This window comes from Lactuca saligna, chromosome 4, assembly GCF_052625555.1.
Source record: "Lactuca saligna cultivar CGN05327 chromosome 4, ASM5262555v1, whole genome shotgun sequence".
Taxonomy (NCBI): Eukaryota; Viridiplantae; Streptophyta; class Magnoliopsida; order Asterales; family Asteraceae; genus Lactuca; species Lactuca saligna.
In genome coordinates, this window is record NC_136420.1 from 170,830,914 (window position 1) to 170,903,002 (window position 72,089).

Consider the following 72,089-nt stretch of genomic DNA (forward strand, 5'->3'; position numbering starts at 1 on the left):
GCACTAACGGAGATGAAGGAGCTGATGATGCAACTTCAGGAGTTGTTGGAAAACGGTTTCATTAGAACTAGTTCATCACCCTGAGGAGCTCCGGTGTTATTCGTGAAAATGAAAGATGGAAGTATGAGAATATGCATCGATTACAGAGAGCTTAACAAGGAAACAATAAAGAATAGATATCCATTGCCGATGATTGACAACTTATTCGATCAGCTACATGGTTCAAGTTATTTTTCAAAGATCGACCTAAGGTCGGGATATCATCAGCTGGAGGTGAGAGAGCAGGATATCGAGAAGAATACATTCAGAACGCGATATGGACACTACGAGTTTTTGGTTATGTCGTTTAGACTAACCAATGCTCCAACAACATTCATGGATCTGATGAACAGGGTTTGTAAACCGTTCCTTGATAAATCTTTGATATTGTTCATAGATGACATTCTGATTTACTCAAAAAGCCAAGAGGAGCATGGCAGACACTTGCGAGAAGTGTTAGAAATCTTGAAGAGGGAGAAGTTGTATGCAAAGTTCTCCAAATGTGATTTTTGGATTCGAGAAGTCCAATTCTTGGGTCATATGGTCAACCAAGAAGGGATAATGGTTGATCCAGCAAAGATTGAAGCTGTGTTGAAGTGGGAACAACTGAAAAGTCCCACAGAGGTCCGAAGCTTTTTGAGATTAGTTGGATATTACCGTAGGTTTATCCAATGCTTTTCTTCGATCGCTACTCCACTATCAGCTTTGACCCACAAAGGAGTGACTTACGCTTGGAGTGATAAGCACAAAGAAGCATTCGAGTTACTAAAGAAGAAGCTATGTGAGGCACCGATTCTTTCTCTACCCGATGGAGTTGAAGACTTTGTTGTCTATAGCGATGCGTTTGGGGTTAGGTTGGGTTGTGTTTTGACCCAAAGAGAAAAGGTGATAGCATATGCGTCTCGATAGCTGAAAAAGCATGAAAAGAACTACCCCACTCACGATTTGGAGCTGACAGTGGTAGTTTTCGCTTTGAAGATATGGAGGCATTACCTCTATGGCACGAAGTGCAAACTTTTAACTGATCATAAGAGTCTCCAATATCTCTTTAGTCAGAAAAAATTGAATATGAGGTAGCGACTCTGACTAGAACTACTTAAGGACTATGACTGTGAGATACTTTACCATCCCGGTAAAGAAAATGTTGTTGTTGATGCTCTCAGTCGGAAATTCAATCTTGAGAGAAAAAGGCCAAGAGCGTTGAGAATAGAAGTTGTCTTGAAAATTGTGGAGAGTATAAAGAAAGCTCAAGAGGAAGCTTCTGAAAAGAATGACCGGAAGGAGGAACGTTTGGGCAAAATGTTGGTGTTTGGTACAAACGGTCATGGAATGAAGGTATTCCAAGATCGTATTCGGATACCTAAGTCAGGAGGAATAAGAGATCTTCTGATGGAAGAAGCTCACAAAACCATGTACTCAATTCATCCTGGTAGCACTAAAATGTATAGGGACCTAAAACCCTACTACTGGTGGCCGACGATGAAGCTTGATATTGCAAAGTATGTGGCCGAGTGTGTGACTTGTGCGAGAGTTAATGCACAACATCAGAAACCATACGGGAGTTTAGAACCTTTACATGTACCTATGGGTAAATGGGAAGACATTGCTATGGATTTTGTCACTAAACTGCCCAGAACAAAGAACGGTCACGACATGATTTGGGTGGTCGTTGATCGCTTCACTAAGAGTGCGCACTTCATAGCAGCCAATGAGAAATGGTCTATGGATATGCTTGCGAATTATTACGTGAAAGAAATTGTGTGGCTTAATGGTGTTCCATTAACGATCGTATCGGACCGTGACAGCCGTTTCATCTCAAGGTTTTGGAAAAGTCTACAAGAGGAATTGGGTACCAAGTTGTGTTTAAGTACAGCTTACCATCCACGGACTGATGGTCAGAGCGAAAGAACGATACAAAGACTTGAAGATATGCTGAGAGCATGTACCATAGAATTCCAAGGTAATTGGGATGAACATTTACCTTTGGTAGAATTTTCCTACAATAATAGTTTCCACTCGAGCATAAAGATGGCACCTTATCAAGCTATGTACGGACAAAAATATCGTACGCTGTCTTGTTGGATTGAGGCTAGGGAAAAGTAGTTTATGGGACCAGAGATAGTCCATCAAACTGTTGAAAAGCTGAAATAATCAGGGAGAGAATGTTAGCGGCTCAGGATCATCAAAAGAGCTATGCTAACAAAAAGCAAAGACCGATGACTTTTGATGTTGGAGATTCGGTTTTACTTAAAGTCTCTCCGTGTAAGCGACTTATAAGTTTTGGTAAAAGAGGAAAGTTGAGTCCAAGGTTTATTGGATCGTTTAAAGTTCTTCAGAGAGTTCGGTACCAAGCTTACAAGCTCAAATTACCCGAAGAACTAAATGGTATTCATAACACTTTCATGTGTGTTACTTGAGGAAATTCACGAGAGAAGTTCCCGACATGATTCCACTTTCGGAATTAAGACGTGATGAGAACAAGAGTTTAATTGAAGAACCACAGGTAATCGTTGACCGAAAGACTAAGAAGTTGCTATGCAAGATGGTCGAGTTAGTGATTATCCATTGGAAACATACGAATGGGCCAAATCTCACCTGGGAAACGGAGAGTGACATGATGAGTTGCTATCTACATTTGTTTGTTGATGTGTGATTATGGGGACAGAATCATCCTAAGGTGGAGAGAATTGTAACGCCCATGTTTTTGGGCTAGGCATTAATGAAGATGTAACAGTCTAGCTTAACCTTTGTAACTCATTTTAAAATAATAAGAATGTATTATTTGAGTATTATGTGTTTTATGCTTAATTGTGTGGCTCAATTGAATTAAGAATAAAAATAAGCGTAAAACTAAAATGTTAGATAAAACTGATATCGATACATGAAGATGTAGTGGTCGTGACAAAGATTCTGAATATATAAAGAATGTCGAAATTCGAGTTATAACAAAGAAGTTATGATATGTCGAAGTTTCGCGACAGAACCGGTACGACACTGCCCGACGTAAATAGTGAATTACGTTAGAACGATATTTATCCTTAGTGATCTAAACAAAATTCGTAGAATACATTAAACTGTGAGTGTGCATAGAAAGAACGTCACAATCTGACTGTGTATGAGGAAGTTATGATTTTTTGAAGTTTTAACTTAGTAGTATGCAGCCCAAAGTTCGAATATGAGATCGAGTGGTTTCTAGCCGGAACAATCTAAATGAGAATCGAAGATCTCATACATAGTAGTCCAACGGTAAAAATACAGATGAAAACAGATGTCAGATGAAGAAGTTATGAATTTCTAACAAAGTTTTCCTTTCCTGCCTACTAAAAATAATATAATAAAAATAAAGTCAAAATTAGCTGATGGAGTCTAAACGAGAGTTGTAGGGCATAATCTCACCTACGCGTGGATATAAAGAAAGTTGAAAATGGATATCGTATGCGAGAGTTATGATTTTCTGAAGTTCGAGGCACGCATCCCAAAGAGGGAACGCCCTACATTCAATTGGGGAACGCCCCACATTCTGTGCTTGGCTCCAGATTGACCACGTTGAGGCTAACTCAAAGGATAAGGGATAGGATTGGAACCCCGCTCCTACGCGTCACGTTCGAAGGGAACGCCCGACGTTCCTTTGGGGAACGCCCTGTGTTCGAGACCAACTCCAACCCTATAAATAGATCACAAAGCCAGCCGAATTTGGTTGCTCGATCTCTTCTCTCTCACCCATATTACCTCGTTTTACGTGAAAGTTATACCCCTCGAAGCCCCGATATCATCCCGGGACCCGAAGCGAGTCCCAAAGCCCGGAAGATACCGAGAAACAGAGTTCCTGAGTCGAAACTCTGCCCGCGAGAAGCCCGGTTTTTGTGAAGATCTCCCGGTTTCACCAAAGAATACTACTTTTAGAGTCGTAGTGTTGTCCGATAATCAACTTATCAAGTGATTGTATATTCCTTTTCTTCTAACACATAGATACGAAGTATTCTCTACAAAGTACATGTTATGTGTTTGTATATTACTTGCTTATTTGAAATAATTGTTGAATGAATGATTTGTACAGATTTTAAGGTGTATATAAATATATATTTTTATCTACTAATATGTTGGATAGAACATGGGTAGGCAGTTGTTGTGTGATGAAATAAAATGATGAGACGACTCGATGTTGTTGTTGATCTAGTCGTCTAGCGGAGTATGGATGACAACCACAGACTCTTTCTAGACAGTCCAGTGGAATGCTGGCAGGTTAATAACCTGTAGGTGCTGTGAACGATGTGTTCACCGGTGTACTCTATCCCCCTCATAGTTGCCTTTAGGACATCTACTGTTGAGGAAACCCCTTTGCAGTGATGTCCGTCCCGATGAAAATCCTAGATTAGGTCTCTTGTAATAGTTGTTGTTTTAGGGGTGTAAAGTGAGGATAATGTGAATGGGTAATCGGGTTATTGTTGGTTGGTGAAAATTAAATATAATTATTTATTGTGGTTTGAAAACCCTATATGCTCATCAGGCTCCCAAGCATGATCCACTCAGTTTTATTTGTATTACAGGTAGTGGCGCGAGAGGGTAAGTTGGACAACTTGTGAAGATATTTTGTTTATAGGCTAGTAGTTGTATATAACTGTTGTAAGGCTTATAATGTGTCGTTTATGCTTTTGGTCCGTATAGGAACATGACATCCCAAGTTTTGTTATATATGAAAATATATTTCTTTAAGGAATGCTTTGATAACTTTTATTTATCATATTTTGTTTTGGGAACAAATTCCGCAACTCTTTTAAATCAAAGGATTATTTTGAAAATTATTTTAAAAACATAAATTAAATCGGTCTTTTTGGTCGTGATTTTGGGGATGTCATAATATAACTGAGATATACAAGTTTATTCATATATGAATATATTCGATATGATACCTTTCGTATTTTTCCTCTTCAAATATGTTTCTCTCATTGTTGTTGGGTCTTTATCAGAAATGACAATGTTCTTACCTTCGTATATTAGTGAGTAGAAGTTAAATAATTTTGAAATACATTTTACAAAGAAACTATTTTATATTAAATGAAGATAATATATATATATATATATATATATATATATATATATATATATATATATATATATATATATGAAGATACTTTAGATCAATCACCAATTTCAAAACAAAAATATTCCATAACAAAACAACATAAAGGTATGAATAATTGTTTCTATTCACATATGATTAACTTTTGAATAAAAGCAAAGGTAAGCCATATATACTTATTATTATATGAATACAGGAATTCAATAGTTTTTTTTATTATAAAACATATCCAGATTGAGATTGAAGTATTTATATGTTAATAGAATAAAATTATAGTTGGAATATACAACTTATTCGTAAATGAATATAACAGATGTATCCACACACACACACACACACACTATATATATATATATATATATATATATATATATATATATATATGTTATATTCATATGTGAAGATACTAAATATCAATCACCAATTTCAAAAGAAAAATGTTTGAAAACAGAACAGCATAAATGTATGAATAACTGTGTCTATTCAGATATGATTAGCTTTTGAATATAAACAAAGCTAAGCCATATATATATTTATTCATATATGAATACGAAAATTCAATAGTTTTTTTTTAATATATAAAACATATACATATTGAATTATTCATATGTTAATAGAAGAAAATTATAGCTGAGATATACAAGTTATTCATAAATGAATATAACAGATGTATCCACATTTATATATTCACATGTGAATATATATATATATATATATATATATATATATATATATATATATATATATATATATATAAATATATATATATATATATATATATATATGTGTGTGTGTTATTTCATATGTGAATATACTAAAGATCAATCACCAATTTTAATAGAAAAATGTTCCAAAACAAAACAACATAAATGTATGAATGATTGTTTCCATTCATATATGATTAGCTTTTGAATATAGACAAAGCCAAGCCATATATATTTATTCATATATGAATACAACAATTCAACAGTTTTTTTTAATATAAAAATATCTAGATTACATTATTCATATGTTAATAGAAGAAAATTATAGATGAGATATACAAGTTATTCATAAATGATTATAACAAATGTATCTATATTTAGATACTCACATGTGAATATATATATATATATATATATATATATATATATATATATATATATGTGTGTGTGTGTGTGTGTGTTATATTCATATGTGAACATATTAAAGATCAATCACCAACTTCAAAAGAAAAATGTTCAAAAACAAAACAACATAAAAGTATGAATAATTGTTTCCATTCAGATATGATTAGCTTTTGCGTATATACAAAGCTAAGCCATATACATATTTATTCATATATGAATACAAGAATTCAATAGTTTTTTAAATATAAAAAATATCCCGATTGAATTATTCATATGTTAATAAAAGAAAATTATAGATGAGTTATACAAGTTATTCATAAATGAATATAACAAATGTATCCATATTTATATATTCACATGTGAATATATATATATATATATATATATATATATATATATATATATTATATTCATATGCGAAGATACTAAAGATCAATCACCAATTTCAAAATAATAATGTTCCAAAACAAAACAACATTAAGGTATGAATAATTGTTTCCATTCAAATAGGATTAGCTTTTGAATATAAACAAAGCTAAGCCATATATATTTATTCATATATGAATACATGAATTCAATAGTCTGTTTTAATATAAACATATCCCAGTTGAATTATTCATATGTTAATAGAAGAAAATTATAGATGGGATATATAAGTTATTTATAAATTATAGTAGGTATGTAAAATATATGATATGTATTTTCTACCTTTTTTATTTTTCTGCATTGATCGTGTTTCTCTCATTGTTGGTGAATCTTTATCGGAAATGTTAGTCTTCTTACCTTCATTCAATGGTGAGTAGAAGATTAATGAGTTTGATACTCATAAATGAATATTTGAATAAAACATATATATTCATATTTTTATTCACATATGAATATGTATGTTATATTCATATGTGAATATAACATATATAAGTCATTTTTGTTGTATTCATATTTGATTAATGTATATATGACAACAAATTATGTTCTATTCATTTGTGAATATAACATATATAACTTAGTTTTGTTTGTTTTCAAAATTAAACAAAACATATCAAAACAAAATTATCTTTAGTATTTTCATTTTTTTTTTTTTTTTGTATTTTTAAGTAAAATCTCATCTAAATGTTGGCAGTCACTTATAAATAAAGTTAATCAGATCTAAATGGAATACCTATTTTATTTACCCTTTTGATTGGTTTTTATTTTTCATTTATATGTATGCTTCATTGTTGGTGTTGTTTCTGTAAGGATAAGTAGTTAATATTATGACAACATAAGCAAAATGTGAAGTAACATTTATATTTTAACAGAATAGTTGTGAATAAGTATGAAAAATGAAAAGAAGATGTAAAATCAGTTATATATCAACTAATAATGGAAAATTCTTACAAAAATTTCAAGTAAATCAAGTAATAACGAAGGAGGGTTACGAGAATGAACGATTATCACAGAATTTGACGTAAACATCGTAGTTTGAAGAATGAACTGTGTGAATACAAAGCTTTTAGTTCTAAATCAACTAATAATGAACAACAATTACGAAAAATTTCAAGTAATCAAGTGATAAGTTTAGAAATGATTAGAAATCGCTAAAAATCGAAGAAAAAAACGCTGATGATTACCTTTCATAGTCAACAGTGAGGAAATGGTTTCGTTTATGTTTTCGTCGGAAGACATTTTTCTTCGTTTTGTTCTTCTCGATGCTGAGAATCATTTATGTTATTGAATCCTTCTGCAAATGGTTTTCATGTTATGGGGTAACGATGATGTGTTCGAATAGGGAAATGATGGTTTCCTATCGAGATTTGATGTGCGATAGTGCCCTCACGGTCTAATGTTTTTGTATTATTTACAAATTTGCCACCGCTCATTAATGTATTTTGATTATTTACAAGTTTGTCACCGTGCGTTTTTTAAGCTCATTAAATGATTGGCTGAGATTGGTTCCTTCATTCTTAGTTTGTTTTTTTCTCAATTGAACCCTCTCTCTCTCTTATATATATATATATATATATATATATATATATATATATATATATATATATATATATATATATATTCACATTTTAAGAAAGTTACTTTTTTTCAAATAAACTAAACTCGAAATTTTAAAAAAATAATTATTGATAGAAAATATAATAAAAATGATTGAAAATATCTCAAAAATAAACATGATATTCTTTGTACACCAAATTTTTTTTCCAGGAAAAGAATACCATATAATAAAAATCGACATTTTAAATGGAGAAGAAAATGTATAATATGTATTTAATGAATAAAAAATAGTTTATAGTTTCGGTTTTAAAGATAAATCTTCATATTTAGTTTTATATATTTTTGACAACATTGCAAAAATAGTCATTTTGATATGTATTTTTTTGGGTTTTAGTCCAAACCTCGATTTTTTGGCTTCATGGTCGTTTTGACCATGTTTGCTTGTGATTTTGGTCCCTCGGAAAATTGAAAAGACTAAAATACCCTTTTTGGATATACTTTTTATGTTTTTTCATTTAATTCAAAGGAAAAGGAAATAGTTAATTAATTTGGGTCCACATTTCTCTCTCTCTCTCTCTCTCTCATATATTCATTGTCTTCTTTATCTATATGCAAAAAGGAATTCCAAATCCCACCATTGAAGCTTGTCCGGAGATTTCCACCACCATGTTAGACCCAAGATGAAGCACTAGCACTGATCCAAGCCTAACAAGAGAGATGGTATACCCTCCCTGTCGTGGGTATATTCTATATTTGCACCACTTACTAGGATGCGGTAGTAGAAATGGTAGGTCGGATATGTCCTGGCGTTGTACCATCCAAAACATCCGCCCAGTGCCGCCACAAGACGGAGAAACTCCGATAACGTAAGTATGTCGACAAACAAGGAGTGCTCTACTTCCCCGGTGGTCAGTTCCTTTCCTCTCAACCTGGTTCTACTATGATGTAACGCTCAAAATTTTCCAAATAAATTTATCGATTTTAATTCTCAAAATATAACTCATAAATCAAAATCATCACACAAATTGTAAGTTATTATCAAAACAACATCTGAGTATCCCAAAATCCTCAAATCTCTATAAGCTGGTGGATGTGTAAAAACGGGCCTTAGCCGTCCCGAAATCTACAAGAGTACCTGAAACACATATCATATAACACGGTAAACACGAAGCTTAGTGACTTCCCCAACATAGCACACACATTAATTAGCCTCTCATGGCTATATCTTGATAAGGACTCTCTGGTCATGTGTCTCAGTGAAGACCCTCCGGTCCCACGGCTCGGGTTGGACCCTCTGGTCCTATCTTAATAATACACAAGATAATATATAGCATAAATCACAAGACATAATGCATGATATCACATATCTAAGTATAAGCACATAATATCATCATATACTCAGAATAATATAACATCAAAAGTCATAAAGACAGTATGCATGATAACGCATATCATAGTATAAACAAATAAGACCCTCCGGTCAATAATGTACTAAGACCCTCCGGTTAATAATGTACTAAGACCTTCCAGTAAGACCCTCTGGTCAATATGTAAATAAGACCCTCTGATCAATAACATGAATAAGACCCTCTGGTCACACATAAATTACCACACAGGTAAGTATAGTGAGAAGACTCACCTCAACTTGTATGCGAGAAACCCTACGTTGTCAGTGTTGCTGCTCACTAGCTCCTGAACTGAGCCAAAACAACCCAACACTATAAGCAAAAGTTGTACAAGGTTATACCTTAACACTATGCCCTATAGATGCCCCATCTAACCAGGCCCACTACTAACCCAACTCATTGAGCCCACCCAGGTCCAAGACTAAAAGGGTCCACAAAGGCCCAATTAGAGCCCACATATGGCCTAATTTTCCAAATTGGGCCCAAACCCTCACATAGGCCTTACCCTAAAGCCCATTCATATATTCTTAGTCCATATGATTGTTCTTAGATGGCCCATCAATAGCCTAATCACCAAAGCCCAATAGAAAGGACCAACTCAAAGCCCAAGTGAAATTAGGGTTTTCACATAAAATGACGATTAGGATTACGTGTTTCTTACTTAACCATTGAGGACTTAATCCATTAAGTCCATCACTCTACTAGATAAATCATATGGTGTGCTTGGATGTAATTCACAATTCCATTCCATTGGCCCAAAATGCGGGTCCCGATAAGTCCAAACCAATATATTCAAAATTCAGGTTTTCTTAACCCTAATTAGGGTTTCCAACCCAATCACAACCCGGTTAGGTCATTTGTGAAGTTTTGGGTCAAATTACGGTTTCACCAGGTCAATTAGGGTTTTCCTAAGTTGGGCACCACCCAATACCACCTCGGGTAGTGGTGGTCAACAAAAGCTCACAGCGGCGTCCGCCACCTCACGGTGGTGGTTATGGTTCTAGTCCAATTATGACCAAATATCCTAAAAGCAATCTAACACAAGCAAAAGCACACCGCCACCCAACATGGCGGTGGGTGGTGGCATCCACCACCTCACAGTGGTGGTTATGAGTTTTCTTTGATTATTCTGTCACCGATTACAACATACAACACCAAATAACAAAACACACACACACACAAAGATAAACACACAAACACAACCACCCTTGTGGTGGTTGGCGGTGGTACATGGTGGCAGCCACCACCTCATGGTGGTGGTGGTGGCTTTCTTGGTTTTCCGGTCAAACAACCACACACACAACACATACTCGCAACATAAATACACACAAGTTTTGTTTGCACAAAGGACCCAGCCACCCACCTGGAGGCGTACGATGGCTGCAGCAACAACACAACGGCAGTCATGGCATTTGGCAACAGCCCTCGTCGGTTCGCAACTCCTCACCATCGCCGACAGTGAGATGGGGACGAGGGTCATTCTAATGCACTCTTAGGTGTCACACGAACCACTCACGACGAACATGGTGCCCTACAGTCCTCGATGCTCCTCCGGTTACCCATAACTTCCGACAGCACAAACTTGACTAGGCGACGGTCATGGCTGAGACGCAGCACCAGAGAAATAAAGAAGGTGAGATGTGACCGCTAACGATGACAGAAAAAAATGGTAGAATCGAGGCCCACCCACGGTCATCATTGTGTCGTCATTGGAAGCAACCACAACGTTGTATGACAACTCTCAACGGCGACAACAATATCGGCTGGAATCGGTAAGCTTGTCGGTCTCGCCTGATCGGAACAACGAAGAAAGGGTGACGGTTGGAGGTTAGGGAAGGAGAGTGACGTCTGTTCCATTCATTAGTGTTAGGTTTTAGGAAGGTGGTGGGTTCATATACTCGGTCCCTTAAACTTATTTCCATAATGACAACTATGGTCCCTCCCTCCAGAATTAATTTCGAAACAACTCCCATATTTACCCATTATACTCTGCTCCTACAATTCCTTTCATTTTAAGTCCAAAAGTTACCAAACAGCCCCTTATATACAAATTATTTTCAAATGATGTCCATATGTTACCATTCAACCCATTAGCCTCCAAAATCTCTTTAAATTAAGTCCCAATAATTTAACAAGTAATCTCTGCCTTCATAAATATTTACAAAACCAATCTGAAACTTACACTTTTAACCTCCAACTTCTAAATTATGTCAGTTAACTCCTCAAAACCAACACCTTGCTATATAATTATTAGATTTAGGGATACTATTCATTCATTAATTTGTTTACTTATTTATTTGATAGATGGGGTGTTACATTTGAAGCTATGAATGCAATAAAGAAAAATGGTAGGGGATCTAATCCAAATGAAGAAACATAATCCAGTAACGATCTTCATGCTTCTGCTATGAAAATTGTTAATTCAAAAAATAATCATCAATCTAACGTAATTATTGATTTGAAATATGGGGGTTCGCATTTGGGGAATAGGATTCACTTCAAACCAATTGCAGTTGATAGCAATTTGGTAATACAATAAGTATGTCAAATAATTTTAGGGTTTCAAATACTGTGTTGCACAAGGTTCCAGAGTATGATCATCATGGAAACAACTACGTTCATATACACCCATCAAAATTTCAAGTTATAGAGCATTCAAGTGTTAGACCAAGAAAATTTAGCAAGACTACTTTAAACTATAATCCTATTCACTGGAATGAAAATAGAGAAGAAGATGTTGATAATGATCTGATTAAGAAGATGAAGTTTGAGTAAAAATGGGAAAATACAGGGGTTCAGGTTCAGTATCCATGGAGTTTAAAAAGAATAAGAAGGTTTTGTGAGGATAGTTTGACTTTGTGGAGGATTGAAACTTCAGCATTGATTGCTGGATTGAAGGTTGGAGATTTGTAAATATTTTTTGAATTCCGAGAACGAAACGAATATGAAACCTTTTCTTCTTTTGTATGTATGTATGAGAGAGAGAGAGAGAGAGAGAGAGAAGGTGGGCCTCTTCTTAATTTATTAATTATTAAAATAAATATATTAGTATTAGATTAAAAAAGAAATGAAAGAAAAATAAAAAAATAAATGACCCAAGGGTATTACGATCATTTCACTATTTAGAGGTAACAAAAACGCAATGAAACTAGCTCAAAAGGACCGTGGAGCCAAAAAAAAATCGGGATTTGAACTAAAACCCCAAACAAAATGCATACCACAAGGACAATTTTTGCAATTTCATCTATATTCTTTTGGCAACTATGCATAAAAGAATTTCTTGAAATTCCGTATAAAAAGGAGAATTTACTTTGAATGAAGATGATCGATGAAATAATGAAAGAGAAAAGTTACCAATGAGCAACAATTTTTTAAAGCTTCTATAATGATAGTTTTCTAAAGTTTTATATTATTTAACATAATTTTTAGAATTTTTTATCATTCTTTTATAAATTTACTATGAGTTTAGTCATTTTATCCTCCAATTATTACTTTTTCCTCTTTATCTATCAAATTCATACTCTTTCAATATGTAGTTTTTCAACCTCACATTTTACATTACGTTTCAAAGTATACCCTTAACCTGCAACCTGACACACATAAATAAACGGGTTGACAAGACACACCACATTAATTAAGCACTTCAGGTTAAGGTGAAGTTCTCTCGACCCATTTAATGTTTTGCACGACATGAATGCAACACAACACAACATGTTTTCCATGTCTAAATTTTATCTTTGAATCCTAGTTACAAAGCCGATAATTACAACGGGTACATCACATCGCCATTGATGCTTGAATCTAGTGTCACACCCTAATATATTTTTATAGACCTTACACACAATTGTGATGTGGCATCCAAATTAGACCAATCAAAGATATATGTCTTTGATTCATAAACAATTATCTAGATTCCCGCCAAGAGTTCCATCTTGGAATTTAGTTCAATATTAGCTTTTCCTAGGAAGCTCGGGGGGGGGGGGGGGGGGGGTACTTATTTCTTTCTTGTGTGTGAAAACCAAATCACTAATGATGTCATTTCAAATTCTCAAAGTTAATACAACAAAGAACATATCATTTTCAATGAATGATGGATCATATTCTGGAAAACAAGTTTATCTTCACATTATTCCTCATCATCAACACCTATTTTTTTTTTTAAATGCCAACTTTGGTGTTGTTACAAGCGACCGCCTCACTTATTGTTCATGTTCTAATGAGAATGTATAAGATAACAGTGTATCATCCTCACTAACATATATTTTGTCTTTGTATCATTTCCTACAAACTTAGTTAAATTGTAAGATAGATATTTAATGTAAAGATTAATACTACCAAAACGAAAAGCACGCTCAAAAGGTTTATTGTAATCCACATCACTTGTTTGTAAATTAAACATTTACCTAAAGCCTTTAGGGTACTTGATTGTACACAAGTTGCGACATTGTTCCCTGACTAATTTTTGTAGAAAAAAATGATTTAAGTTATCATTACTAACAAACCATCGCAATGGTCAAATATCGGTACAAACACGCCTCCACAATGAACCTTAAAGGTGATCAACCCACTAAAATCTTTGTAAAAAGCCAAAAACACAATTTTTGTTGCTCATGAGATAATCAACCATAAGCATACAAAGCATTTATGGACATCTGTACTCAATTGTAGTAGTTTTTTTTATCGAAAGTTGTTAGGGTTTCTTCAAATACGTTTAATGTTATGGGCTTTTGTGACATCCCCAATTTCACGGATAGAAAAGACCGATTTGTTTATGTTTTATTTGAAAATCAGAGTATCCTTTTGAAGAAATATGTTGCGAAATTTGTTCCAAAAAATATGATAAGTAAATTATCAAAGAATTTTTGAAGAAATGTGTTTTCATTATATTAAAAACGTTGGGATGTCATTGTTAATACAATACATAAGCATAAACAGAAATAGTACATGTCTTGCAAAATCTAGAATACTAATGGCCTATAATCCATTGATCTCTCATCAGATCATCACTCATGTGCTCTATTGTCACTGCTTGTAATACAAGAAACTGAGTGGGTCAGGATTGGGAGCCTGGTGAGTACATAGGGTTTTCAACCCACAATAATTAAGTTCTTTAATTTCATCAAATCATCCAACACATTTACTAGTTCCCGTTATCCTCACTTTCTGTCCCTAAAGCATCTAAATTAAGGGACCTAGCCTAAGGATTTTCATCGGGATGGACAACACTGCTTAGGGGGATTCCTTAGCAATATATGTCAAAAAGGCAACCATGAGGGGGATGGAGTACACCTGGTAAACACGTAGTTCAAAAACACCTACAAGTTGCAAGCCTGTCAGCGTTCCACTAGACTTCTAGAATAGTCCCTGGTCATCATCCATACTCTGCTAGATGACTGAATCAACTTAAACATCGAAGCCTCTCATCAATTATTTCATCATCTATATCATCTATCCATCTTTACCCATCATAATTATAGGTATAAAATACATATACACAGTTTAAATCAAATAAAACATGTATATTTTGTTCATCCAACATAAATATCAAGAACACATATAATATGCACACATAACATGTGATTTATATTAAATACTTCATATCTATGTGTAAGATGAAAATAACTATGCACTCACTTGTTAAAGTGATGATTCGCAATTCGGGTAGCACTTCATTTCTAACAATTTTCTTATCCTTCGACGAAACCTAGTATCATTATTACTAGATTTTAGTCTAATATTTATTGCGACTAATTATTAGTCTAGATTCATCATTAAGTCAAAGTCTACGTCATGATCTATCAAGTAAGGAACAACCAGGTAGAACCATATCGGAGGTAGGGTCCGTTTGGTATACGTAGTATACCGCTTGGAAACTCCACTTTAAACACCTCACTAAATCACAACTTAGACATCATACCTGTAAGTAGATTAATCATTATAACGAATTTGAATCACTGATAAATCTTGTTTATAGGTTCATAATAACGATACTGAACTTAAACATAAGTTATACTTAAAGTAAGGTAAGTATAACTCACTTACAAGGGGGTCTAGCGAGAAACCGAGCTCTGAGCGGGAAAAAATTATGAGCTTAAAGATCTTCTTCTCATGGATTTTCGACACTCCGGGACTCGCTTCTAACACCCAGCAGGTGCTAGGGAAAGGCTTAGAGGGTTTGGGAGTGTTTGGGAGAGAATAGGTTAGAAGGTGTGAAGAATTGAAGTGATTTACGCCTCAATTTATAGCTTGTATGAAGGGCGTACATTGGGCGTACTAGATGGGTATGTTGGGCGTACCCATGGCACGTGTCACCATCTAGTGGCAAGGCGTGGGGAAGAAGCAGTGGCTCAGATCGCACCACGTCTCACTTGCCGATCACTCCAAAAACTAGTTATCTTCTAAAATCTATAACTTCCGCATACGAGCTGTCACACCCCCGAACCAGACGGCGGAAACGTCCGGGGGCTGTCGTGACTCAATTGAATACCATAACATTGAATATATATGAAACATAACAACATTCGTCACCATTCATCAACATAGTACAACCAGTAGTGTTTACATATCATACATTGTTTAAACATTACATTCCCCAAAAATTAATTTGTTCAATTCATACAAAAATAAACCGCAACCGTCACTGGATATGATTTCCCTTGATTCACTGGCTCCCTGAGAATACAAGTATTTTGAAAAACGTCAACATATGAAATGTTGGTGAGTTCATAAGTAGTGTTTGAAATCGAATGTTTGTATTGTTTGAAGAACCACCAGAAAATCCGATATTTTCTGAAAAGATAGGTTTTCGAAAACGTTTGTGAAGATCCATAGGTATGCTTGTTCGTTTCTATACTTGTAAAAAAAAATGTTCATTGAAAATGTATGCATTTCAAATCAGTTCGTATTGAAAACCCTAGGAAAACCCGATGTTCTCCTAGTTCCTTGAATTACGTGATGTTACATTGAAACCATTGCATAGCGTATAGTGTCAGTCCCAGGCGACGTTGGAAGGTTTTCGAGCAGGATTATTTACTACAAACCCGCGTTACACAAACGCCCAGTTTATAGTTATACTAACGACTCCGAAGGCGTCGTCAGTACTAATCGCGTTATCCAATCGCCCTGACTAGGTGTAGTCCCACATCCGAAGAGAAAGAGATCACGAAGACCCCGGTAACTCCATTAGCCGGTTGGGGATAAAATGTACGAGGGGTCCCCGACCCGCCTCGCATGAAATGTAGACTTTACTAGCAATACCAAAGGACCCTTGGGGACCGGTGGTATACAAGCCATTGAAAGTCCATTTACGTTGTGTCGGATCGGTAAAACCCAACACACCGTAAAAAAAAATGTCTTCGGGCCTTAAGATCAGGTCATTGGGCTAGCTAGGCTCAACGAACAAGATTTTACACTTGTGGGGCCCAAAGATGGTGCGTAGACGTCTGTGCACACTCGCATGTATATGTATTACCAAACGTTACTTGCATGAATCGTAGTGTCGTAGTGTTAGTAGTTGTAGATTTCTATTGGCTCGAGACCGAGCCAATTCGTTTAACAACGACTTTTGGGTATTATAATGTATTGTATTTCGTCGATAGTCGCGGTGCAATTATTTGATCAAATTGTGTACATTGAACTAGCCTTGAAATATTCCTGTTTTCAGCCCCTCATTATTTGTAAAATTTACATTTTCAACCCTTTTTATTAAATACTTCCCGGTTTGGTCCTTAAACTATTTTTCTTGACATTTTAACACCAAAAATTATTGAAATTAATATTTTTCAGCATATTTTTCATAGAAAACAGTTTAAGTCCTTGAAAATGCAGTTTTCTCGGTTTTAATCCCTTCTTTTCGCAACTTTGACAATTTTGGCCCAAATTGGAAAATTTTTGCAACTTTGGTCCTTTTTAAATTTAAAAAGCATTTTAAACCTTTGAAAAGGATTTGGAACACTTATAGTCTGCTGTTTTACAGAAAGTTACAGTTTTGGCCCTCCAAAACAGAAAAATTCGCATAATGGGCCTTATTGGGCCGAAATTTTCATTTTTAGCCCATTAAGCTTGGAATTTATGTTTTTAATCCCCTAAATGAGTATATTTCCAGAAATTTATTTATGGAAACTGTTTTGGCACACTTCATCCATCAGAATCTGTGAAATGTCAATTTGGGCCCTTATTTTTGCATTTTTCACATTTTAGGCCCAAAATTTGTGTTTTTAACCCAAAGAAAATTATTACTAAACCACTTAGCCATTTTTATTGAAATACTTTGTGTTTAGAAATATATTTGAAGCTAAAATCATTTAACACAAGATATATCTCGGTTTTGATGGGTTTTAATGCTAGATCCAACATAAAAACACATAAAAGCATACATATAAGCATGGAAATCATACAAGGCATACAAAACACATATAGATCTACACTTTCACTTGTATCCCCCCCCCCCCCCCACAAAACTCATAAAAACAGAAAATAGGGGGTATGAAGCTCACCTTGGGGTGTTGATTCGGTTTTGCAAGGAAAAATGGAAGGAAAATGAAGTGTTTTTGGCCTTAGCTCCCTTTGATGAAGATCTCGAGTTTTGAGATGGTTCTAGGATGCAAGATCACGATTTTTGCATAGATTAGGAAAGGATTTTTGATAACAAAAGAATTTAAACCATAGATCTATGCATAATCTTACCTTAGATGAAGAATTTTGTGGAGATTTCCTCTTGAATGCTTCCTAGAACTCGAGATTTTTGGAGTGGAGAGGGAGAGTTGTTCTTGAGTGATCTAGAGAGAATTTGAGATATTTTTGGTGTGTGTATGTGTGTATGGCAGAGAGTGAGAGAGAGGAAGGAGTGAGATGATTTTTGAAGTGATACTTGCATGGGAAAAGGAAATATCTTGCATGGAGATCCTATGGACAATAATGAGGTGGCATACTTAAGTCAACTCTTCCTTATCTTCTTGGATTTGGGCCTTTGGGCCGATAATGTGAAGGGAAAAAGGAAAATTTTGGGCTTTTGCCCCTAAGCCCACTATTAGAGTTAATCTTAGGTGTGTTTTAAGCTTAAAAGAATGTTGTAGGATTTTTATATTTTTATTGGACTAGTTTAGGTTATTCATGGCTCAAAGCTCTTAATTCATTTCATTCTAGGCCCAATATGGCCCAAAATGTTAAAATAAATAAGTGTGGGTCCAATTAGAGCCCAATTAGGGTTCTAAGCCCATGATAGTCTAATTGGAAGCTTATTGGTCCATTTGGAGCCAATAATGAAGTTCTAGTCTAAAATAGACTTAACAAGCACTTCTAGGGTTTTCCAATTGTTTAATGACTACTTGTAGTACTTGTATGATGTGTTTGATTGAAGTTTTTGATTCACATTAACTTGAATGTATGGATTACATAGCTCAAAATTTTCAGTTGTGACATCATCCCCCCGTTAGAGGGAATTTCGTCCCGAAATTCTGTTTGAAAGCTAGATTTGAGAATGCTAGAATAGGTGAGGGTACTTCTGCTTCATTTGATCTTCGCGTTCCCACGTGAATTCTGGCCCACGCTTTGCGTTCCACCGTACCTTCACGATCGGGATGCGACTCTGCTTAGTACGCTTCACCTCCCTGTCCATGATTTCGATTGGCTCTTCGACGAACAGGAGATTCTCATTGATTTCGATTTCGTCAAGAGGAATGACTAGGGTTTCATCTGACAGGCACTTTTTCAGATTAGAAACATGGAACACGGGGTGTACACCGTTTAGCTCTGCGGGTAGTTGTAGTCTGTATGCTACTGGACCTATTCGGGCGACGATTTCGAAAGGTCCAATGTATCGCGGGTTCAGCTTTCCCCGTTTTCCGAAACGTATAACCCCTTTCCAGGGTGAGACCTTCAACAATACTCGATCACCGACCTGGAATTCTAAGGGCTTTCGCCGTTTATCAGCGTAGCTCTTTTGCCGGTCACGCGATGCCTGTAATCGAGCTTTGATCTGGACAATCTTTTCTGTGGTCTCGCGAATGATTTCCGGTCCCGTTAATGCCCTGTTTGACGTATGTGTTCTTGCTAGCTGGGTGTCACCTACTTCAGCCCAACATAGCGGTGATCTACATTTACGCCCGTACAGTGCTTCGAAAGGGGCCACCTTAATGCTCGAATGATAACTATTGTTATATGAAAACTCGATCAACGGTAGGTGGGTATCCCAAGACTTTCCGAAGTCTATCACACATGCACGAAGCATGTCCTCAAGCGTCTGAATGGTTCGTTCGCTTTGACCGTCCATTTGTGGGTGATACACGGTGCTCATATCAAGATGAGTTCCCATGGCCTTGTGGAGCGACTGCCAAAAGCGTGACGTGAACCTACTGTCCCTATCCGAGATGATAGATTTTGGCACTCCATGAAGTCTTACAATCTCTCGTAGGTACAAACGCGTCAGCCTCTCCATCTTGTAGGACTCTTTGATGGGCAGGAAATGGGCAGATTTCGTCAGTCGGTCGATTATTACCCATATGGTGTCCAATCCGTCCGACGTCTTGGGCAGCTTGGTCACGAAGTCCATAGAAATCCCCTCCCATTTCCACTCAGGGATTGCCGGTTGCTGTAACAATCCGGAAGGTTTCTGGTATTCCACTTTTACTTTGGCACACGTAAGGCACTTACTAACATAAGTTGCGATTTCCGCCTTCATGTTAGGCCACCAATAGTGCTGCTTAATGTCCAAATACATCTTGTCCGAACCAGGATGAATGGAGTATCGTGTCTTGTGGGCTTCCTTCATAACGATCTCCCTGAATCCTCCGATCTTTGGAACCCAAATACGGTTCATGAAGTAGTATACCCCATTCTCTTTGACTTCCAGGTTCTTCTCCATTCCGCGTAATGCCTCGCTAGTTCTATTTTCCGTTTTCATAGCCTCTGCCTGGACTGATGCAATTTGAGCGGTCAGATGAGACTGAATGGTTATCGAGTGCGTTTTCGTACGGCGATTTGTGTACTCCTTCCGACTTAATGCGTCAGCTACCACGTTGTCCTTGCCTGGATGGTACTTGATCTCGCATTCGTAGTCGTTTAACAACTCCACCCATCTTCGTTGTCTCATGTTCAGCTCCTTCTGATTCAAGATGTGCTGGAGGCTCTTGTGGTCTGTGAAGATGGTGCACTCTGTACCGTACAGGTAGTGCCTCCAAATTTTTAGGGCGAAGACCACGGCTCCCAGTTCTAGGTCATGGGTTGTGTAATTTACTTCGTGCGTCTTTAGTTGACGGGACGCATATGCTATCACTCTTCCACGTTGCATGAGAACGCAACCTAAACCTTGATTTGACGCGTCACAGTAAACTATAAAATCTTCCGTTCCTTCGGGTAAAGATAGTACAGGAGCGCTACAAAGAGCTTGCTTCAAGGCTCGAAACGCAATCTCTTGTCGGTCTGTCCACTTGAATGGCACACTCTTTTGCGTAAGCAAGGTAAGTGGCTTGGCGATTTTAGAGAAGTTTTGGATGAATCTCCTATAGTAGCCTGCTAGGCCTAAGAACTGACGAATTTCTGTGGGCGTAGTCGGAGTTGCCCATCCTTCCACAGCTTTGACCTTAGAGGGATCCACATGAATTCCATCTTGGCTAACTACGTGACCGAGAAAATTCACGCTCCGTAGCCAAAACTCACACTTAGAGAGTTTGGCGTAAAGCCTTTCCGATCGCAGCGTCTCTAGGACTTGTCGGAGATGTTGGCCATGCTCCTCTTTGCTTCGAGAATAGACGAGGATGTCATCGATAAACACAATGACGAAGTTGTCCAAGAACGGTCGACAGATTCGGTTCATTAGGTCCATAAATGCGGCGGGTGCATTTGTTAGACCGAAGGGCATTACGACGAATTCATAATGTCCATAGCGGGTTCGGAAAGCGGTTTTAGGAATATCTTCTTCTCGGACCTTGAGTTGATGGTATCCGGACCGTAGATCTATTTTAGAAAAATAGCTAGCTCCTTGGAGCTGGTCGAATAGATCATCGATTCGTGGGAGTGGGTAGCGGTTTTTAACAGTGAGTTTATTCAACTCTCTGTAATCGATGCACATTCTGAAAGATCCGTCCTTCTTTTTGACAAAGAGCACCGGAGCTCCCCACGGCGAGTAGCTAGGTCGGATAAATCCCTTGTCCAGAAGCTCACTGAGTTGGCTGGACAATTCCTGCATTTCAGCAGGTGCCAATCGATATGGTGATTTAGCGAGGGGAGTTGCTCCTGGAACGAGGTCGATTCGGAACTCAACCTGTCTCTCTGGGGGTACTCCTGGAAGATCTTCAGGAAACACGTCCGGGAATTCACACGCTACCGGAATGTCTTGGATGTTAATTTCTTCTTTAGCCTTGTCCACTATGTGGGCCAAGAACGCTAAGTTGTTCTTTCGCAGATGTTTTTGTGCTTTGATGCACGAGATAAGACGAAGACTCGTGCTAGGTTTGTCTCCGTAAATTACTAGGGTTTCGTGATTCGGGAGACGAAGGCGAACGGCCTTCTCGTGGCACATAATCTCAGCATGGTGGGGGCTTAACCAATCCATGCCGATAATCACATCGAAACTCCTAATTGACACTGGCATCAGATCTATTCGTAAGACGTGTTGGTTAAGGGTTAGGGTACATCCGATGTAGATCTCCCTAGTGGATTCGGTTTTCCCATTGGCCATTTCCACCGTATAGGTTTCATTTAGCTTCTGGGGTTGTTGTTTTAATAAATGTTTAAACTTCTCGCTTACGAAACTTCGCTCCGCTCCGGTATCAAATAAGATGCATGCATAAGCGTGGTTTAGGAGGAACGTACCGGTCACAACTGCGGGGTCCTGAACTGCATCACTCTGACCCATAGTCAGCATTCTTCCTGCTCCTCTGTTTCCTGAGTTGTTGTTGTTGTTAGGGCAGTCTCGACGGAAATGTCCCGTCCTTCCACACCCGAAACAGGTGTGGCTAGGCCCTGCGTTGTTGCCGCCGGCATTGGTGTTGTTGGTATTGCGGTGGTTGTTGTTGTTGTTCTGGTTGTTTCCCTGACTCTGGTTCTGAGAAGGATAAGTCCTGCAGAACCTTGCAGTGTGTCCCCTTCGGTTGCAACTGGTGCAATGGAACTCCCTACATTCTCCTTGGTGATGGAAACCGCACTTGTTGCATTTGGGATGATTACCGGAATAGGGTTTTGAAGTATTTGAAGCAGCTGAGGCTGGAGCATGTGATGTGACTGGTACCGGCGCAGTGACAGCGTGAACTGCCACTGTTTGCTGCTTTTTAGAGGTCTCGGGACCCTGACGCCCCTTCCTCTTGTTGTTCCATCCTTTCTTACCATCACTCTCCTTCTTCTTCTCAGTCTCTACCGGTTTCTCGCCCTTTTTGTGGTTATGATCGTATAGCCTCTTTGCCAATCTCTTCGCACTGTCAAAAGTTTCAGGGTTCGCAGCTATCACATTCCCTTGAATGGGGGATGTCAGTCCCCAAATGAATCGTTCAATCTTCTTTCCCTCTGATGTGATCATACCCGGGCACAACAGAGATAGTTCGCTGAATCTCGATATGTAAGCATCGATGTTCCCATTCTGCACCATGAGATTCCATAGTTCCTGCTCCATCTTCTGTATTTCGCCTCGGGGGCAGTACTCAGCCGTCAACATCTCTTTCATTTCTGCCCAGGGAATAGAGTTGGCGACAGGAAGTGTCATAGCTTCTACATGACCATTCCACCAAGTGAGTGCTTGGTCCACAAAAGTGCAGGCCGCGAACTTCACTTTCATCTGCTCGGGGCACTCGCATATCTCGAATACCGACTCTACCTTCTCGATCCATCGCTTCAGGGCGATCACTCCTCCGGTACCGTTGAAAGTTCGGGGTTTAGCGTTCGCAAAATCCTTGTAGGTGCACGTTTTAGTGAGTCCTTGGTTCGTCCCGTTGTTCGAACTTCCGGATCCTTGCCCGTTACCTCCTCCGTTGTTCCCTCGGTGAAGTTGTGCCATAGCCGCTGTGACTGCAGCAGACACGGCTGCCTGGAAGGCAGTGGAGTCAACTTCCGGCGGGGTTGGTTCGGGATTTCCGCGAGTAGCTGGGCGAGGCATCTTTCTGTCATGAAACAGAAAGATGTTGAGTGTACGTGGTTTATGTGAGGTGGCGACTCTACTAACTAGGTGTATGGTACGAACCTAAACGTTACTATCATCAAGCATACAATCATAACGTCTCAGCACATAACAACTGAGAATATCATAGCAAAACACACAAAAGTTTATTAATATTATCCGCATTTAGTACAAGAAAATTTGCTCGTAGGAGCATACATAAGTAACACTAATCCGACAGCATAACGGCTCCATGAGTAGTGTAGTCACTTAAACATAGAGCCGGAGTACATAACATAGTTCCTAATAACCTACTATGATAAATCTATTCCTAACTGCGTTGAGCTGCGTCAGGAGGGGGTGCCGAAGTCACATGCCGAAATGTTGCGCCAGTAACTGCGCCATCTCTGCCATGTCTCCAATAACCTCATCCCTCTCATGCTCTGTTCGCACCGCCCGAGCTTCCATAGCATACAGCTGTTGTCGCAGTGCGACGACCTCAGCTTCGAGGGAACGGTTCTCTCTTGGGGGGTTCACTGGTGGAGCGGGGTGATCGGGTTGTGCTACGTCCTCATATGGCGGGATGGGGTCCTGGTCCCCAGCCTGACCTTCCTCGTCGTCACTGTCGATTCCTCCAAACTCGTAGTCAGTGTCTACGTATTCGTCGGGTCCGACATCGTGTGCTTCACCTGGATTCTCTCTTGGCTCATCCACAAGCATCCCGTGAGCTACTAAGGCCTGATGATACTGGATACCCTGCTGCTCCTCCTCAGGCTCCTCCTCCTCCTCTAGCCACCCGTTGTTTCCCTGATTAGGGAAGTAGGGGTCTCCCGGGTGATGAAAGCCGGCCATGTTGTCTGCGCGAGTACGTAAATATGCTACATTATCCTAGGTTGCTATGTCTATCATACATACTAGGCAAACATTCTCTTTTGGGGTGATAAAAGGTATAGTGTTAGGTGCCCTGGCTATCCCGATCTCATCAAGACGTGTGTTAATTTTACCTTGGAGAGAATGTAGTTGATCAGGCTACATTCACTCCTTGGTATCACTAAGAACAGTCCCGAATTAACCGAGATACCAGTATTATTGTGTTTGATTCGACGTTAGGTTCTTATCCCTAATGCAAGCAAGTGTGTTTTATTTACTTGTGTTGTTCAGAGTTATGTTAGTCCCTCTTTTTGGTTTATAGTTGCATATCAATGTATGGCTCGACATGCTAGTTCACTATAAACAAAGCTCTGATACCAACCTGTCACACCCCCGAACCAGACGGCGGAAACGTCCGGGGGCTGTCGTGACTCAATTGAATACCATAACATTGAATATATATGAAACATAACAACATTCGTCACCATTCATCAACATAGTACAACCAGTAGTGTTTACATATCATACATTGTTTAAACATTACATTCCCCAAAAATTAATTTGTTCAATTCATACAAAAATAAACCGCAACCGTCACTGGATATGATTTCCCTTGATTCACTGGCTCCCTGAGAATACAAGTATTTTGAAAAACGTCAACATATGAAATGTTGGTGAGTTCATAAGTAGTGTTTGAAATCGAATGTTTGTATTGTTTGAAGAACCACCAGAAAATCCGATATTTTCTGAAAAGATAGGTTTTCGAAAACGTTTGTGAAGATCCATAGGTATGCTTGTTCGTTTCTATACTTGTAAAAAAAAATGTTCATTGAAAATGTATGCATTTCAAATCAGTTCGTATTGAAAACCCTAGGAAAACCCGATGTTCTCCTAGTTCCTTGAATTACGTGATGTTACATTGAAACCATTGCATAGCGTATAGTGTCAGTCCCAGGCGACGTTGGAAGGTTTTCGAGCAGGATTATTTACTACAAACCCGCGTTACACAAACGCCCAGTTTATAGTTATACTAACGACTCCGAAGGCGTCGTCAGTACTAATCGCGTTATCCAATCGCCCTGACTAGGTGTAGTCCCACATCCGAAGAGAAAGAGATCACGAAGACCCCGGTAACTCCATTAGCCGGTTGGGGATAAAATGTACGAGGGGTCCCCGACCCGCCTCGCATGAAATGTAGACTTTACTAGCAATACCAAAGGACCCTTGGGGACCGGTGGTATACAAGCCATTGAAAGTCCATTTACGTTGTGTCGGATCGGTAAAACCCAACACACCGTAAAAAAAAATGTCTTCGGGCCTTAAGATCAGGTCATTGGGCTAGCTAGGCTCAACGAACAAGATTTTACACTTGTGGGGCCCAAAGATGGTGCGTAGACGTCTGTGCACACTCGCATGTATATGTATTACCAAACGTTACTTGCATGAATCGTAGTGTCGTAGTGTTAGTAGTTGTAGATTTCTATTGGCTCGAGACCGAGCCAATTCGTTTAACAACGACTTTTGGGTATTATAATGTATTGTATTTCGTCGATAGTCGCGGTGCAATTATTTGATCAAATTGTGTACATTGAACTAGCCTTGAAATATTCCTGTTTTCAGCCCCTCATTATTTGTAAAATTTACATTTTCAACCCTTTTTATTAAATACTTCCCGGTTTGGTCCTTAAACTATTTTTCTTGACATTTTAACACCAAAAATTATTGAAATTAATATTTTTCAGCATATTTTTCATAGAAAACAGTTTAAGTCCTTGAAAATGCAGTTTTCTCGGTTTTAATCCCTTCTTTTCGCAACTTTGACAATTTTGGCCCAAATTGGAAAATTTTTGCAACTTTGGTCCTTTTTAAATTTAAAAAGCATTTTAAACCTTTGAAAAGGATTTGGAACACTTATAGTCTGCTGTTTTACAGAAAGTTACAGTTTTGGCCCTCCAAAACAGAAAAATTCGCATAATGGGCCTTATTGGGCCGAAATTTTCATTTTTAGCCCATTAAGCTTGGAATTTATGTTTTTAATCCCCTAAATGAGTATATTTCCAGAAATTTATTTATGGAAACTGTTTTGGCACACTTCATCCATCAGAATCTGTGAAATGTCAATTTGGGCCCTTATTTTTGCATTTTTCACATTTTAGGCCCAAAATTTGTGTTTTTAACCCAAAGAAAATTATTACTAAACCACTTAGCCATTTTTCTTGAAATACTTTGTGTTTAGAAATATATTTGAAGCTAAAATCATTTAACACAAGATATATCTCGGTTTTGATGGGTTTTAATGCTAGATCCAACATAAAAACACATAAAAGCATACATATAAGCATGGAAATCATACAAGGCATACAAAACACATATAGATCTACACTTTCACTTGTATTCCCCCCCCCCCCCCCCCCCCACAAAACTCATAAAAACAGAAAATAGGGGGTATGAAGCTCACCTTGGGGTGTTGATTCGGTTTTGCAAGGAAAAATGGAAGGAAAATGAAGTGTTTTTGGCCTTAGCTCCCTTTGATGAAGATCTCGAGTTTTGAGATGGTTCTAGGATGCAAGATCACGATTTTTGCATAGATTAGGAAAGGATTTTTGATAACAAAAGAATTTAAACCATAGATCTATGCATAATCTTACCTTAGATGAAGAATTTTGTGGAGATTTCCTCTTGAATGCTTCCTAGAACTCGAGATTTTTGGAGTGGAGAGGGAGAGTTGTTCTTGAGTGATCTAGAGAGAATTTGAGATATTTTTGGTGTGTGTATGTGTGTATGGCCGAGAGTGAGAGAGAGGAAGGAGTGAGATGATTTTTGAAGTGATACTTGCATGGGAAAAGGAAATATCTTGCATGGAGATCCTATGGACAATAATGAGGTGGCATACTTAAGTCAACTCTTCCTTATCTTCTTGGATTTGGGCCTTTGGGCCGAGAATGTGAAGGGAAAAAGGAAAAATTTGGGCTTTTGCCCCTAAGCCCACTATTAGAGTTAATCTTAGGTGTGTTTTAAGCTTAAAAGAATGTTGTAGGATTTTTATATTTTTATTGGACTAGTTTAGGTTATTCATGGCTCAAAGCTCTTAATTCATTTCATTCTAGGCCCAATATGGCCCAAAATGTTAAAATAAATAAGTGTGGGTCCAATTAGAGCCCAATTAGGGTTCTAAGCCCATGATAGTCTAATTGGAAGCTTATTGGTCCATTTGGAGCCAATAATGAAGTTCTAGTCTAAAATAGACTTAACAAGCACTTCTAGGGTTTTCCAATTGTTTGATGACTACTTGTAGTACTTGTATGATGTGTTTGATTGAAGTTTTTGATTCACATTAACTTGAATGTATGGATTACATAGCTCAAAATTTTCAGTTGTGACATCATCCCCCCGTTAGAGGGAATTTCGTCCCGAAATTCTGTTTGAAAGCTAGATTTGAGAATGCTAGAATAGGTGAGGGTACTTCTGCTTCATTTGATCTTCGCGTTCCCACGTGAATTCTGGCCCACGCTTTGCGTTCCACCGTACCTTCACGATCGGGATGCGACTCTGCTTAGTACGCTTCACCTCCCTGTCCATGATTTCGATTGGCTCTTCGACGAACAGGAGATTCTCATTGATTTCGATTTCGTCAAGAGGAATGACTAGGGTTTCATCTGACAGGCACTTTTTCAGATTAGAAACATGGAACACGGGGTGTACACCGTTTAGCTCTGCGGGTAGTTGTAGTCTGTATGCTACTGGACCTATTCGGGCGACGATTTCGAAAGGTCCAATGTATCGCGGGTTCAGCTTTCCCCGTTTTCCGAAACGTATAACCCCTTTCCAGGGTGAGACCTTCAACAATACTCGATCACCGACCTGGAATTCTAAGGGCTTTCGCCGTTTATCAGCGTAGCTCTTTTGCCGGTCACGCGATGCCTGTAATCGAGCTTTGATCTGGACAATCTTTTCTGTGGTCTCGCGAATGATTTCCGGTCCCGTTAATGCCCTGTTTGACGTATGTGTTCTTGCTAGCTGGGTGTCACCTACTTCAGCCCAACATAGCGGTGATCTACATTTACGCCCGTACAGTGCTTCGAAAGGGGCCACCTTAATGCTCGAATGATAACTATTGTTATATGAAAACTCGATCAACGGTAGGTGGGTATCCCAAGACTTTCCGAAGTCTATCACACATGCACGAAGCATGTCCTCAAGCGTCTGAATGGTTCGTTCGCTTTGACCGTCCATTTGTGGGTGATTACATAGCTCAAAATTTTCAGTTGTGACACGAGCTCCGTTTTTGACGTTCTTTATATCCATATGTAGGTATTGACGGGATCTACAAATTTTGTTTAGACTCTGTTGGCTAAGTTTGAATTTATTTTTAAAGTTATATTTTAATAGTCTTAGACAGTTTAAAGTCCGGTAAAAATTCATCACTTTGTCATCCAACATCCGTTTTCGATTGTCTTTATATCGTTGATCTCCTATTAAGGAGATACTAAATTCTCATTTAGGTTGTATCAGCTAAAAATCGATCGATCTAAAATTCGATTTCCAGACTGTGCACTACCATGCTAATCTTAGAAAAATCATAACTTACTCAAACAAAGTCAGATTTGGACGTTCTTTTTATATACGTTCTCTGTTTAACGTATACTACGACTTTCGTTTAGGTTACTAAGACTAAAAAGTAGTTTATCAAAAATTCACTTTTTACGATTCCCGACGTTGTGCCGGTTTAGTCGAGAAACTTCGACGAGTCATAACTTCTTCGTTAGAAGTCGGATTTCAGCGTTCCTTATATATCCGAAATCCTTGTTACGACAAATTCAACTTTTTTTTTAAAGATATTGGGTTAAATCCTCATTCTATTTCTGACACATATTATTATTATTATTATTATTTTATTATATCGTTATAAGCACGTATATTGCACATAAATCACATAATACTCAAATAATTCTTCTTCATTAGTTCAAAATAAGTCACAATTGTTGATCCTAACTATTACATTATATTATTAATGTCTTACCAGAAACGCACGGTTGTTATAGTTTTATCTCAATGGGTTTGGCCAATTATATGTTTACTATGTAACAATTTTAAGCGGTCAATACACGTAAGATGTAAAACGACAACATTTTAGTCAAAAGCACATCAACCCGTAAAACATAATGTAAGGCGTAAGCATGATATTTTTTTTAAACAAACCGTTCAATTATCATACCCTTTGATAATATAGTTTTGATGATGGAAGTGGTTTTTGAACATTTTAATAATTAATTACTCATTTATGACAATAACTTGATAATTTTAACGAATTTGTACCATGTATAAAGTTATATGTTAGAAATTTTTAAACATAATTTTAGATGAAATTATGTGATTTGTCCCTTATAGTTTACAAAATGTGTAACGTCCCAAAAATCATAATATATTTTTTTTTAATTAAAATAAAACCATTGTTTCAATCAAAACACAAATCATAAGAAACCAAGTATCAAATACAAATATCCCAAAATCAATATATCATAAAATCTCTAAAACATGTCACGAAGGATGTGTACGATCACATCTTTGCTTTGCCCCTATCATTAAAAGTACCTAAAACATAACACATAAGTTGTAAGCCAAATCTTAGTAAGCTCCCTTAAAATACCACCACATAACATATAACAACATGCATATTAGATCCACAGTCATTGAATTAGATTACCCCTGATCCAAAAACATGAGTCTAACTTGCCTTTTTGGCCTACAACTCATGTTTGGATTGCTCACAACCCCACAACATAAGTCTATCTTCCCCTTTCTGGTCCACAATTTATGTCTGGCTTGCTCTCGGGTTTGTTAGCTTCTACATATAGCAATATTACCTCAACCTAACCACATTATATCGACATATGCAACGTACAAACATATAACAACAATAGATAAACATGCATATCTAAACATATCACTAAATCATAACAACATCCTAACCAAGATACATAATCTACTAGGCTGTTATTGGTGCCTTCAACCCATAAGTACAATGAGGGAACTCACCTCACAGTCTGAAATGATAGCTGAACATACTGATCACCTATACATAACAAGGATTCAAACTTCAATCTACTACTAAGAATACCTAAAATAATCTAAAGTCAAACTTGGTCAAAGTCAGCAGTCAAAGTCAACTCCAGCTGGTGGCCACACGTGTGTCCATCCTTGGCCACTAATCGACAAAACAGACGGGCCTTAGCCCAGTCGTCACGCTGTGGCAGCCTAGGCCACGCTGTTGGCATTGGTTTCCCCAACATCTTAATGGATTAAGTTGATTTCTTCAATCCTAAGGGATCTAAAGCCCATATCTGGTCCACTCGAAGGTCAAAGTGGATAAAGTTTCCAACTATCTCTTTATACCCTCTAAGAGATAGAGATCTCATTTCCTAGTTTTAGAAAGGACAAAACATAAATTGGCTTAACTCGTTAAGCGCTTAATCATAAAGGCTCCTAGTTCCACATTTCCAGAAATGTTTATATCATCACATAAGAACATAAAAACTTTTACTTTCTGGACATGCATGTCATATGTATAATGCATGTCTTAGACTCTATTGGGTCAAAATAAGGGTTTTTGACCAAAACTCTCATGCATGATGCTAGAACTCAATATTACTCCAGATCCAAAGCATCAAATGCCCTAAATGGCCCGGAGATTCATAAAGATGCAAACTTTTTGAGATCTTACTACCCAATAATCAAGGAGATGAAGATTTAGGGACACAATTCAAGATCTAACTACCTATCATGATAAAAATCGGGTCTTGGACACTTACAAGGGTTAAGAAGATTGTTACAACAAAGGATGATGGCTTGCTTGCAGATTCAAAGCTCACTTCTTCTTCTTCCTTTCTTTAATGGCTTCAAACGCACCAAAATAGGGCTCAAACAAATGAGGAGAGGATTAGGGTTTTCAAATCTCAAAAAGGCTGATGGTAAGAAAACCCTAGCCTTCTCATTCCTTTAAATAGGGAGCAAAACCCGAAAATAGGTTTTTGCATTTATCAATTGTCATGCCGTGGCCATATATTGCCATGCTGTAGCGGCCTTAAATGAACCCGTGATTTTCTCGAAGCGCTACGTAGTGACACCTCTCCCACATCGTAGCAACCTTAAAATACTTAAAGATTTTTGAAATTGAATTACCTTGGGATCCAGATGTTACAAAAGGTAGTGTGATTAGTCTCTATTTTTTTTATTGTGTTATGCGGATGGTAGCTATGCCGCCTTTGTCCCTTAATACCGACCTTCCTCCTTTTCTAACATCGCATTTGACCCCATTTATAGTGACTCCGTCTTCCGGTAAGGTTTAGAGAGACCAAAGGCTCATGATAATGAGATAAAAAATGAGGACGGTAAGTGTTAAAGGATAAAGAAAGACATGAAATTGAAATCCAAAAGACAAAACCCACAAAGAATAGGAACCTCATCGATAAATGAGGGGAATTTAATAATTAAAATATTAATTAAATGAAAAATAATATAAAATTAATAACAATATCCAAATGAAAAAAATTGAAACTATAAAACTATCCATATGCAAAAAATAAATATTTTAAAAATTTTGTGTTCACACATCGATAAATGAAGGGAATTTAACAATTAAAATATTAATTAAAATAAAAATTAATATAAAAATTAATAACAATATCCAGAAAAAAAATTGAAACTATAAAACTATCCATATGCATAAAAAATAAATATTTTAAAAATTGTGTTCATTTTATTATTTCCGAGTTACGTATGCATCAAAATACGAAGGCAAAACGCACAAGTTTCCTCTCCAAAGCCAAATCCCATAAAGTACAAACCAATTGTATTTCCAAATCCAATATATAAAACCGATCGCGCCTTAATTCTTTCATATTTATCTCTTATCTATCACACACAGTTTGCGATATGGTGTCCAGCGTAGACCGATCGGAGATAGCTTTCTTCGATCTGGAAACAACTATCCCAACCCGACCCGAACAGCCGTATGCCATCTTGGAATTTGGGTCGATATTAGTTTGCCCTAAGAAGCTCATTGAACTGGAGAGCTTCGAAACACTGGTTCGACCACATGATCTCTCCCTCATTTCCGCCTCCTCCGTTCGCGCCAACGGAATCACCGCCGACGCCGTCGTCTCCGCCCCAACCTTCTCAGATATTGCAGATAGGGTTTACGACATCTTACATGGTAAAATTGATATCCCCAATCAGCCAATCTCCCTTTATACTACAGAATTTTGTATAAAAGTGGTAACTGAATCGTGAATTGAATCTTTAACAGGAAGAGTATGGGCGGGTCACAATATATTGAGGTTTGATTGCGTGAGGTTAAGGGAGGCGTATGCGCAGATAAATCGGTCGCCGCCGGAACCCAAAGGAACCATTGATTCATTGGCGTTGCTGACACAGAGGTTTGGGAGGAGAGCCGGTGACATGAAGGTATGTTAGTTACTGATTCCCAGAATCTTGATGAAACCATCTTTAAAAATTGAATTTTCAGAAGCGTCGAAATTTGAATATAATAATTAGAAATTTTCATTGTTTTTTTTTTTTGGTTGAATTACAAAAATCCATTAAACGTACAAGAAACAATAATTTAACATGTAATAAAATGTTCCAAGTTATTAACTTTTACACGTGTCACGTTATGTGGCAAGTGACATGGCATTAAGGAACCCAATTAACATTTGTCGCTAATGATGTGATTATTTCAGATGGCCAGTCTGGCGGCTTATTTTGGGCTCGGACAGCAAAGTCACCGGTAATTTGCCTTTCCGTATATAAAAAAACTTAATTTAAAATACAAAATTTGTAAACTTTTTTTATATAAAAAAAAGCTTCATGTTCTTAATTATTCTGCTTCAATAATTACTTTCAGGAGTTTAGACGACGTTCGAATGAATTTTGAAGTCGTCAAGCATTGCGCAACAGTTTTATTCTTGGTAATTTCTCATGGAATTTAAACATCTCCATTCCTTTTTCTATTATTATCTCCCTCTTCAATACAAATTCACTCCAACATTCGAATCACACAGGAATCCGCAAATCCAGGGGAACAAATTCCAATTCCAATTCCATCAAACGAAGCGATGGTGGAAGATTCTTCTTCCACCACACAATCAGACGCATTCACCCCACAAACCGAATTCCTCCCCTCTAATGAAGTTTCCATGGCTTCAATCACTGTATCATCATCATCCTCCGTTTCTCCCTATTTTCACGGGTCCCACAAAATACAAATCCTTCACAGAGACATCCCGTTACAGATCCGATGTGATTCCATGAGAATACGGTTTGGATTAAGCACAAAATATCTCGATCATGCTGGAAGACCTCGCTTAAGTTTTGTGGTTGATGCAAATTCTTCAAATCTATGTGATCTACTTAACACATGTGATAATATTACTAAGAGATTCATGGATTCTGATCGCAATTCTGAATGGAGACCTCTTGTTAGTAGAAAACCCGGGTTTTTTGACTCACCCACCATTAGATTACAGTAAGTTTGGTGTTTTTTATTAAAAAAATAAAAAATATGGATAGATTTGAATTATTAGTATGAGTAATTTTTAATTTTTGTACAGCTTAAGGACTGAAGATGGAGATGGTAGTGGGTGGATGACAGAGATATACAAGAAGGAGTCGTCATCATTATCTTCTTTGTCTATACCACAACTGGTTACAAGTAGTAGGTATGACGTGGCAGAATTGGATTGGTTGTTTCGTCCAGGTGGCTTTGTGGATGCTTACTTGTGTTTGGATCCGTATAATTATCAACAAAATGCTGGGATCCGTTTAGTGGCTAAGAAGTTAGTTGTTCATTACTAAATACTAATAATCTTAGGATTACTATATCTTTTGTTGTATATTTGTATTTATATATGGTCAAGACTTTTGTTGTCACTAGAGTTTTATGTAAATACATAAGCAAAGCATAAAAATTAACAGAAAAAGCGAGAGTAGCTTTGTATTTTCATGATTTGTTTATTATAGCATCTTATCTTCGTTTCATTTCTTTCTGTAACAACATTATGACTTTATTCGTCTTTCTGTAACAACATTATGACTTTATTCGTTGGGAAAATGACTTGTAAGGGTAACGGAGTATTAAACTTGTACAAAAAATACCATTGAATTTTTTTTTATACACATATCACCAATCAACTATAGCTTTTGTACACATATGATTATTAAACTTCACATTTGTTCAAAAACTATCATTATATTACCGGTAATAGTAGGTCACCAGCCACGTAACATGTTATGTGGCTGCTGACGTGGATTTTATTGTATAGTATGTACATATTATACCATTAAACTATTTTTGTACACATTATACCATAAAACTTTTTTTTGTGTACATTTTACCATTAAAATTTTTGAACACATTTTACCGTTAATGTTATATAATTTATTCAAAAAATATCATTTCAAAAAATACATATTTTTACATAAAATGGATTTTCCATCATCTATTGTGACTCCCTGATTTTGTAAGGTTTAGGGGAAACGGTTTATTTTTTTACAATGATACTAAGAACTTTCTTTTACAATTACATTGTGAATTTATGTTGGTCATACATCAATTGAAACCCACAAGGTTTGAACTTGAGACTTTTATCTGGAACGGGGAAGAAATACTCAGTTGTTCATTATTTTAGCTAATATCCAGTAAACATCTTTTTATAAATCATTTTTTTAGGAAACTACGTTTGAGGCACATTTATAAACTCATGAAACATTTTGTACATGTTACCTTATTATAATCCCCCCTCTTCTTGATTATGGTTGATGATTAAAAAAGTGCATTGAAATTATGTCGTTGTTTACGGATAGGAAAATAACTTATAATGATAAGTTTACTAAAATTTAGAAAATCAGTAAAATCCACATCAGGTATGGGAAACCTACTTTTATGTAATGATATGTATTTTTTGAAATGATATTTTTTCAATAAATTATATAACATTAATGGTAAAATGTGTACAAAAAAAATTTAATGGTATAATGTGTACAAAAAATAGTTTAATGGTATACTGTGTACATACTAAACAGTAAAATCCACGTCAGCAGCCACATGACATGCCACGTGGCATGCTACGTGACTAATGACCTATTATTATCGGTAATATAATGATATTTTTTGAACAAAGGTAAAGTTTAATGGTCATATATGTAAAAAAGCTATAGTTGATTGGTGATATGTATACAAAAAAAAGTTCAATGGTATTTTTTTGTACAAATCTAATACTTTATTACCCTTACAAATCATTTTCCCTTATTCGTTTTTCCATTTTAATGGTATTTTCTGTATATAAGTGGAACTTTGTTAGGCAATCTACATATGACACTCATCTTTCAAAATGAACTCCACCGACACATCATCAACTAATTTATACCTTTTAAAATATAAATTTGATTTGATTACAATTAATAATGTAATTATTTTATATTATAATACATAATACACATATGGGAAAAATGAATATACCCTTAAGGGTATATAAGTTTAGGTATCCAAACACATCATAATACGTCGTTTTGTTTGATATATTCATTATAATGTTTTTAAACTTCAACCCCCAATGTTATTTACTTTCAATATTTTCAAATTTTTACTATTATCTTTCTCTTTTATCACATCTTTTTGTCGAACACCTACTAGGTTTTATATATTGTCGTTGAAAAAGAAAATTATTTAAGATAAAGATAAATATGTAATTTATACAAATCATGGAAGTAAATTAAATTAGAAGTTAAATTACATGAATATTGTACAATTAGAATGTATTATATGATATAAAACGATGTAATATAACCTAAACTTATATATTATATTCACTTTTTCCATACACATACATGAATAAAGCCCTCGATTTTACTCGAGCATCAAAACACAAGCTCAAATTACTATGATTCGAAGTGACTGAATGTCAAAATACAGGGTTGAAATTGAAACATTTCTGAATCTCACGTTACCAGTCGGCTACGCTACGTGAATTGCCGATCTCCTGTTCTCCGCCGGACTGGTAAGCAAGCGGTAGCCGTCGCCGATAACATGTTGCCGACCATTGGTTCCTCTTTTTAACTCCTCCATCCATCGTCACACATATAGGTATTTATTTCAAAATCCCTTTCTCTTTGTCTGTTATAGTTAACTACAGTCATTAGCTTCTTGATTCGATATGTCGATTCCTTTTGTCTCTCGATCCCTCTCATCATCACTCCGAACCAAAAACCCTAGTTTTTCCTTCGCGACTCGTGCACTTACAAATCCAGTGGAAAAATATTGGACGCATTTACAGAGTAATGATCCAAACATCGAAAAAGCCCTAACACGAGTTGGAGCTAAATTGGATCCTTCTTGCGTGAAGGAGTTGATAACGAGATGCAGTTCTACCAGTAAACATCCTACTTCAGGTCTTAGATTCTTCATCTGGGCTGGGATTCAACGCGAGTATCGACACAACTCATACATGTATAACATTGCTTGTAAAGCATTCAAGATTAATCAAAACCCTAACGTGATTAAAGATGTTATCGAGGCTTACACTATTGATCATCCTGTAGTAAATGTTAAAGCTTTCAAGGTTGTTTTGAATCTATGTAAAGAGGCTAGGCTTGCGAATGAGGGCTTATGGGTGTTGAAGAAGATGAAAGACTTCAACTGTAAACCGGATACAACAGCTTATAATCTCGTGATTAGGTTATTCTGTGAAAAGGGTAAGATGGATGAAGCCTTAATGTTAATGGAGGAGATGAGTCTGATCGATCTTTATCCTGATATGGTGACATTTGTCACAATGATCAAAGGTTTTTGTGATTTGGGTAGAATCCAAGATGCTGACAGATTGTTCAAGATTGTAAACCAACAAGGATTACCTCCAAATGTTGTTGCATATTCTGCACTTCTTGATGGGGTTTGCAAAGCTGGTGATTTAGAAAGAGGGTTAGAGCTATTAGATGAAATGGAAAAGAAAAGTGGGAGTTGTTCTCCAACTGTAGTCACTTACACATCTATAATCAAAAGCTTCTGTGAAAAAGGTAAATCAATGGAGGCATTCACCATTTTAGATCGAATGGAAGCTTGTGGTTGTGCACCAAATAGGGTCACAATCAGTACCTTTATCAATGGCCTTATCAAGGAGGATAGAGTAGATGAAGCTTATAAGTTGATTGATAAAGTTGTAGCTAAAGGAAGTGTTTCAAAAAGTGAATGCTATAGCTCTCTTGTGGTGACATTTTTCAGATGTGGAAAATTTGAAGAAGGTGAGAAGGTGTTTAGGTGGATGTTGGGTGGTGGTTTGAAGCCAGATGGGGTGGCGTGTAGTGTTTTGTTGAAGAAGATGTGTTTAAAGGAAGAACGGGTGTTGGAAGGTTTTGAGTTGTATAATGAGATTGAGAAATTAGGGTTTGTGATTTCGATTGATTCAGAGATTTATTCTATCTTGATGGATGGGCTTTGTAGGAAAAGGTGTTTGTTGGAAGCTTCAAAGCTTGCTAGGTTTATGATTCAGAAAGGCATCCAATTGAAAGGTAGTTATTCAAAGAGTGTAGTTGAATATTTAAAGAATGCTGGAGAAATGGAACTAGTGTCTCATATTATATAAGGCAAATGGTGGTTGAATAAGGTATCAATGAAAAAGAGGTTTCTTGTTGGTGTTAGATTTTTTAGTTATATTGTCCATGAAGCACAAATTAGCATATGGAAAATTGTTGTTAGCTTATATATTTTATTAAAAAGTCACATCTTTTTTTGAATTGAGAATACTAGTAAATTTAATCTTGAAATATCATCCATCAAAAATTCGGTCATATAAAATTATTATGTCATTTGCTCATTATTCGTACTCAATTAGCAAATTCTTCCAAAACAAATACATCTTTTGATAATATTATTTTACCAACATGTTCAAGCGTTATTATAATACAACAAACTCTCTTTTAAAGGATTACTATAGATTCACGAAATGTGGTGTTAAATTGAGCAAGTGACATGTACAATACTCACACAACATACTTCATTTTGTTCCACTTAATGTTTGGATCATGCACCTTGTACTCTACACTCACTTCGAGCTCGGTTTCATCTTCATGTGTTCATGTTCTTCTTTGTAGACATCATCAACTCTATCTTCATCCTCCACTATGTATTATGTGTTCTTTAACATACTATAACCACATAACATGTTAAAGAATTGAGTCGTTAGGCTGGTGGGTATCACCATGTCATTCTTTATACCACTTCATATTTGTTAGGAAATAGTTACCACACACAACACCATTTTAATTCCATGTCACATTTTTTTAATAAATAAACAAAATAATTTTATAAAACATAGCATTTAAACAAATTTTAGTTGAGAATAAATTGAAGGTTCAAGCTTCGTCCGAGAGAAAAAAAAAAGTTAAAAATAAATACACAAATATGTGTTTTTGTTATTCTAATTTAAAAAACCTAACCCCATAAAATTAATACTCCATAAAACTAAGAATTATAATAATAAAGGAATTAAAATTAACCATTATATGTAGTTTAGATCTAAATAGTTTATAGCCCAATAGTATCACATGTTGTGGATTGTGTAACTTTCCAAATGGTTTACAAAGAAGTAAATTTTTGAAATAGGTTTAAGAGGTGTTTGGAATAGTTTTTCAAAAGAGCTTATTGGCTTTTTGAAAAGTTTAGTAAATCAAAAAAAAGTGTTTGGCAAACTCATAAGTATTTTTCAGAATAATATTTCCACAAGTTTTAAAAAACACTTTTTAATAAGCATGTAAAACTTAGCTTTTTGAAACTGTTTATGGTTTTTCAATCAAAATAATTTTAAAAAACACTTTATAAGCCAAACATTTTTTAACTTAGTGAGTATTTGGGAAAACTTTTTAAATGAGCTTATTAGCTTTTTAATAAGCATGTAAAAAAAATGTTTGTATATTTAAAAAGTGGTTTTTAAAATAGTTTTTTAAATAGGAAAAAATAAAGCTTTTAAAAAAATAAAAATTCTTAACTTTTTAGTTTTTTAGTCATTTTACTTTTAAAAAACAGTTTTCTTATCCAAACACTTCTTAAAAAACAGTTTTCCCTAAAAGCCATAAGCTAAAAAACATTTTTCTTAAATATCACTTTTGTCATAAAAAACTAACCCAACACACACCTTTATTGATTTATCCGCTTTTTCATTATGAAAGTTTATCCAAACACTTTTTAAAAGGTTCATTTTATCACCACTATAAACAAATAAACGCTATAAACAAATAAACACTTTTTATTTTATGAAAGTTCATTCTATCACCACTATAAACAAATAAACATTTTAGAGCTCATCAACTATCCCAAAAAGTGATGTTTGTTAGCGGGTCCCACAAAAAAAAGGTTTAGTAATTCTTTAAAATTAATCATTTATCTAAAGTTTAGATCAAAATAAAGTAAAAGTTTTTTAAAATATAGGCGATAAAACTTAAATTACTCTAGCAAAATAAATAAAACAAAAACAAAATTGAGATAGTCAAACAAACCAGATGTTGAAATAATCAAACAAACCAGATGTCTTCTTCACCCGCGCAGATCCGTTGCCAACGGCCAACCAGATGACTCTGCCATTTCAAACACTCAAAAACGATTTTCTTAGTCAATAATCAAAATAGAACACTGGAATCGACTATGGAGATGATCATTACGCACACATACCTTCCGATTTCAACTAATTTCAACTTCAACAACTCCAACTGTAAGCTTCTTGCATGCTACAATGGCGTTACAAACTAAAGCATTTGAAAACCCTCTTCTTCTACTCACACACTCTCTCAAATCATAGACTGAGATTGACGTTTTGGTGACTCGAGTGAATTGCGTAACCTGCAAAAGAGGGTTACCTGTTGTTGGTAACCGGATAAAAGTATAAAACTAACAAAATGAAAAGTCTCCTCAATTATTATGGCAAATAAAGATAAAAAAATCAATAAAACTAATAAAATGAAAAGTCTACTCTTGAAGATGACGGAATCGAATTCGCAGTTGGAGTTTAAAATCGAATTCAATAGTTCTCTGTGATCGGATTGGTATTATTTATTGTTGGGTGTAAATTAGAAACGACAACTGGATAAGTGCGAGATCGATGTAGGTATTACAGAGTCAACATTTTTGGGTTGAAGAAATTGATTATACAAGAGTCAGGATTTTCGATCCGGTGGAAGCGTAGATGGCGCTGTTCGAACGCTTCTTTAATCGCCTCGTTGAGATCTCCGAAAGGGTTTATGGTACATTTCTAATTTCGCTTATCTTCTAGAATCTCGAAACCCATAGAAGATAGAGTTCACCATTTTAGCTGTCGACATTTCTGTGTCAAACTTGTTTCTTCTAGAGTTGAAATTTGGTTTAGGTCCAAAAAATTTCGAACTTTTGATTGACAAAACTTATTTGCAGTTTTTGATTGCTGCTTCTCTAGTGAAGTAATGGAAGAAGATGAATACAAGATGTACATGGGTGGCATTGTTGCAGAACTCCAAGACTACTACTATCCTGATTCATCGTTCATGGTTTTCAACTTTAGAGAAGGTGACAAAAGGACCCAAATTTCAGACATATTATCTCAATACGACATGATAGTAATTGAGTACCCTAGACAATATGAAGGGTGCCCAATGTTACCATTAGAAATGATTAATCGCTTTCTTCAATCCAGTGAAATCTGGTTATCATTAGCAGAACAAAATGTGGTCTTAATGCACTGTGAAAGAGGAGGGTGGCCTATTCTTGCTGTTATGCTTGCAGCTCTTCTTCTATCTCGTAAACAATACAATGGTGAACAGAAGACTCTTGATATGGTATACAAACAAGCCCCTAAAGAGCTTCTTCATCTTTTAACACCTTTAAATCCTCAGCCTTCACAGTTGAGGTATCTTCAGTATATATCAAGGACAAATTTGGGTTTTGATTGGCGGCCTGCAGACACACCATTAGCTTTGGATTGTATCATACTTCGTGTCCTTCCCATTTTTGGTGAAAAGGGTTGTCGACCTGTTGTTCGTGTATATGGTCAAGATTCATCTTCAACAACACCCAATAGAAGTTCTAAGCTTTTGTTTTCATCTTCAAAAATCAAAAAACAAGCGCGTTATTATCAACCAGAAGAGTGTGAGCTTGTGAAGATAGATATTCATCATCGTGTACAAGGTGATGTTGTTCTTGAATGCATACATTTGGATCATGTAAGAGAGGAAATTATGTTTAGAGTAATGTTCCATACAACGTTTATACGAGGTAATGTGCTTATGTTGAATCGTGATGAAGTTGATGTTATGTGGGATTCAAGAGACCAGATGCCCAAGAACTTTAAAGCAGAGGTAGGAAAGTCGAAAACTTAGATTTTTTTTTTTAGTATTTTTATATTATTTGAGAAGTGAAAGAAGTGGAATGCGTATGCTCATATATATATATATATATATATATATATATATATATATATATACATACATGATGTATTATCAGGTGATTTTTTCGGATGCTGATGCTCTATCATCTATGATCAACACGGAAGGAGAATTTGAAGATGGGAATGAGATAGAAAGTCCTTCACCTGAAGAATTTTATGATGCGGAAGAGTTTTTTAGTAATCTAGTTGATGGGGCAGATGTAAAAGGGGAATCTCCTCCACCGCTACCCCCACCCACACCACCACCCCCACCTTCAATGTATACAACTTCATCTCCTAGTTATACTGCCCCATTACCGCCACCACCACCTCCCCCTATGGATGACATATGGAACCCCATCTCCATCGCTTTATGCAACACATGGACCTCCACCCCCACCTCCACCTCCACCACCAACTCATGGAGTCCCTACCCCACCTCCTCCTCCAATGCGTGGACCCCCACCATCCTCACCTCCACCACCAATGTATGGAAACCTACCTCTACCTCCTCCACCTCCATTCCAAGGAGCACCACCTCCACCTCCTCCTCCTCCACCAATGACTGGTGGTGGTCTACCACACGACCTCCACAAATGCAGGGACCACCGCCTCCACCACCTCCACCCCTTCCACCTGGAGGCCGTGCGCTTGAACCACCACCTCCACCCCTTCCACCTGGAGGCCATGTGCCTGGACCACCACCTCCACCCCTTCCATCTGGAGTTGCACGAGGCCGTGTAACTGGACCACCAAGACCTCCAGGAGTTGGGCCACCACCATCTCCACCCCCAACTCTAATGTATACAGCTTCATCTCCTAGTTACAGTGCCCCATTATCGCCACCTTCTCCACCGCCTAGGTATGAAGCTCTACCTCCGCCACCCCTGCCCCCACTTCCACTCCCACCCCTACCCCCAATGTATGGAAGAGCCCCACCTCCATCTCCATCTCCACCACTACCTTTCTTACGAGGTACTACACCACCACCACTACCACCACCTCTTCCTCCAAAGTATGATTCCCCATCACCACCACAGCCACCCCTATCTCCTTCGCGAAGTGCTCCATTCCTACATCCTCCTCCACCACCTCCCCCTATGGATGACATATGGAACTCCATCTCCACCGCTTTATGCAACATGTGGACCTCCACCCCCACCTCCATCTCTACCACCAACCCATGGAGTCCATATCCCACCTCTTCCTCCAATGCGTGGACCCCCACCACCCCCACCTCCACCACCAATGTATGGAAACCTACCTCTACCTCCTCTGCCTCCATTCCAAGGAGCACCACCTCCTCCTCCTCCACTAATGACTGGTGGTGGTGTACCACACTACCTCCACCAATGCGGGGACCACCGTCTCCACCACCTCCACCCCTTCCACCTGGAGGCCATGCGCTTGAACCAACACCTCCACCCCTTCCACCTGGAGGCCATGCGCCTGGACCACCACCTCCACCCCTTCCACCTGGAGGTCGTGCAATTGGACCACCAAGACCTCCAGGAGTTGGGCCACCACCATCTCCACCCCTAACTCCAATGTATACAACTTCATCTCCTAGTTATAGTGCCCCATTATCGCCACCACCACCGCCCAGGTATGGAGCTCCTCCTCCGCCACCCCCGCCCCCACTTCCACTCCCACCCCTACCCCTACCCCCAATGTATGGAAGAGCCCCACCTCCATCTCCACCTCCACCACCACCTTTCTTACGAGGTACTACACCTTTCTTAGGGGATTTCATGCCTTTTTCAAGCACTAGCACTGGTCCTGTCATGAGGTCTAGATCCCGGGTCATAACAAATTTGGTATCAGAGCCGCTCGTGATGTCAACACAACAGGAAGAGCTGATGAAGAAATTGGAAGCATTCATGATCCAGCAAACGCAAAGCAACAATGATTTGAAGACAAGTACTAATGATTTAAAGGCGACTATGGCAGCCTTGCAGACCAAGCAAGCAGTGATGGAAGAGAGATTGCAAACCCTAACCCAAAACAAATCTAACAGACAAGAAGAAGAAGATGAAAGCGTGGACAACATGTTCGAGTCTGATAGATTTGATGACCCCTCGGAACATGTGCGTGGAAGAGGATGTGGCGCCACCTTTGGGGCCAATCCAAACAGTAAGTTTTTGTACCAAGGAGGCTTTACTGGAAGAGGTAAGAGTGTGATCCAGGAAGGAGCAGGAAGAGGATCAAGCATGAATTTTGAATCATGGTGGACAGGTGAACACCAACTTTTCAAACACCATTGGGACTCCCTCAAACCAGAAGGGTCAAACAGAATGGATCAGGGGGCACCAAAACACTGGGAAGAGACGGAAGATATGGGATACCGTGGGGGAAGAGTACCGAGATTCGCCAAGATGGAGTTTCCCACTTATGATGGGAAGGGTAATCCAGTCGAATGGCTTCAAAGATGTGAAGATTTCTTTGAAGAACAACAGACCCCTACTGAAGCTTGGGTTAGGCAGGCCACCCTTTCACTACAAGGTCGGGCTAGTGGGTGGTACCATAACCTGCGAAGAATGAAGACCCACTTGAATTGGTTTGAGTTCTCAGAAGAGTGCAAAATCAGATTTGGACCCCCGATGAGCATGAACCCATTAGGCGAGTTAACTCGATTAAGGCAAACAGGTACAGTGGAGGACTATTGTGAAGGCTTTGAGTTGCTGCTAGGGCGAACGACGGGTGTGACTCCGGAGCAAAGCATTTGGCCTTTTTGTGCAGGTTTGACTAATGCTATCCGTTATGAAGTAGAGTTTGCTAGACCCATCACACTATACTATGCTATGAACCTAGCCAGAAAGATTGAGTTTAAACTCGCGGAGGAGGGACGACCAAGGAATTTTGGAGCATCTATTAACTGGGAATCAACCCTCGGCAGGAAGCAAAAACCAAGAATCAGCAGGTGGTGGAGCCGGAACAGTGAAATCTAAAGTGTGGAACCCGGCTTTGAAACGGCTTACGACTACAGAGATGGCAGAAAGGCGAGCAAAAGGATTATGCTTTAACTGTGATGAGATGTTCTCGATTGGCCATAAGTGTGCGAAATTGTTTGCTATCATGTTGGAGGATGAAGAAGATGTTACTTGGAATGATCGTGCTGTTTTTACCAACACGTACCCAGGTTTTGAGCTTGCGGACAAGCTCAATGCAAAGGAGGGGAGTAATGTTATGAATCATACTTGATAGGTCTTTAAGTTAATATATAATAAGTATTTTATATTCTAGGAAGTTATCTTGTTTCCGTTTTTAATTTTGGCAATTAGGATCTTTTATTATTTGAGTCGATTCTAGAAGTCTTTGTTTCTTGATTTTAGTCTTTTGTTTATCCCTATTTAAAGGGTAGTCATTCATGAAATAAGACATGCGGGAATTTGAAAACAATCAATAGAGTAATATTAGGTTAATATCTTAGTTTGGACTCCTGCAAACAGGAGGCTAGGTTACAAGGGAGTTCACGGCTTTTTTCAGGTACTAGCACTGGTCCTATCACGAGGTCTAGATCCTGGGTCATAACAGTATGATTCCCCATTACCACCTCCACCACCACCACCGCCACCCTTACCTCCTTCGCGAAGTGCTCAATTCCTACATCCTCCTCCACCACATCCCCCTATGGATGACATATGGAACTCCATCTCCACCGCTTTATGCAATACGTGGACCTCCACCACCCCCACCTCCACCACCAATGTATGGAAACCTACCTCTATCTCCTCTACTTCCATTCCAAGGAGCACCACCTCCTCCTCCTCCTCCACCAATGACTGGTGGCGGTGTACCACACCACCTCCACCGATATGGGGACCACCGCCTCCACCACCTCCACCCCTTCCACCTGGAGGCCGTGCGCTTGGACCACCGCCTCCACCCCTTCCACCTGGAGGCCGTGCAGCTGGACCACCAAGACCTCCAGGAGTTGGGCCACCACCACCTCCACTGGGAGGTCGTGCGCTTGGACCTCCAAGTTTCAGCCCTCCACCACCACAGGGTAGAGGACTTGCCCACCCTGCTGGAATGGCAGCAGCACCACGAAGATCAAACTTAAAGCCACGCCATCGGAGCAAAGTTACTAGGGCTTTGCAAGGTTCCTTGTGGGAAGAATTGCAACGACCTGGCGAAACCCAAATGTATTTTCCATTTGTTTTAAATAAACATTATTATTATACACATTTTTTTTATATGTTTTTGATTTGTTATGTTGTTATTGAATTGTAGTGCAACAGATTTATTAATCAAGTTTTGTCCTACTAAACAAGAAATGGAGCTTCTCATGGTGAATATATTACTGCATACTTCATACATATATTTATTTATTTATTTATGGGATGAAAAAAAGTTTCAGTTTTGATACTTCCATTTATGTATTGATCTTCTTCATTGCAACTTTTCAGAATTATGCAGGTGACAGGGTGAGGCTGGAAAAATGTGAACAGGTTGGTGTAGCCATATCATCAATTATTTCTATCTTTTTATGCAACTTTTAATTCTCATAATTTTTCTTTCTCCCAGTTCTTCCTTGAGCTCATGAAGGTGCCACATGTTGGATCAAAATTACGAGTTTGTCTCTTAAAAATTCAATTTGACACCAAGGTATCTTCTTTTATGTTATAACCCGAGTGTGCTAATCACAATTTTCTTCTTTTTATATATTTTTATTATTTTCTCATTTTGACATTTCTTTCAACTTTCTGAGTTTAAGAAGAGTTTAAACACTGTAGATTCTGCATGTGACGAGGTCAGGACTTCTGTGAAATTAAAGGAGATCATGAAAAGAATTTTGTATTTAGGGAATACATTAAATCAAGGAACTGCAAGAGGTAAAAAAAAAAAGGCAACCTTGTTGGTTATTTCATATCAAGTTTTATTCAAAAAAAAAAAGGATTGTTCATTTTTGATACAAATTTGCAGGTTCTGCAGTTGGTTTCAAGTTAGACAGTCTTTTGAAACTAACAGATACACGTGCTTCAAACAGCAAAATGACTTTAATGCATTACCTCTGCAAGGTACAACTCCCTATTAGCCGAGATTATCAACACAGCAAGATAATGTTACAACAAGATAATGTTTCCTAGTATTATGGGATATTAGTTAGTATAGATATCGTTCATATCCAATGTATCCCAGCCTGTATATATATATATATATATATATACTTGTATTATTAATGAAAGGGCATGCATGGAATAGATTATTAACATGGTATCAGAGCGTATAATCTTCTGAAAACCTTTTTCTCAGCCACCGATCTTCTTTCTTTCTTCTATCTGATCTTCTTCCTCCATGGATCCCAAAAATCACTCAGCCATCACTGTTACAAACATCAGAAACTTCATTCCATTCACTCTAGAAATGGAAAACGGTCAATACACTTCATGGGCTGAGTTGTTCAAAATACATTGTCGTGTTTTCCAAGTTGAAAATCACATCGACCCTGAAGTCAAGCCACCACCATCCGCCCCCTCTTCCTCAACTGCCACTGAGGCCGAAAAGGCCACAGTAACCTCTGAATCTCAAATATGGTCTCGTCTAGACGCGATTGTTCTTCAGTGGATCTATAGTACAATCTCCAATGATCTTCTTCATACCATCTTGAAACCTCAAACTACTGCCTTACAGGCTTGGCAAGCTCTCGAAAATATTTTTCAAGATAATCAAAGTTCAAGGGCTATCTATCTCGACAGCAAGTTCGTTTCCACCCGTCTTGATCATCATCCCAACATCTCCTCCTACTGCCAAGCTATGAAGATGTTGGCGGATCAACTTGCCAACGTGGGAAACCCGGTGTCCAATCAAAGGCTCGTTTTACAACTAATTGCCGGTCTTAATGAAAGCTACGAAGGCGTTGCCATGCTCATACAACAAACAACCCCTCTTCCTGATTTTTATGCAGTCCGATCAAAACTAATCATGGAAGAATCTCGCAAAGCTCATCAAGCAGCCGCAGCTGCACCTTCACCTCACATCAGCGCCACCGCAACCGGTTTAACAGCATCCACAACACCTGTGAACCCCAGAAATAATGACAACAACAACCGATTCAATCAACAACAACCTGATTTTACCTCTTTTCATGGACGAGGTCGTGGCAGAGGAGGTCGGGGTCGGGGTAGATCGAGCAACAACAGGGGACGAGGCTTCCAAAACGGTTCACATCAACCTCAACATACTTCCGGTTCTAATACACGCTCCTATCAACCATGGCTTACACCACCTCCTTGGGCATTCCAAAACTACTCACCATGGGCCTATCCACCGTGCCCTTATCCTACACAACAACTTGGTAACACCAGACCTCCATCTAATGGACCTGGTATTCTTGGAAGCCGACCCCAGTAGGCCCATGCAACCTACGACTCCAGCTACATGCCAACTGATTTGGAGCAAGCTTTCCACACGATGTCGCTCCACCCACCTGACACAAATTGGTATGCGGACACCGGAGCTACTTCCCACATAACAAATAATTCAGGTAACTTCACGTCTTATCAAAATAATGGCCCCTTTCGGAATATAACTGTCGGTAATGGTTCCACTATTCCAATCCAAGGTACCGGACATCAAACTTTACCTTACCCTTTCTCTCCATTAATTCTCAAAAATGTTCTTCATGCTCCTCATATTATCAAAAATCTTTTATCTGTTCGTCGGTTCACCACTGACAATAATATTTCTATGGAATTTGACCCTTTCGGTTTTGATGTGAAGGATTTCCAGACGCGGACACCACTTCTTCGATGCAATAGTTCTGGCGATCTTTATCCTTTCACACTTCAATCATCATCCCAAGTTACAACACCCTCAACTTTTGCTGCAATAACCAAGGATTTATGGCACCATCGGCTCGGACATCCGGGATCTGATATTTTATCTTCTTTACAGTCTACATTGAAATTTAGTTCTAGTTCTAAAACTTTATCTCCTGTTTGTTCTTCCTGTGTGTTTGGAAAACAATCTAAATTTCCCTTTTATGCTTCAAATTCTATCACACATTTACCTTTTGATATAATTCACACAGATTTGTGGACATCACCTGTACTAAGTTCTAGTGGTCATCAATATTATCTCTTATTCTTAGATGACAAAACTAATTTCTTGTGGACATACCCACTTGCACACAAATCTCAAGTTTATTCCACTTTCGTTCAATTTTTCACACTCATCAAAACCCAATTTCACTTTACAATCAAAACAATACAATGTGATAATGGCTGCGAGTATAACAATCATAACTTCCATCAGTTTTGTTCTCAAAATGGCATCCAATTTCAATTCTCTTGTCCACACACATCTCCGCAAAATGGCAAAGCGGAAAGAAAAATCCGTTCAATAAATAATGTGTTGCGGACTCTCCTTGCTCACTCCACGGTACCATTACGTTTTTGGCAACACGCTCTTCAACACGCCACTTATCTTCTCAACATTCTTCCGAGTAATCTTTTACATAAACTCACACCTACTCACCTTCTATACAATCTCCAACCCACATATTCTCATTTACGCACCTTTGGATGTCTTTGCTATCCCCTCACCTCTCCCACTACTACACACAAGTTAAACAAACGGTCATCACCCTGTGTTTTCTTGGGTTATCCATCCAACCATCGGGGGTATAAATGTTATGATATCCAAACCCGTACCATCATCTTATCCCGCCACGTCATTTTTGACGAAACAATATTCCCATTCTCAAAATTGCCATCTTCACCATTAACCACTTCCACTCAATCCCACACTGAATCAGATCCCCATCCTTCCTTATGGTCTTCTTCTTCTGAATCCTTGCCAACCACTAAGCCCACTCCATCTCCAAAACCTCCCATCCAGTTTACTTATTCACGTCGTTCTAACCAGGCTTCACGTCCATCTCCTGTCATACAGTAACCAACAACCCCCCTCCCCCCCATGTCACAATCTACCTCCAATTGAACCATCCACACCAGAAGTATGTCTGGCATCTCTAAACCAAAACAACCTTTCATTCTTCATGCTACATCATCTATTTCACCTTTACCTAAAACTCTTTTGGATGCTCTCAAAAATCCGGATTGGAATACAGCCATGAATGATGAATTCTAGGCCCTTATTGACAATAATACGTGGAAGTTAGTCCCAAAAACTCCAAATATGAATGTGGTAAGGAGTATGTGGATTTATCGCCACAAAACTAAGTCTGATGGTTCTTTAGAGCGATACAAAGCTCGTTTGGTTTGTGATGGCAGGTCTCAAAAGGAAGGAATTGACTGTGGGGTGACATTTAGTCCCGTGGTGAAGCCAACAACAATACGGACAGTTCTTTCCATTGCTCTCTCAAATGCATGGCAAATTCACCAACTTGACGTGAAAAACACGTTTTTACACGGGCACCTACATGAAACTGTGTACATGCACCAACCCCCAGGGTTTCGTGATCCCTCCTATCCGGACCATGTTTGCTTACTCAAGAAATCTTTATACGGCCTCAAAAAAGCGCCCCGGGCTTGGTACCAACAATTCGCTGATTACGTGTTCACTTTGGGATTCAAACACAGCAAATGTGATCATTCTTTGTTCATTTACAAGAACGGATCACATATGGCCTTCCTACTTCTCTACGTAGATGACATCTTGCTCGTGACATCATCACCCCACTTACGCCAAACATTCATGCAACTATTAGCCAAGGAATTTGCAATGAAAGATCTTGGTCCCCTACACTACTTTCTTGGCATTTCAGTCACACGAACGAAAAATTCACTTCATCTTTCGCAGCACAAATATGCCACCGAAATCCTAGAAAGAGCCGGCATGAGTTCCTATCATCCATCCTCCACACCAGTTGACACAAAATCCAAGATAAGTAAAAATGACGGCACTCTTTTGACCGATGGAGGCACTCAATACCGTCAATTAGCCGGTGCGCTCCAATATCTTACGTTCACTCGTCCGGATATCTGTTATGCTGTTCAGCAAATATGCATGCACATGAATGCTCCTCGAACAACTCACCTCAATGCTCTTAAAAGGATCTTACGCTATATAAAGGGCACACTCCATCATGGCTTGCACATTACCCGGTCACCCACACACTCCATTATCGCATACACAGACGCTGATTGGGCAGGCTGCCCGGATACAAGACGATCGACGTCAGGATATGCTATCTACATGGGAAACAATCTCGTCTCTTGGTCATCAAAGCGACAACCAACTCTTTCCAGATCAAGTGCCGAGGCGGAGTATAGAGGTGTTGCAAATGTAGTATCTGAAACATGTTGGCTACGAAATCTATTATTAGAACTTAAATTGCCTCAAACTAAAGCCACCTTCGTCTACTATGACAATGTCAGTGCAGTATACCTATCTTGGAATCCTGTTCAACATCAAAGAACAAAACACATCGAGCTTGACATCCACTTTGTTCGGGAAAAAGTTGCTCGTGGTCAAATCCGTGTTTCTCATATTCCCTCACGTTATCAGGTCACCGATATCTTCACCAAAGGTCTACCTCTCGTGCTATTTGATGACTTCAAAAACAGCCTCAACGTCCGTGCTCCTCCCGATTCGACTGCGGGGGTATATTAGCCAAGATTATCAACACAGCAAGATAATGTTACAGCAAGATAATGTTTCCTAGTATTATGGGATATTAGTTAGTATAGATATCGTTCATATCCAATGTATCCCAGCCCGTATATATATACTTGTATTATTAATGAAAGGGCACGCATGGAACAGATTATTAACACTCCTTTTTGCTATTTATATAGATTTTGTACAAGTCCCTTTTGCATAAATTTTCAAGTTTAATTTTACAGGTTCTTGCTGCCAAATCACCTGCCATTTTGGATTTTCATGTGGATCTTGTTAGTCTCGAGGCTGCAACTAAGGTTCACAGCTTCACTTATTTTCTCAAAAAAAAAAGAATTTTCTTTTTTAAAGAAAAATGATAAATGAAAGGGAGTTTCTTGGTTGCAGATACAATTGAAGTCTTTAGCAGAAGAAATGCAGGCCATTATTAAGGGTCTGGAGAAGGTTAGACAAGAACTCGATGCTTCTGCAAACGATGGCCCTGTCTCTGAAGTTTTTCACAAAGTAAATTTTACTCAATTTCTTCTAATTTGATATATATATATATATATATATATATATATATATATATATATATATATATAATTTAGAATCTGATGCTAGATATTTCTTTTTCTTGCATTATTATGTGTTAGACACTGAATGAGTTCATCAGCATTGCTGAGTCAGAAGTGGGGTCTGTTACAAATTTGTATTCTGTGGTGGTAAGAATCAAGAAGAAACCCTTTGAATTAAACTTTTTATACATATATTTTGTATTATTGATAATTTTTGTGTTGCAGGGTAGAAATGTTGATGCATTGGCCTTATATTTTGGTGAAGATCCTGCTCGTTGCCCTTTTGAACAAGGTAACATATTTAAGTCGCATGTTCTTTTTATAAGCAATAATAATAATTATTGAATTACATATGTTTGAAAGTATAAGAGAAGAATGATGGTTTATGGTTGTGCAGTAATAGAGAGCCTTGTGAAGTTTGTGAGGGTGTTTAGAAAAGCTCATGAAGAAAACTGTAAACAAGCTGAACTAGAAAAGAAGAAAGAGTCTGAATGGTGTATTGTGGAAGTGTTGACTGAATGGCCACCTGAAAAGGCTATGGTAGCCAATGCACTGTAATACATACATATGCTATTTAGTGTCTTTAAGATGGTTTGAAGAAACTGATCTGACCTTAAATCCTAGTTTCACTTGACAATTTTAACAATGTATATTATAGTGTCATTATTAACCATGTATGTATATATATCAGCTAAGACTCATACAGTCATACTAACATTGATTTATTAGACTACATATTACAAAATCAAAAGTAGCCCTATATTGGATTTATTAGACTACATATTTGTAATTAATGATTATTAGATGGTTGTCAGTTGTAACTTTCATACTCTATATATAGAGCCCAAGGTTTGATATGGTATCTGGGCCAAGAAATCTCACACCAAGAAACCCCTACCCTGCCGCCAAAACACCACCATAACAACCGACACACCTTCCGGTTCTGTTTCTCTCCTTTTTTCTGTTTACTTTTTTCTTTGATTACCAATGGCACTAGTGGCATCCTTCTCTTCCATAAAGAAAACTTCTCATAATTCACATAAATTTGCTTTTACCCGAAAACCCACAAACTATGGCTATTGGAAAGCAATGATCCAGCCCTTCTTGATTACAAACAACCCGTTCGGATATGTGGAAGGTATAATTCCTTGTCAACAACATAAATTTTCATCAGCTACAAACACCAAAATTGACAATCCCAGCTAACCTCATTGGATTGATAGCGATGCACACGTTCAGATGATTATTATCTCCATTACATTTGTAGAGTCATTCTATCATGTTCAAGGAACAACCTCCAAGGATTTATTATACACAGAACATTTCATCTACAGAATACACATTGAAGACACAACTTTTAAAGATTGAGATGAAAGGCGATGAGACACCTATCACTTATCTCACTCGATCTTAGGATTATGGGATTGCTTTTGAGCATCAAAAGTTCTTTTTGTAGAAGGACTTTTTGCAAAATATGTTATTTAAAATGTGTTTGGATTAGCAAAATGACTTTTAGTGGTGTAACTTTTATATGTAAAATCACAAAAAGTCACAAAATGTTAGGCTTTTGTGACTTTTTGAAACCTCTCATTTTACTCTTTGCAAAAAATCATTTAAAAAGAACTTTTCTATTATCCAAACATCTTTTGTTTTTTTTGAATTTTTGAAAAAGTTAAAAGTAAAAGTAATTCTAAAAGCAATGCCAAACACCCTCTGTGCAAACGCCTTGGCCAACATTAGGGAACCAATAAAAGATAAAGATTTGGTTATGCTTGTTATCTCTAGTTTGAGAGAAGAATACAACAAACTGAAATCTAATCTTGTTGCCCATTCAGTGACAGAGCTTGAAGTTTTTATTTGGGCTGAAAGTATAATATGTATAAAAACTGGAAAATAGGGGGTCCAAATTCAAATTTTATAGTTTTTGGCTTAATATGTAAAGTTTTTAACAGTAGAGGACTAATTCTATAAAAAAAGGGGGGGGGGGGGGGCACAGCCCCTAGCCCTAAAGCAGCTCCATCAATGTGCCTGTTTCCCAGTGATTGCATTCAATGAATTACATGGGGTTCTCGGTACAGTGCCCCAAGCCTTCACTGCTACGATAGGTGAGCCCTCACCAAAGGCAAATAATCTGCATCAGTCTATCGTTGTCTTGCAACAACTGGTGTCACATTTAGGGTTCCAGCTAAACCAATCCGTCTCTCAAAATTGGCCCTCACAAGGGGGATTTTAAACGCACCTCTACGATACCTAAAAGTCAAAATAAAACCTATGAAGAGACTTTTTGCAGAGAAATTTTTCAACCGTCTAAAATGAAAATGGATTGATTTATTTACATATTGCCCCCTGAAGGTATATAAGACCTTTAATTAAACCTTTATAATTTATAATTTTATTATTAAACCTTAACATAAATATATTTATTTTAAGCTTAATAATTATGTATTTTCAACTTTTTTTTATTAATTAATATTATATTAAAATAAAATACTTTATAATATCTAACAAAATTTTAAATAATATAACATTTAATATTTTTATTTTTAAATTTTGAATTATTCACTAAAATATAAAGGTAAACAAACTGAACTCATATCCAAGTGTTCGTAAATTGTTTGATAAAAATTTTCGTTTATTTAACAAATGAACGAATGTAAACATGATTTTTGTTCGTTTAACTAAGCAAACGAACATGAACAATAATCAAGGCCGATCCCGAGGATTTAAATATCCTTAAATGTCGTGGATGAGCCATAAAAATGGCATTTATCGTTATTATATGTTATATATATATATATATATATATATATATATATATATATATATATATATATATATATATATATATATATATATATAGTAACGCTCGATCCAAGTATTATTCATTTTTAGTCCCTCGTATATTAAGTTATTGCTCTTTGGTCTTGTTTTGTAAGTATTGTTAAAGAGGAGGGACCATTTTTGCATATATATATATATATATATATATATATATATATATATATATATATATATATATATATATATATATATATATATATATATATATATATATATATATATATGGAAAAGTGAATATACCCTTAAGGGTATATATACGTAAGTACCCAAACTCACCATACTACGACGTTTTGTATAATATATACATTGTAATTGTCAAATCTTCTTATAATTCAACCTCTAACTTGATTTACTTCCAAAAATTTTATAAATTTTACATTTATCTTCCACTTATATAATTTTAATTTTCAACTATAATATATATAGCCTTGAAACAACCAAAAATACGACCCAATTTTTTTTTGTTAAAATAATACTAAAGATATCAACCATCATAATATATCATGAAATCGTACGTCATAAATCCCCAACAAGTTATAATAGATGTGTCATGACAAAAGAGATGTATCAACATAACATAGTATCTGAAATAAACTCCCAGGACAAAAGCTGAAACTGTGGTGTGTGCAATGTCATCATCCTGAGCTCTTCCCTTTTCTTGCGGAAGTACCTGAAACCAAAACTGAAACTGTAAGCACAAAGCTTAGTGAGCTCCCCCAAACTGCCACATACCATACAATAGCATATAAAGTACATACTGGGCCTTGCCCACTGCATCGGACCGAAATCCGGAAACTGCATCGGACCGAAGTCCGGAAACTGTATCGGACCGAAGTCCAGAACTAACCAGGGCCTTGCTCTCTGCATCGGACCGAAGTCCGGAACTAACCAGGGCCTTGCCCTCTGCATCAGACCGAAGTCCGAAAACTGACTGAACATAGCATAGCACAATCATGACTACTAGCATAAATACATATACTGCATATTGCATCGGATCGGAGTCCGGAAAACATAACACAAAGACATGCTTGAATCAAAAAGACATCAAGCACATTGAACTACTGCATTAGACCGAAGTCCGGAACTACTGCTAACTAAACGGGCCGGCATTGTGGCCGTAGACCCGTTCCTACTGGGAGGAAACTCACCTCGTAAAGCTGGCTGCTGAGATGCTAACTCTAAAAGTGGCTGACTGTTGCTCCAAAACTGTCCGGCTACAAATCCCAAAAACACTAGATTAGTTATTTGCATATACCCTCAGGGTAAGATGACTATTTTGCCCCTAGCCAAAGTCGACTTCCAGTTGATCGGACTCGCCAAGTCAGGGCGCAGACTCGTCGAGTCCCTCCTTTACTAACTCTGACTTTAACTCACCGAATCCCTTTCCCACTCACTGACTCACCTAAACTCACGGGTCGAAGAAAAACAAGGACTCATGACTCGACTCGTCGAGTCTGAAGAACAACTCGCCGAGTCATGTCGTGCAGATTCCAAACAATCGAATTCTAAACCATTCCAGAGCATCTAACTTGTAGATATGAGCCCCTGGAATCATCTGAACACGTAAAGTTGCTAAATTTACGTGTAACTAAGAAGGAATGAAGCTATTTCACTCAAACCCTACTTTTCTAGGGAAAACTCATCCAACTCGCCGAGTTGTATGAACAACTCGTCGAATCTAAGGCAATCTTCATCGGACTCGCCGAGTTGCTCATCCAACTCGTCGAGTCCACGACTATCTTCATATGACTCGCCGAGTCCATTCAGTCCCTTTTTCCATACAGACCTGATTTGATCCATACAGCGGCTCCAAATCACAAATCCAAGCTTCTAGGGCATGTTTATCACGTAAAGTTGCAAACTTTATGTGCATGCATGACTTTAAAGGCTTCAAATGCCAACCCTAGGCTCTTAATGGGGTTCCAAGCTCAAGAGGGACCTCAATCACGACCATAACTGAAACTTTACTCTTCTAGAATGCAATGAGAGTCCAGATCTGATGTTTCCATAAAAAGGGAAGTCCATATCTCAAGTTAAGGGGCTCCAAAGAGGGCATAACAAGCATAAAGGAGGTTATAATGGGGGAATGCACAAGGTCATAACTTCATTACCTGAATGAAAAACAGATGTAAGCTAACTCCTGGATCTTCCTGTTGGATTAATGTCTAAGTCCATAACTATAATTGGTAAGACTTGACCCGACCCGGCATGGTCCATTTGGGTTGCATACCATCATGCACTTGGATAGACTAAATGAGAGAAATAAAACACTTATGGTTATTAATATATTATAAGTTCTGGTATATTAATAATAAGAATAATGAGATTATTTAATTATTATTGATCAAGAATTAATCTTGGATTAATTGAGTGATCAAAAGAAGACTAATTAAATGTATGGGTTGATTGTGTAAATCATCCATACTTGTATAGTGGGCTAATGCTCCATGCATTATCTAGTTGGGCCAAAACCTATATGATGCTCCATGGATGCTCCATGGTGTATTTGAACCCATGGATCCAACGAAATGGAAAGTCATGACAATTAGGGTTTACCCTAATTGTATAACTATATAAGCATCTTATTCTTGAGGAAAATCGGCCACTAGTGAGAATAAGAAAGGGCTAGCCGATTTCATGAAGTGTAGAATTCTCTCTAAGTTATTCTAAGTGTTTTGATGATTGTGAACCATTTGAGGTGTCACACTTGGGGCACTAGGCACTCAAGCTTCATGAAGACAAGCACCATTAAAGAGGTATGTATTCTATCTTGTTATATTGATAGTTTTTGTATGCTAGTTTAGGATAATACCTTGGATATTCATATTTGCATGTATAATAGAGAAAACATAGATCCAAGGTATTTAGGGTTGCATGTACACTTAGGAGTGTTAGAATGCTCATAACCCAATAGTGGTATCAGAGCCTAGGCTTGTTTTCTTGTTATACTTGCAATAGAAGCTGAAAAATTGAGTTTTGTTGCTGTCTACCCAGCAGACTCGTCGAGTTCATGAAGGGACTCGACGAGTCCAAGGCAAAATGCATCCAACTCGCCGAGTTTTGTTCATGCACTCGACGAGTTGGACCCCAGACAGCATATTTTCGAGGTTTTTGGCTAGAAATGGACTAGGAACATTACCCTAAGTTGTTTTTGAACTTATAAACTTGTTTTTTTTAATGTGGTAATGTTCATGCTAATCCATTTTCAAAGATAGTTGTCAATAGATTCATGTTTTGTATTAGTTTAAAGGTTAGACTAATTACATGAAAAAGTTTGATTTGAATTATCTTGTTCTTATGAGTTGCTTAGATTAATAGAAAAGTTAATTGAAATAGTTGTTTTCAATCCATTTTAATCTAAGAGTTGAGTATAAAATGTGTTTGTGTAACTTGTCCTCAAGTTACATGAAGAGTCACATTAAAGACTCATAAAACTCATAAAATTGGCAAAGGTTACAAAAATGAAGAGTCTAGTTCTAATTAATTGGAGTTATGACTCCATAATTTGTTCTCAAGTTATGGAGGACCAAGAGTCTCTTCATTAAATAAAAAAAATAAAAAAAAAGTGTAACCTTAATTAATTCCATAAGTTATAAAATAAAGAAAAGTTAATTCTTTTATTAGTTTTAAGTCATCAATAACTTGTCCTCAAGTTATGGAACTTGAAGAGTTTTTGGATTAAAACTACTTTAAACACATAGGTTATGGAATTAATTAGTTTTGAATAGTTTCAAAAACTTGCCCTCAAGTTTTGGAATTTGTAAAGTTTTCACTTATGAATACTTTAATTCCAAGTTAGCCCTTAGAATTTTAAAAGTTAAAATTCAACCCTTATACTTTATAATATTATAAGTTAATAATATATATATGTATAAGAGTAAAGTCAGTCTTACCGCTAGTACGCCTCATTCACGAAGCCGGTCTATAAGGTGGGTATAAGGTTGTTGCCTATAAAATGGCAACTTAATGGGTGTCCACTCTCACCCACCGCTTGCTTGACTGGTGGAGGGTCGTTAGCCGAACGGGTTTGACATGACTATAATTCTCCCTTCATTAAAATTATTAATGATAAATACTAAGTAACTAAACTCTTAATAATACCCAATCTTAGTTACTTAGGAAAATGTGAATAAGGTGCTAATCCATGAAATTACACTTTACACTTTGTCTAAGTCGTTAGTGGATCGTGTGTGGTTAACCGGCACACTAACTTGGACTTAACAAGGTAGGTAAAGGGTGACTTAATATGTATCATAGTATCGATGGAGCGTGTGTGGTTAACCGGCACATCGATTGAGGGGTAATTTATTAAGGGTACCAAGTAATTTGCATGGTTACTTCACACCTTGTTTTGTGATCCTCGGCATCCCAGTCACAAAACCTGAAGGGCACACTCGAGATTGAAACATGCCATTGAACAGTTCAATGAATCTCAAAAAGATCTAGGAGTTTCAAATCCGATTAAAACCTAATAATACATTTCGTTTATCTTGGTGGAAATTGGTGAATCGTCATTCACCTACCTTCAAATATTTTATAGCTTGGATTACGGCATACCTCTTCTAAGTTATAAAAATAGTTTGTTGGGTCCTAGCCTTAATATTTCATATTGGGTGTCATATTAAGGACTTTAAGATTAACTATCTTGAATATCTCCCAAAACATGTCTGGTTTAGACATGTATGATCTTCCCAAATCTCTTGAAACAAGTTTTCCTAAATGAAGATGATGTCCCTTGGAAATCATACTTCTTTCACCTCCTCCAATTATTCTCCCTACCCTACAAGTTCTTGAAAAGTTTAAGGTCACTCGAGCCCTATTGGCAAGTAAAGGTCTTGGTGTGGTCACATCTTGGAGATGTAGTCACATATTGACAAGCCGGGAGAGTTGGGTGTCAAAGTCTTGAGAAAGTTGGTGGTTCAACTACTTTCTAAGTCACATAGTGAATTCTTTTGGAACACCTATGAAACAGACTATGACAAGACCCTTAATGATCTTATCTATTTGTTAAGATCAACTTCCTTAAAACTTAATGGACATTGACAACGATGACATTGGATATCTAGTAAAGCATTCTCTTCCCAATGGAAAGGGATCAGCCATAGTCAACTCGGTTGAACAAATGGTAAAGAGAAAAGCTAAGTCTGTGATAGTCCCGTGTACCTTTATCAAAGGGTCCATATGTTTATATTGCCAAAGGAAGGGGAATTGGTTGCGAAGCTGCCAAGTTTACCTAAGGATGTTAAAGTCAATAAGTTTGACTCTACTTCAGGTAAAGTCCACTATCTAACTCTGTTAAGTTTCTATTATGAGATTCCTGATACATGATGTGACTGGGTCACATGGTAATGTTTTAAGAATCAAAGAAAAGTGGAGAAACTTAAAGAAAGAATATGTTGAATCTGATCGCGTAGATGGATTTCTATCGCGTAGTTTGAAAATCGGATTCTTGAGCTACTTCTTAGGAGTTATGAGATATTGCTTAGGAATAGATAACAACAAGTTTTCATATGGATTGTAAGGATAAGTTTTTCCGCATAGTTTTAAAATAAAAGAAATTTTTTGATTTTAGTTATTTTAAAATATCCTTACAATGGCATTTGAGGAAAAATTGTTGCTTATATGATTCCATTAATAGCAAGAGTGGAAATATGAAATTGATTCCTTCATTTGTGGTAATGTCTAAATTTACCAAATAAGGAAAGATTCTCATCATCCAAAGTCTCAATTGGACCAGGACTTGGAATCATGCAAGTTCTATAGCATGATGAATGAGAACTTTCAAGTATTGGAAAAATTAAGACTAATTACTTGTTCACATGGATATGTGTGTCAAGTAATGGACTAAGGGATCGAGTACATAGTCATGTGCACTGATTAAGTCCACCACAAAAGATATAAGGCTATTCGTCATAGTTTACTAAAGCTCAGTAAATATGATTATACTTACAAGCTTAAGTGTAACTCTGAGACATTGGAAAAGGTTCCAATGCATGGCAGAGCGGATAAGAAGAATCAAATTAGGCAGAAGGATAAAAGTTTCTCAAATCTGAAAAGATGGGAGAGTACTTTCGTATCAGCTTTGTGATCATCTCAATGATTAAGAAACCATATCAAAATTAGTTCTCTAAGGAAGTCTTAGTGCATTCTTATGACTAAGAAGAAGGGATCTTGAATTGTTGAAATGGTTAAATTAAGAAGATGAGTCATACTTCGTTCCAATACAAGTCTTAGAGTCATACTCCAAGATTGTAATTTGAGTGACATGTCTTTAATAAAGTTTAAAAATACTTATCAAATGTAAGAGTAAAAGTTTTCTACTCTTGTACATTTGAAATTGGTAAGTTGTGATGTTCTGGATAAAACAAAGACCAACTTAGGCCAATTGTGTAAAGTGTTTGTCTTGGTTAGAATCCACACTATCTCTTGGATGTTTGACAAGGGAGTCTTATAGGTCAAGAGGATAGTGGGAGTCTTAAAGGTCTTGAAAGTCTCAAGAACTAATCAAGAATGAAACCTGAAGTTCCTCACTAGCACACAACTTAAGGTTTATAACCTATCGTGTTGACATATTCTGCGCCCATTCCAGTTAAAGTTGGCTTTGCATATGAGTTCTTAGAGTTCTCAATGTGTTGCACAACAACTTGGAAGCAATGGCAGGCCCTTGAGCTGCCAGGTGGCAAGAAGTTAAGATTGAGTTCAGTCCATATGAGTTCGGATTTGTCATTATCCTTGTCTTGTGACTATGGTTTTGACAATTTACATGGATAAGAACACATACACCATTAAATCTAAGTGTCATAAGGCTTCTCTCCGATTCATGAAAATGATGGTGAGGAAACACTTTCACTAAGTAGGTTTTAGTTAGATAGCAATTGTGATATTTGCATTCTCAAAGTCGTTAGTGGAGCGTGTGTGGTTTACCGGCACACTAACCTGGACTTGTGAGAAGTGGCAAAAAGGTCTAACCATTATGATTACGACATCCCTCTTCATAATTGTTTAGACACACATGTGAGCTATCTAAGAGAGGTGTATGATATTGATAAAGTCTTATCAAGGAAATCTAGTATCAGAAATCTGAACTTTGGTAAGAAAGTCAATAAAGTATTGATTTCTAGAAGTCCAGCTGATTTCTGAGTACATGTCAATGCTAGTGGGAGCATAAGTGTTATGCTAATAATCATCATGTTAGTGGGAGCATGATAATTATGATAAAGATTGCAAGTTAGCAATGTTAATTATAGAAAACAAAAGGTTTCAATTAGGAAAAAGTTGTTTTGCTATAATTAAGGGAGAGGAAATTATACTTCATCTCAAATCTATAAGCTTAGATCATGAGGTTTTAATCATTTAGTCAAGGATATATATGAATTTCATGTTGGAATGGCTCAACATAAGGAAATTCTGTATATGGGTCCATTATTTGCGTTCTTAAATTCGATTATGATTACGGCATCCCTTTTCATAATCTGAATTATGAGAACTTGGCAAATAGAAATGGAAATGTTATAGCAAAAGACTGGTTTAGTCTTTATGTGAGACATCATGAATCGTGTCCCATATGCTTCGGATATAGGATCGATTACATGTGCTATATTCATCCTTTCTAAAATTTTCCAAATGCCTAGGGCATTAAGAAGGGAAAAGGTTTAGAACTGGATATGACTAAAAGGATTAAACAATTGTCGAGGACAATCTAAGGTTTACCAAAGATTGGTTGCTCAAGGACAGTTGGAAGTATAGTGATAATTCTGGAAGGACCATATTGACATAATTTGTAAGGAGGCAACTCTTGTTCAGAAGTGATAGTCAAAATGGAATCTGGAAATGTTTCAAAGTTAGAATTTTCAATCTGTGTAAGATTAAGGAAACTTAATGCAAGAAGGATGTTTCTAAGGAGTTGATCTCCTTTGGAATGGTCTATAATGGTTGTTGTCAAGTCCTTATGACTTTGTGCATAATCATTACAAGAGGATCAATGCATATACGTTTAGAATCTAACAGATTTCAGTAAATGACATGAATTTGGAATTCTTGTATTTACAATAAGGATTTGGGAGTGTGAAAAGAGAATCATTGAAGTTATGTTCAATTGATCTAGTTCACAAAGTAAAGATCATAGACAAACATAGTATGCATACTTGGTGTATGGCATGACTAGTGTTTAGAAAAACATAGTGTACATGCTTGGAGCATGGGACAACTATTGTTTTAAATTCAAGAATAAAGTTGATAGCTGAAACAGTATACAATGAATAATGTGTAATCATATGGTGATAAATAAAAAGTGTTTTATTTATATTCATAAGTTCTGAGACCATATTGGATTCAATTATTATTGTGTTTCACTTTGCATATTTTGACTTCCCGAATAAACTAGGTTATTCTTCCGGAATGACTAAGTTATTCAAACCATCCACAGTCAGTCATATGTTGGAAGTAGATATGAATTAAGACTGTCATGGGTTGGCTTGTAGAGGTCTAAGTTGTTGGACAAAGGGCTACAACACTCATGAGTGCTGATAAGTTCTGAGTATTGGATTCAACCCACGCTCATTGGAATCACTTCATGGATTTTATCACGAGTGATCATGAGACGATAATATCTTATATTCTTCAAACCTAGAGATATGAGTTGTTACTATGAGTTGGTTGTACATTGATTGCACGAAACTGCATTTGGTAACTCGGTGCTATAAAACGTGTCTTTGTGTATGATTCAACAAGTAGTAGAACAAGCCATATGAGTCGAAGTTTATCCATTCCTTTTACCTTCGGGATAAAAGCGATATTTGTGGGCCCCTCGATGATTTGATGATGACAAATGGAAGTGCTCGGCCGGGCCAGGACTGATTTGATTTGTTCAATTAGTCAGTCGTCATAAATCGGAAATCGGGAAACAACAAATGGACAGAGAGAATGATTATAATCCATGTCTCAGTCCATATGATATCTAGAATGGAGGAATATATGATCCCTTATCTAATGGACAAGTCATTGACAAGATCAGAGTTCATCTACAAGGTCAGAGTTCGACAGAAGCTTTTGAGAGCTACGATTGCCAGTTGGTTCCTGAAGTCATACGCAATAATAGTTTTAGACTTATCCAAGTGGGAGACTGTTGGATTAATGTCTAAGTCCATAACTATAATTGGTAAGACTTGACCCGACCCGACATGGTCCATTTGGGTTGCATACCATCATGCACTTGGATAGACTAAATGAGAGAAATAAAACACTTATGGTTATTAATATATTATAAGTTCTAGTATATTAATAATAAGAATAATGAGATTGTTTAATTAGTATTGATCAAGAATTAATCTAGGATTAATTGAGTGATCAAAAGAAGACTAATTAAATATATGGGTTGATTGTGTAAATCATCCATACTTGTATAGTGGGCTAATGCTCCATGGATTATCTAGTTGGGCCAAAACCCATATGATGCTCCATGGATGCTCCATGGTGTATTTGAACCCATGGATCCAAGGAAATGGAAAGTCATGACAATTAGGGTTTACCCTAATTGTATAACTATATAAGCATCTTATTCTTGAGGAAAATCGGCCACTAGTGAGAATAAGAAAGGGCTAGCCGATTTCATGAAGTGTAGAATTCTCTCTAAGTTATTCTAAGTGTTTTGATGATTGTGAACCATTTGAGGTGTCACACTTGGGGCACTAGGCACTCAAGCTTCATGAAGACAAGCACCATTAAAGAGGTATGTATTCTATCTTGTTATATTAATAGTTTTTGTATGCTAGTTTAGGATAATACCTTGGATATTCATATTTGCATGTATAATAGAGAAAACATAGATCCAAGGTATTTAGGGTTGCATGTACACTTAGGAGTGTTAGAATGCTCATAACCCAACACTTCCTTCCCTTCTAAGGACTTTCTTTCCTTCCCAAGGCTCCCAAGCTATCACAAATACACTCAAACTCAACAATGGGTCTAGGGTTACAAGGGAAATGTTCTGAGAGTGATAGAGGCGAGGTTGGGGGCGCATAAGTGTGTTTAAATAGGGTGCAAACCCTTAAAATTAGGGCTTCATCCAGACAGGCGGACTCGCCGAGTCCAGCGTATGGACTCGTCGAGCAGCTAGCTCAAAACACGTGATCGTCCCGTCTCTACTCGACGAGTCGGGCTACAGACTCGTCGAGTACCCCCTTCAGAAATGAAAATACTTTATTGAATTACATACCAGAAATGGGGTGTTACAACTCTCCCCCACTTATCTTAGACTTCGTCCTCAAAGTCTATTGCTGTTGCTGCTGAAAATAACTCTGGGTAATGCTCCCTCATCTCCTCCTCGGACTCCCACGTCCACTCTGAACCATTTCGGTGTTGCCACTGCACCTTCACTAACTGAACCACCTTGTTCCTTAAGGTCTTCATCTTCCGATTTAAGATGGCAACTGGTCTCTCGATATAATTCAGACTGCTATCAACCTGAATATCCTCCAAGGGTACAACTATTGACTCTTCCACCAAACACTTTCGCAATTGAGAAACATGGAAAGTGTTGTGGATCTGGCTAAGCTCTGCCGGAAGATCCAACCGATAAGCAACCCAACCCACCCGGGCCAAAACCCTAAAAGGGCCAATGAACCTGGGACCCAGCTTGCCCCTCTTCTGAAACCTGATAACACCCTTCCAGGGTGATACCTTCAGGAGGACCATATCGCCCACCTGAAACTCCAAGTCCGAACGCCTCCTGTCGGCGTAACTCTTCTTCCTACTCTGCGCAGTCTGTAGTCTGCTACAAACTTGCTGGATCAACTCTGCGGTCTTGACCACCACTTCAGTGCTCCCAATGACTCGCTGACTGACCTCGCCCCAACAAATCGAGGTCCTGCACTTCCTTCCGTATAGCATCTCGAAAGGAGGACGGTCAATGCTAGCGTGGTAACTGTTGTTATACGAAAATTCCGCTAGTGGGAGATACGTATCCCAACTACCCCCGAAGTCTAGAACACATGCCCGGAGCATGTCCTCAAGAGTCTGAATCGTCCTCTCGCTCTGCCCGTCCGTCTGGTGGTGGAAGGCGGTGCTAAAATGAAGACGAGTCATCTTGTCATGAAACCACTTCCAAAATCTGGAAGTAAAACGGACGTCTCGATCTGACACTACCGAAACAGGCACTCCGTGCCGTGCTACTACCTCGTACACATAGGTGTCGGCTAGCTTCTCAGTCGATATGCTCTCCTGGATCGGTATAAAATGTGTGCTCTTGGTCAGCCGATCCACTATGACCCAAATAGAATCCACTCCTCGTGCGGTCCTGGGAAGCTAGGTGACAAAATCCATGGTAATGTCCTCCCATTTCCATACGGTAATATCTAGCGGCTGCATCTTGCCGTGGGGTCTCTAGTGCTCTTCCTTGACCTTCCTGCAGGTCAGACATCTCTCCACATACCAGGTGATATCCCGCTTCATGCAGGGCCACCAATAGTTGGGTCGAAGATCTCTATACATCTTCGTTGCCCCTAGGTGGATGGAAAATCGAGACTTATGAGCCTGGTCCATTAACACCTGCCATACTCCGCCCCAGTACGGTACCCAAACCCTCCCATGAAGGGTTAACAATCCCCAACTGTCATAATCAAAGGAAGCTACTCAGCCCACGATTCTCTCACACTTCTGCCTTTCCTCCTTGAGGCCCTCGACCCGTGTCTCCCTGATCTGCTCCAACAGTAGAGTAATCACTATCATCCTCAGGCATACATCCCTGATCGGGGCCGCTGCCGCCTTACGGCTCAGGGTGTCGGCCACTACGTTGGCCTTCCCTGGGTGATAAAGGATCTCACAGTCGTAATCCTTCACCACATCTAACCACCGACGCTGCCTCATGTTAAGATTCGGTTGGTCCATGAGGTACCTCAGACTCTTGTGATCCGTGTAGATGGTGCAACGGACCCCATAGAGGTAGTGTCTCCATATCTTGAGGGCGAACACCACTACCCCCAACTCCAAATCATGCGTTGGATACTTAGCCTCGTGAGACTTCAATTGTCTGGAAGCGTAAGCTATCACATGCCCCCGCTGCATCAACACTGCCCCCATACCTACGATCGAGGCATCACAATAGACTACAAAATCATCCACTCCTTCCGGCAGGGTCAGAATCGGTGCCTCGCACAATCGCTGCCTGAGAGTCTCGAAAGTCGCCTGCTGCTCAGGCCCCCAACGAAACACCACCGACTTCTTGGTTAGTCGGGTGAGTGGAACTGCTATCTTGGAGAAATCCTGAATGAATCTCCTGTAGTACCCTACCAAACCTAGGAAGCTCTGAATCTCTAATGGGGACTTCAGGACCTCCCATTGCATCACGACCTCTATCTTGGCCGGATCTACCAGTATACCCTTCTGGTTGATGATGTGCCCAAGGAACTGCACCTCGCAACAAGAACTCGCACTTGGAGAACTTTGCGAAAAGTATCTCCCTCCTCAAGACCTCTAGCACCTCCCTCAGGTGCTCCTCGTGCTGCTCCTGAGTCTTGGAATAAACCAAGATGTCATCGATGAATACAATCACAGACCGATCCAACATCGGCCTGCACACGCGGTTCATGAGGTCCATGAACGCAGCTGGAACGTTGGTGAGCCCAAACGGCATCACCACAAACTCATAATGACCATAATAGGTCCTAAAAGCTGTCTTCTGAACATCCTCAGCCTGACCCACATCTGATGATAACCGGAGCGCAGATCAATCTTGGAAAACCAAGATGCTCCCTGAAGCTGATCGAACAATTCATCAATCCTCAGAAGTGGGTAACGGTTCTTCACCATTACCTTGTTCAACTCCCGGTAGTCAATGCACATACAGTGTGACCCATCCTTCTTCTTCACAAACAAGATCGGGGCTCCCCATGGCGAACTACTTGGTCTGATGAAACCCTTCTCTAGCAGCTCCTGCAGCTGCGTAGACAACTCCTGCATTTCTGGAGGAGCCAACCGATACGATGCCTTGACTATCGGAGCCACACCAGGAACCAAGTCAATCCTGAACTCACCCTGTCTCTCCGGAGGTATCCCAGGCAATTCCTCTGGGAATATGTCCGGGTACTCTCGCACCACTACTACATCATCTAATATCATCGTACTCTTATTCCGGGTATCCATCACATATGCGAACCTGCGCAACCCTGATGGAAGTAGCGCCTCGCTCTCGCTGCTGAACAAAGAATCGGTCCGTACTGTGGCCTCTTGCCCTGAATCACTAACTCTCCCCCGCTGGGAGTGAGAACCCTCACTAGCTGCAACTCGCAATCAATCATCGCCCCATTGGGGCTTAGCCAATCCATGCCTACTATGACCTTGTTCCCTCGCAAAGGAATAGGGACCAGGTCCACCAAAAACTGCTCAGCGAATAACTACAGCGAGCATGCCTTATGCACCCTCGCGACCCTGACGGTCCTATCATCGACTATCTCCACCTCGAGTGGACAATCCAGCTTCCTAGGAGCTCTGCTAAACCTCTTGCTAAGCGCAAGAGAGACAAATGATCGGGTAGCCCCCGAATCAAATAACATTGTAGCTGAAATGCCGTTCACCAAGAACGACCCTAAACATAAACATATAACATTAGAAACAATCAATAATAAATGCAGAGATAAAAGGAAAATACATACCCGTCACCACGTCAGGAGTCGTTCGCGCCTCCTCTACTGTCATCTGAAAAGCTCTACTCTTCGCCACTGGTGCCTCGGCCCGGCCCTGACGACCGTCTGTAATCCTCAGTGTAGTAGGGGTGGGTGCCGACACCTTCCCTGATGCTGCTAAGCTCGAGCAGTGGGACTTTTTATGTCCCCTCTGATTGCAATGGAAGCAAATCAGATCTGATGCTGCGGTGGCGGTGGTAGAAACTGTACAATCTCTGCTCATATGCCCAGTCCGACCGCACTTGTAGTAGCCGGAACTCCCTACTTTGCACGCCCCATCGTGCAATCTCCCTCACTTGCCACACCGACTGTGACTCTGCTGACCTCTGGGCCTATGATCCGAAACCTTGGGCTTCTTGCCCAAACTCCCTATACCTGAAGCCGCCTCCGACTTCCTCTTCTTCTCCATCTCAAGATCAATCTCTCTCTCTCTCTCGAGCCCTCGCAATCATATCATCCAACGTCTTACAGCTGGATCGGCTCACAAACTAGCAGATATCACTCCCCAGCATCTCATGATAATGGGCCTTCTTCATTTCCTCGTCAGCTACGTACTGAGGAACAAGAAGAGCCCTCTCCCTGAACTTCGCAGTAATCTTCGCCACTGTCTCTGTAGTCTGAGTAAGGTCCTGAAACTCTCTGGCTACCTGTTGCACCTCAATAACCGGTGCGAACTCGGCTCTGAACCTGGTGGTAAAATCAGGCCAAGTCATAGTATCAAGTGTTGTGTCATCCCCGATACCATGCCCAACCTCCTCCTACCAGTCACTTGCCCTGTCCTTCAGGAGACAGGATGCTAATCTGACCTTGTCCCCCTCGGGACATCTGCTAGTGCGGAACGCGTTGGCAACATCTGCCAACCACCTAGTACTAGCAATGGGGTCCTGTGCCCCATGGTAGTCTGGAGCTCTACAAGCCCGGAACTCCCTGAAGGTGAGTGTGCACGACCCCATCATGGCCGCCATCTCAGCACGAAATGTGCTCAACATCTCATCCATCAACTTCAAGATACCCTCCTTGATCGAACCGAAGATCACAGGAGTCTGCTCAAGTATGATACGGGTAACATCTGAAGTGAAAAACTACCTAGTCTGTTCATCCAACTGCTCGGCCCCCGAGCCTGATCCTGATCCCTCCCCGGCGCCTGAGCTATCGACTGCTGGCCTAGGGCGTAAAACCACCATTCTGAAAACACATCACGATAAACGTCAGAAACACCGATATATCTCGAGGGATCGCTACTACTACAAGTTTCCTGGTCTTGCCTCGACCTTCTGTAGCACCTGTCCCTGGTACGTAAAATTTATCTTAGTGTTTTTCATTTTTTTAGCCTTGGACTCGGCGAGTTGTAGGTCCGACTCACCGAGTAGAGACGGGATCCGGAACACGTTTAAGTTGGCGAATCGGCGAGTCCATATTCTGGACTTGGTGAGTCCCCGCTGTCTGATGAAACCCTAAATTTCAAGGGTTTGCACCCTATTTAAACCCTCTTATCCGCCCCTAAGCTCGCCCCCTTCACCCTCAGAGCCCTACACTTCGTTCAAGCCTTGTTCCTTGTGAGATTGAAGCATTTTGGTGTTTTATTGATGATTTGGAGAGGGAAGGAGAGTAGATCAAGAAGAGAAGAAGGAGGTCAAACATATTTGGGTTATCTCAGTGATTTCCTTGAGGTATATCTCAATTTCCCTCTGTTTTCATGCTTAATGTCCCTTGTAGCTCCATGAAAGTCCTTCTTGAGCCTTTCCCCAAGCTTTTTTGTGTTTTAGGGTTCGTAATAAGTTGTTTAGCCTCTAGATCTAGGCATGATTGAGCTCCAGGAGCTTGGATCTACTGCCTTTATGGAGCCATATTGCATGAAAGCCCTAGATCTACTCTTTTGGTGCATTTTGAGCCCTAAAACCCTCATGGGTGTTTATTTACACGTAAAGTTGGAAACTTTACGTGTTAATCAGGCCCTAGAAACCCAGATCTATGAATGGCATGAGCTGGATTCAAGCAGAATCGCGTGTATAGTATTTGCATGTGGCAGACTCGGCGAGTCGTTCATCTGACTTGGCGAGTCGAGTCGTGAGTCCTTGAGTTTTCCCTTTTTTCGTGTTGCGGGTTGGAGCAGTGAGTCATGGGGGTATGACTCAGTGGGTCGGAAGCTAGACTCACTCATGAAGTAACTCGGCGAGTCAATGCAATGACTCGGTGAGTTCAAGGCAATCTTCTTGCCTCAAGAACAGACTCGACGAGTTGTTCATACAGCTCGGCGAGTCTCAGCATAGAGTGTTCTTCGGATGAAGAAGAACTCGGCGAGTTGTTCATACAACTCGGCGAGTAGGATGAAGGACTATTGGCCTTTAGTTTAGAAGGAGAACTCGTCGAGTCAATGCTTAACTCGACGAGTAGAGACGGGTTTATGGTAGGACAAAGGGATAGGGACTCGGCGAGTTGACAAGTCAACTCGGCGAGTCGAGCCAACTTGCAGTTGACTTTGACTTGACTCTTGATTGGTAAGGGGTAAATGGTTATTTTACCCTAAGGTCGGTTAGCAGTATTTGACTAAGGGTTTTGTAGGAATTATAGCCGGAGGATTTCCGGAGCGGCAGCAGCAGCAGACAGTCAGTTCCCACGCAGATCAGCAGCTACTTTGAGGTGAGTTACCTTCCAGTAGCGGTAGTTCTACGGCCATAATGCCGGCCCACCAGTAGGAGTTGTCTGATAGATGATTGTCTCTGTGATATTCATCTGGGGTTGCTACTAACTGTGTTATGTTTATGTTTATGTGCTAGTATGATATGATGCTATGTGATATGTGTTATGTGGTAGCAGTAGGGGGTGAAATAGTCCCCATTATTCAGTCGTAAGGACCGAAGGGGTAGGTCGGGCACCCAGATATGCCCGGCAGTATCCAATCGTAAGGACCGAAGGGGTAGGTCGGGCACCCAGATATGCCGGACAGTATATTTATGTTATGTAATTATTGTATGTGGTACAGTGGGGGAACTCACTAAGCTTCGTGCTTACAGTTTTCAGTTTTGGTTTCAGGTACCTCTTCTTCGAAGGGGAAGGAGTCGGCGCGGTAGCGGTACATCACACACCTACTTGCATTCCGCATTATGAGATCTTCCTGGGTATTTGTACTCTGACACTTTTATGTTTTACAAAAATGTTTTCCAGACAAACAATATCTTGTGAAATGATATGAACGTTGAACGTTTTATTCTTAATGTTTTGCTAATTACATGTTTTAAAAATGAAAATTTTGGCTCGAATTTTGGGATGTTACAAGTTGGTATCAGAGCCCTAGTTTGAGGGATTCGGACACACCTTCGGGGGTGTTTGAACTCAAATCGAGGGATTAAGAGATTTCAGAAAAAGAAAATGTTTTCTAAAAGGCTAAGTAAAAGGTTTTAAGAAAGAACAAAGTGTGTGAT

General features: G+C 38.5%; 4 protein-coding genes across 5 annotated transcripts; all 4 read left to right on the top strand.

The window, feature by feature from the left end:
- The first annotated feature begins 32,371 nt into the window (after window positions 1-32,371).
- Window positions 32,372-34,568, top strand: LOC145043070 (protein NEN1-like). The gene is made up of 6 exons (XM_078991610.1): window positions 32,372-32,782; window positions 32,876-33,033; window positions 33,309-33,355; window positions 33,473-33,536; window positions 33,630-34,093; window positions 34,179-34,568. The coding sequence occupies exons 1-6, from the start codon at window positions 32,503-32,505 to the stop codon at window positions 34,420-34,422; spliced, it is 1,257 nt and encodes a 418-aa protein (XP_078847736.1). The 5' UTR covers window positions 32,372-32,502; the 3' UTR covers window positions 34,423-34,568.
- A 1,920-nt stretch (window positions 34,569-36,488) lies between these two features.
- On the top strand, window positions 36,489-38,355 carry LOC145043071 (Tetratricopeptide repeat (TPR)-like superfamily protein). Of its 2 annotated transcripts, XM_078991613.1 has the most exons (2): window positions 36,489-36,709; window positions 36,839-38,355. In XM_078991613.1, the coding sequence occupies exon 2, from the start codon at window positions 37,071-37,073 to the stop codon at window positions 38,202-38,204; it is 1,134 nt and encodes a 377-aa protein (XP_078847739.1). In that variant the 5' UTR covers window positions 36,489-36,709; window positions 36,839-37,070; the 3' UTR covers window positions 38,205-38,355. The 2 variants fall into 2 exon arrangements, with proteins under 2 accessions (XP_078847739.1, XP_078847738.1); XM_078991612.1 differs by having other exon boundaries at window positions 36,489-38,355.
- Window positions 38,356-40,571: 2,216 nt separating this feature from the next.
- On the top strand, window positions 40,572-52,833 carry LOC145040339 (formin-like protein 20). The gene is made up of 14 exons (XM_078988280.1): window positions 40,572-40,854; window positions 41,021-41,940; window positions 42,086-44,953; window positions 45,543-46,153; window positions 46,242-46,299; window positions 46,418-46,459; window positions 46,536-46,616; window positions 46,705-46,843; window positions 46,935-47,029; window positions 51,821-51,892; window positions 51,981-52,097; window positions 52,229-52,297; window positions 52,376-52,442; window positions 52,548-52,833. Exons 1-14 carry the CDS (start codon window positions 40,797-40,799, stop codon window positions 52,706-52,708), a joined length of 5,358 nt encoding a protein of 1,785 aa, XP_078844406.1. The 5' UTR covers window positions 40,572-40,796; the 3' UTR covers window positions 52,709-52,833.
- Window positions 47,204-49,010, top strand: LOC145043072 (uncharacterized). Its single transcript, XM_078991614.1, has 2 exons — window positions 47,204-48,495; window positions 48,732-49,010. The coding sequence occupies exon 1, from the start codon at window positions 47,307-47,309 to the stop codon at window positions 48,360-48,362; it is 1,056 nt and encodes a 351-aa protein (XP_078847740.1). The 5' UTR covers window positions 47,204-47,306; the 3' UTR covers window positions 48,363-48,495; window positions 48,732-49,010.
- Window positions 52,834-72,089: the final 19,256 nt, after the last annotated feature.

Excerpts from the sequence above, each read along its gene's own strand:
- LOC145043070 (XM_078991610.1), top strand. The coding sequence starts at position 32,503 with ATGGTGTCCAGCGTAGACCGATCGGAGATAGCTTTCTTCGATCTGGAA. Across the intron at positions 32,783-32,875 it reads GGTTTACGACATCTTACATG|GAAGAGTATGGGCGGGTCAC; the intron begins GTAAAATTGATA and ends AATCTTTAACAG. Across the intron at positions 33,034-33,308 it reads GGAGAGCCGGTGACATGAAG|ATGGCCAGTCTGGCGGCTTA; the intron begins GTATGTTAGTTA and ends TGATTATTTCAG.
- LOC145043071 (XM_078991612.1), top strand. The coding sequence starts at position 36,780 with ATGTCGATTCCTTTTGTCTCTCGATCCCTCTCATCATCACTCCGAACC.
- LOC145040339 (XM_078988280.1), top strand. The coding sequence starts at position 40,797 with ATGGCGCTGTTCGAACGCTTCTTTAATCGCCTCGTTGAGATCTCCGAA. Across the intron at positions 46,300-46,417 it reads AAGAAATGGAGCTTCTCATG|AATTATGCAGGTGACAGGGT; the intron begins GTGAATATATTA and ends GCAACTTTTCAG. Across the intron at positions 47,030-51,820 it reads TAATGCATTACCTCTGCAAG|GTTCTTGCTGCCAAATCACC; the intron begins GTACAACTCCCT and ends TTAATTTTACAG.
- LOC145043072 (XM_078991614.1), top strand. The coding sequence starts at position 47,307 with ATGGATCCCAAAAATCACTCAGCCATCACTGTTACAAACATCAGAAAC.